This window comes from Procambarus clarkii, chromosome 84 (genome assembly GCF_040958095.1).
Source record: "Procambarus clarkii isolate CNS0578487 chromosome 84, FALCON_Pclarkii_2.0, whole genome shotgun sequence".
NCBI lineage: Eukaryota > Metazoa > Arthropoda > Malacostraca > Decapoda > Cambaridae > Procambarus > Procambarus clarkii.
This window is the reverse complement of record NC_091233.1, coordinates 17892443-17964531: the sequence shown is the minus strand read 5'-3', so window position 1 is coordinate 17964531 and position 72089 is coordinate 17892443. Positions and strand designations below refer to the sequence as shown.

The following is a 72089-nucleotide window of genomic DNA, read 5'->3' as shown; positions in this document are numbered from 1 at the left end:
AGCCAGAATTTGGGTCCACAATATGGCTCAGGTATCAAATTTGGTATGTTTGGAATATTTTGAAAACTGTAGGGGGGTTTTGGCAAAATGTGACCCACCACCGCTTTCAGTAATTGGCAGATTTTTGGTATAAAAAGTCGAAATTTCAAACTGCGAATAGGTGCAGAGTGCCAGAATTTGGGTCCAAACTATAGCTCAGGTATCGAATTTGGGATGTTTGGGATATTTTGAAAACTGCAGGGGAGTTTGGGCAAAATGTGACCCACCGCCGCTTTCAGTAATTGGCATATTTTTGGTATAAAAAGTCAGAATATCAAACTGCGAACAGGTGCAGAGAGCCAAAGTTTGGGTCCAAAATATGGCTCAGTTATCGAATTTGAGATGTTTGGGATATTTTGAAAACTGCAGGGGGGGGGGGGGTTTGGGCAAAATATGACCCACCGCCGCTTTCAGTAATTGGCATATTTTTGGTATAAAAAGTCGGAATTTCAAACTACGAATAGGTGCAGAGAGCCAGAATTTGGGTTCAAAATATGGCTCAGGTATCGAATTTGAGATGTTTGGGATATTTTGAAAACTGCAGGGGGGGTTGGGCAAAATGTGACCCACCGCCGCTTGCAGTAATTGGCAGATTTTTGGTATAAAAAGTCAGAATTTCAAACAGCGAATAGGTGCAGAGACCCAGAATTTGGGTCCAAAATATGACTCGGGTATCGAATTTGGGATGTTTGGGCAAAATGTGACCCACCGCCGCTTTCAGTAATTGGCATATTTTTGGTATAAAAATTCGGAATTTCAAACTGCGAATAGGTGCAGAGAGCCAGAATTTGGGTCCAAAATATGGCTCAGGTATCGAATTTGGGATGTTTGGGATATTTTGAAAACTGCAGGGTGGTTTGGCCAAATGTGACCCATCGCCGCTTTCAGTAATTGGCAGATTTTTAGTATAAAAATTTGGAATTTCAAACGGCGAATAGATGCAGAGAGCCAGAATTTGGGTCCACAATATGGCTCAGGTAACAAATTTGGAATGTTTGGAATATTTTGAAAACTGTAGGGGGGTTTGGGCAAAGTGTGACCCACCGCCGCTTTCAGTAATTGGCATATTTTTGGTATAAAAAGTAGGAATTTCAAAATGCGAATAAGTGCAGAGAGCCAGAATTTGGGTCCAAAATATGGCTCAGGTATCGAATTTGAGATGTTTAGGATATTTTGAAAACTGCAGGGGGGTTTGGACTAAATGTGACCCACCGCCGCTTTCAGTAATTGGCATATTTTTGGTATTAAAAGTCGGAATTTCAAACTGCGAATAGGTGCAGAGAGCCAGAATTTGGGTCCAAAATATGGCTCGGGTATCGAATTTGGGATGTTAAGGATATTTTGAAAACTGCAGGGCGGGTTTTGGCAAAATGTGACCCACTGCCGCTTTCAGTAATTGGCAGATTTTTAGTATAAAAAGTCGGAATTTCAAACAGCGAATAGGTGCAGAGACCCAGAATTTGGGTCCAAAATATAGCTCAGGTATCGAATTTGGGATGTTTGGGCAAAATGTGACCCACCCCCGCTTTCAGTAATTGGCAGATTTTTTGGTATAAAAATTCGGAATTTCAAACTGCGAATAGGTGCAGAGAGCCAGAATTTGGGTCCAAAATATGGCTAAGGTATTGAATTTGGGATGTTTGGAATATTTTGAAAACTGCATGGGGATTTGGGGAAAATGTGACCCACCGCCGCTCTCAGTAATTGGCAGAATTTTTGTATAAAAAGTCGGAATTTCAAACTGCGAATAGGTGCAGAGAGCCAGAATTTGGGTTCAAAATATGGCTCAGGTATCGAATTTGGGATGTATGGGATATTTTGAAAAATGCAGGGTGGTTTGGGCAAAATGTGACCCATCGCCGCTTTCAGTAATTGGCAGATTTTTGGTATAAAAATTCGGAATTTCAAATTGCGAATAGATGCAGAGAGCCATAATTTGGGTCCACAATATGGCTCAGGTATCAAATTTGGAATGTTTGGAATATTTTGAAAACTGTAGGGGGGTTTGGGCAAAATGTGACCCACCGCCGCTTTTAGTAATTGGCATATTTTTGGTATAAAAAGTCGGAATTTCAAACTGCGAATGTGTGCAGAGAGCCAGAATTTGGGTACAAAAAATGGATCAGGTATCGAATTTGGGACGTTTGGGTTATTTTGAAAACTGCAGGGGGGTTTGGGCAAAATGTGACCCACCGCCACTTTCAGTAATTGGCATATTTTTGGTATAAAAAGTCGGAATTTCAAACTGCGAATAGGTGCAGAGAGCCAGAATTTGGGTCCAAAATATGGCTCAGGTATCGAATTTGGGATGTTTGGAATATTTTGAAAACTGCAGGGGGGTTTGGGCAAAATGTGACCCACCGCCGCTTTCAGTAATTGGCATATTTTTGGTATAAAAAGTCGTTATTTCTAACTACGAATAAGTGCAGAGAGCCAGAATTTAGGTCCAAAATATGGCTCAGGTATCGAATTTGGGATGTTTGGGATATTTTGAAAACTGCCGGGGAGTTTGGGCAAAATGTGACCTACAGCTGCTTTCAGTAATTGGCATATTTTTGGTGTAAATAGTCGGAATTTCAAACTGCGAATAGGTGCAGAGAGCCAGAATTTATGTCCAAAATATGGCTCAGGTATCGAATTTGGGATGTTTGGGATATTTTGAAAACTGCAGGGGGGTTTGATCAAAATGTGACCCACCGCTGCTTTCAGCAATTGGCTAATTTTTGGTATAAAAAGTCAAATTTTCAAACTGCGAATAGGTGCAGAGAGCCAGAATTTAGGTCCAAAATGTGGCTCAGGTATCCAATTTGGGATGTTTGGGATATTTTGAAAACTGCAGGGGGGCTTGGGCAAAATGTGACCCACCGCCGCTTTCAGTAATTGGCATACCCCTTGCCAACAGGTGTCTAGGGGTAAAGGGAATAAAACACTGCATAACTTGGGGAAACAATGTATCTACGCTAAGGGTACAAACATAACAATTAAATAATACATATAATAGTCAGAAGGATTCTTTAGCATGCAATAATATAAATAAAATCCTTATTGAGCAATGACCAATCACACCAGTACATGAATTCTAATTTGTGAAAATACACAATCATCTAACCAGAGAATTAACCGAGTATTAGCAAAAATAACCATTACCAAGGAGTTAACTTAAAACATGTCTCCTCTCGACCAAAGCTGCCAGCCTCTGCCCAAGCGTCGGATCCCAGGGCAGGCGTTTACCACAATATCAACTAAACAACCACATAAACTATTGTAGAAATTCTACTAACAAAATGTAATACTAATATTCATATCATTATTAATTATAAGAGTATATAATAATGTTACATTACTCAATATAATTTACTGGCAAACAATAATAAGAATTAGTCAAGGTTGAACTATACTCACTCGCTTGACATCAAGTTCCCACACTGGCCACATCCAAATATGGTCAACCCCCCACACGGAGAAACCAACATGAAAATACTTGCAAAAGCCTCATACAATATAATGCAACTCGGGCACACAACAGCATGCTACAATATATAACATACAAGAATCTAATATCATCCAACTGGATACTATAATAATTATAGAACAAGGCAATAGTAATATAAGCATCAAGTGTAATATAAGCATCTTTGCTCCCTGAAGCTACTATACTGATATAGTGCCAAACTACAAGGTGCCATCAGTTGTGGACTTCGTATTGACAGAACCTGACCCACCTCACAGGTGCAGGGAGCAAAGGCAGTTATGAAAAAAATTTGTCAACTTATTTCTGTTTGCCACCACCAAAGCAAGGCACCCAGAAAGTCAATGCAACAAAATAGACCACAGCCTCAAAACCACCAAATGAACAACAATGTAAACAAACAATTGAAAATTCATGAAACTTGAGCTAGCTCATTTGCCTCCACCTTCCTCAACATTTGGGGGAAGGAGGGAGGCAGTCAGGTGTCAGCCAACTGCTCCACCCTCAGTTCTAATGCTGATATGTATGTGCCTAGTTTCTCTCTCATTGTTCTGACTCTGGTCTTGGTTTCAGCTCAGTGGTGTTTTGCCCTCGAGGCTTTTTCTGTGTATGGTTGTGCAACGTGAGCCAGGAGTTTAGTGTTCTTGGAGCTGCATGTGCCCAGGGCTACCTTCCATGTGCGCTCATTAAGTGCTGTCCTTGCGTTGTCAGGGTTCACTCCCTAAAGGGGTCTCCATGCTTGTGGTGGCTCTCGCCCTGAAGGTAAGCTTATTGTCTTGGATTGTCAGTCTCTCCTTGGGTCGAGTGTGTGTATATGCTGGTGGGGCGCACTGAGGTAGGCCTTCCAGATTACCATACCTGGTTTGGTCTGCTATTCTCCTTTGTTCCACGGTCGGGTATCTTGAGAGTTAGTGGTACTTAATTTGTAATTCGGTCCCTTTATGGCCTTTATATTTCATTGCGCCCTCATTCCTCTAAAGGGGTTTATTTGTGCCATTCCTGACTTATTAGGTTTACCTAGTGTCTAGGCATGGATGTTCCCCCTTTTTGGTTTCTCTCTTGCTCTTTCTGGTGGTATTGGGTGTTAATAGGGAAACCTATACAATTATATAGGAGTTACCAGTATAGCGACCCCAGTGCCTGGGCATACCTGCAGGGAGCATTCACCCTGCAAGCCCTGGAAAACCCCTATGGGTTTGGTGGTCCTTGTGATCCACCCACCATCCCTGCTCTCACTTCGAGCAAATTTCTGGGCTGCGCACCATCCATGCTTTGTGGCAATGTTCAGTTTGTCTGCCTCCACTGCTATCTGTTGGGTCTGTGACATCTTTGGCCCTGAGTCATGAAGGGGATGCTCCCTTCAAGTTGCTCTACTCTGCCAATTTTGGAAGGGCTTCTGGCAGCAACTGCTGGTGTCTTTAGTTCCTGGATTGCAGCAGTCAAGGTTGTCCCCCCGGTTTGAGGTCCGGGGCTAGCAAATGAGCTTGTCTCATGGAATAGGCGGTGATTTTGTCCATACCTCCTTTTCCTTCTTTCTCCTTTGGGCAGGGAGTTTGCCCTTCTCTTTTTCCCCCTGCCCCTAGCCCAGTAGCAGGTTTAGGGTCGGGGTTTTTCTTTGGGATATCCCTTCCTTCAGCTACGAGGGTTGTCCCTTTCAATTCGAGTGTAGACACAGTTGAGCCTTCTCATCTTGCTAAGGTTTCTGGGAACTCCTTTTTTGTTCCATCACGCAAAACAATAAAAAACCAGCTTTGAATATAATGAAACGTCATTTTCTAGGGGAGAGCCCGGAGGCTCCCCAGAGCTATCCAGGCAGATATGTATACAGTATTATTAGATTTTGGCATCAGTGTGAATGAAGTTTTAGGCCTACCAGGGACCACGAGCCAGAACCTGGCCCCCTCAGAGAGGCACGAGGAGCAATGACCTATAGAACTGCACATGTGATTTGGAGCATTCTATGTCTGCCATTGACCAGGCCAGGCACCCAGAAAGGCAAGCGCCTCAAAACAAGCCCCTCTTCTGGTTAAAACCACTACTGAAACTAACGAGTGGACTCAACTACCCAAATGAAAACGAGCATGATGTCACATGTGCCGTGTCACTTGTCTGCTCAGCTCCCCCCCCCCCACCCCCGGGAGGGGGAAGGGGGAGCCTCAGACCCCTCATGCCAGCGATCCACACCCCAGTTCTCGGCTGATGTGATAAGGCTCAGTCGTGTGGCTCCAGCTCCAGATTCTCTCTGTTGTGCTATGCCTTGTGTTCAGTACTGCTCTTACAGTGGCCTGTGAGCTGGGAGTAATAATCTAATATTCACAGGTACTCGGGCTGCATGTGCTTAGGGTTCCCTTCCCTGAGTGCCCTGTACTGAGTGCTGAGTGCCCCAGCCCTTGGGGACTGGGGTTATCTTCCACAAGGCACCTTGGGAACTACCTCTGTTGGTCTTTTGCTGCTCGGTAATTGACCGCCCTGGGAGTGTTGGGGGTTTCCTCCTCGCTTTTTACCTTGGGGTAACTGGTAGTTTTTGCACTGGTAGGAGCACAGGGTACTGCGCAGCTAGTTTTCACATATTACAGTGGCCGGTTCTGTTCCTTCTGGGTACCGTTGTCCTCTTGCGGGGTTTTTCTTTTCATTTTTTTTGTGCATAGTGGGGGGGGGGGGCTGCTTTTGTACCTAGTGGGAGGGTCTGCTTTTGTACCTAGTGAGAGGGGGCCTGCTTTTGTACCTAGTGAGAGGGGGGGCCCTGCCTTTGTACCTAGTGGGGGGGCCTGCTTTTGTTCCCCTGCCCCCTGTTATATTAGGATCTTGACCTCCCGGGCTCGGTGGTTCCCCCTGCTTGGCCCCCGTGAGTGGACACGTCCCGGGGGTTCAGTTTTAGAAATTTGTTTGGTAGACTTGGGTGCCAGTTAGCAGTACCCTGGCTGGGCTTACCCTTAACAAAACCAATCTTAGGGCCCTGGGAAGCCCTGTAGGGGTGAAAGGGGTCCAATGGATGCGACCCCCGGGGCCCCACTCACTTTTTGAGAGTTTGAAGGTTGCTCTGTCCCCTTGTCTCAGGGTAACGCTCAATGTTTTTGCCTCCGTTATGCTGCCTGTAGAGTAAGTGACACCTTCGACCCCGAGTCCTGCTGTTACGAATCTTACTAGGATTCTAACATTACACTTGATGCTTATATTACTATTGCCTTGTTCTATAATTATTATAGTATCCAGTTGGATGATATTAGATTCTTGTATGTTATATATTGTAGCATGCTGTTGTGTGCCCGAGTTGCATTATATTGTATGAGGCTTTTGCAAGTATTTTCATGTTGGTTTCTCCGTGTGGGGGGTTGACCATATTTGGATGTGGCCAGTGTGGGAACTTGATGTCAAGCGAGTGAGTATAGTTCAACCTTGACTAATTCTTATTATTGTTTGCCAGTAAATTATATTGAGTAATGTAACATTATTATATACTCTTATAATTAATAATGATATGAATATTAGTATTACATTTTGTTAGTAGAATTTCTACAATAGTTTATGTGGTTGTTTAGTTGATATTGTGGTAAACGCCTGCCCTGGGATCCGACGCTTGGGCAGAGGCTGGCAGCTTTGGTCGAGAGGAGACATGTTTTAAGTTAACTCCTTGGTAATGGTTATTTTTGCTAATACTCGGTTAATTCTCTGGTTAGATGATTGTGTATTTTCACAAATTAGAATTCATGTACTGGTGTGATTGGTCATTGCTCAATAAGGATTTTATTTATATTATTGCATGCTAAAGAATCCTTCTGACTATTATATGTATTATTTAATTGTTATGTTTGTACCCTTAGCGTAGATACATTGTTTCCCCAAGTTATGCAGTGTTTTATTCCCTTTACCCCTAGACACCTGTTGGCAAGGGGTATGCCAATTACTGAAAGCGGCGGTGGGTCACATTTTGCCCAAGCCCCCCTGCAGTTTTCAAAATATCCCAAACATCCCAAATTGGATACCTGAGCCACATTTTGGACCTAAATTCTGGCTCTCTGCACCTATTCGCAGTTTGAAAATTTGACTTTTTATACCAAAAATTAGCCAATTGCTGAAAGCAGCGGTGGGTCACATTTTGATCAAACCCCCCTGCAGTTTTCAAAATATCCCAAACATCCCAAATTCGATACCTGAGCCATATTTTGGACATAAATTCTGGCTCTCTGCACCTATTCGCAGTTTGAAATTCCGACTATTTACACCAAAAATATGCCAATTACTGAAAGCAGCTGTAGGTCACAAACATCCCAAATTCGATACCTGAGCCATATTTTGGACCTAAATTCTGGCTCTCTGCACTTATTCGTAGTTAGAAATAACGACTTTTTATACCAAAAATATGCCAATTACTGAAAGCGGCGGTGGGTCACATTTTGCCCAAACCCCCCTGCAGTTTTCAAAATATTCCAAACATCCCAAATTCGATACCTGAGCCATATTTTGGACCCAAATTCTGGCTCTCTGCACCTATTCGCAGTTTGAAATTCCGACTTTTTATACCAAAAATATGCCAATTACTGAAAGTGGCGGTGGGTCACATTTTGCCCAAACCCCCCTGCAGTTTTCAAAATTTCTCAAACATCCCAAATTCGATACCTAAGCCATATTTTGTACCCAAATTCTGGATCTTTGCACCTATTAGCAGTTTGAAATTCCGACTTTTTATACAAAAAATCTGCCAATTACTGAGAGCGGCGATGGGTCACATTTTGCCCAAACCCCCCTGCAGTTTTCAAAATAACCCAAACGTCCCAAATTCGATACCTGATCCATTTTTTGTACCCAAATTCTGGCTCTCTGCACACATTCGCAGTTTGAAATTCCGACTTTTTATACCAAAAATATGCCAATTACTAAAAGCGGCGGTGGGTCACATTTTGCCCAAACCCCCCCTTATATGTGTTGCTTACCTCCGGAGAGTAGGATGTTTACAGCGGAGCTTTATGCTATTCTCTATGCTGTTGGTCTCCTGCTTTCTCGTTGTCAGTCTTCCTTTGTAGTTGTTGTTGACTCTCGTAGTGCCCTCATGGCTCTCGGGTCCTTTAATCCTGTTCATCCAGTAGTTGTCGAGATCCAGCATTGGCTGTTTCTTGTTCACAGTAAATTTAAGTCGGTTGAGTTTTGTTGGGTTCCCAGCCATATTGGTGTGTCTTTAAATGAGCGTGCAGATGCTGCCGCCAAGGAAGTTGTCCGCTCTTGTCCCATCTCTCGTAAAGGTATTCCGTATTCCGACTTTTACCCGGTTATCCATTCCTCAGTCCTTACCCGTTGGCAGGCTTCTTGGTTGTCTGTTACTGGTAACAAGCTACGTACTCTTAAATGTTGTGTTTCCTCGTGGCCGTCCTCCATCCACCATAACCGGCGGTGGGAAACAGCTGTGGCGAGGTTGCGTATTGGCCATACTCGCTTAACCCATGGTCAGTTGATGGAGCGCCGCCCTGCTCGTTATTGTCCTAGTTGCATTGACCCTCTTACGGTCGTGCATGTCCTTCTTGAATGTCCTGACTTCCAGGACGAGCGTGTGTCTTGCTTTCCGACCGCCCCTCGCGGTCACCTGTCCCTCGATAGAATTCTTGGTGACTCGGATACTTTTGATATCGTTCGCCTTATGCGTTTTTGTTCCCGTATTGGCATCCTTGGTGATATTTAGCACCCTCTGATTATTTATGACATTTGATGGTGCTACATAGCCTTCCCGGTTTTGTGCCTTCTTTTAATAATTACTTTGTTTGTTTCCCGGTTCCTGCGTGCTCTGGTGTATGTTGTAGGTGTTCTTTGTATGGCTGGTGGGTGTGTGCGCGGTTCCTGTGTATTTGTGTGTTCGGTTGTGGATGTCGTATGCGCTTGTGTATGTCATATTGTGTGCCCTTCAGGCTGTTGGCGAGTGCTCTTTGTTCTGTTGTGCCATTTTGTTTTGCCTTCGTTTGTTATGGCGTGCTTTACCTGTTGTACGTGTTTGTTCTTTATGTTTTGTGAATGTACTATTATGTTCCCTGTTGTGCCTTTGATGTATGTTTTGTTTTTTGATGTTACTGTGCTTGCTAGTTTGCCATTGTATTCTTTGTGGGTTGTTTTATGCTGTATTTTTCTATGCCTTTATCATGTTTGTTGTTTATTGTGAAATGCTGTCGGCCCTTCTGGCCGGTGGTGTATTGTTTTCTTTGGTTGTGTTCTGTATTGTGTGTTTTTGTATTGTATTTAAGTTCTATGCTTTGCATGTAAAAAAAAAAAAAGGAAAAAAAAAAAAAAAATTGTTCCCCAACACACCCATGTGTCGTACTAGGTAGTAATCGTATCAACGAGATCTCTGGAGAAGGCTTGTACATTCATTATTGTGTAATCTTGATACCATTTTGATATACAAATAATAAAGTGCTCATGCAAGCCATATGGAATATTCATTTTCCGTATGGCATTTTCTGTTGCGAACTCGTTGGAAGAAGTGGTTGGAGGTGTTTGTTTTGGTTTAAACTGTTAGTAGATATAGGTATGGGAATTGATTTGGAGGAAGGCGATAATAAAAGTATGTGTTTGTGGGAGAAAGTAATTGGGAAAATGATCATGGAAAGAGAAGGGCCTCAAAATAAAAAATCACTTAGGGTATATTACACTAACAGTAGAAGTCTAAGAAACAAAAATAACGAATTAAATGCACTTGTCTGCACAGAAAAAATAGATATTATTGTACTTACCGAAACGTGGATGAATGTAGAAAATAGAGAAATATTAGCTGAATATCAAATAAATGGATTGAAAGTATTTCACACAGATAGATATATTAGACGAGGAGGGGGAGTAGGCATATATGTTAGGGACAAATTGAAATGTAGTCTCAAAGAGGGAATCAAAACTGAGCCCCACACACAAAGTATTTTGATAGAAATATACGAAAAAGCAAATAATAGTATAATAGGATTTATATATAGGGCACCAAATTTAGACAGAATGGAAGCAAAGCATCTATGGGATGAAATATCTAAGGCATCTAGATTTAACAGTATTTACGTCATGGGTGATTTTGATTTTAGTGGAATAAACTGGTTGAACAAGACGGAATAGTGAAGCAGAAGATTTCCTAGAATTGACGATTGCTTTCTTACGCAACACATTACGGAACCAACACGGGAAAATAATATTTTAGATTTAGTGTTAACTAACAGGGAAACACAAATTAATGACATCGAAATAGGGAGTGAGCTAGGGAACAGTTATCACAAAGTTATCAGATTTAGCATAGAATGGAATAGACCTGTAGGAGAAATGTGTTCAAGTGGCAGATTTTCGAAAAGCTGATTTTAATAGCCTAAGAAATGTTTTGTGTCGATTGATTGGAAACTCTTGGGTATGGGGTGTGGGTCGGTCTTGGAGCGAGACATGAACCCAGCGATAGGTGACGTAAATGGGGATTTCGATGTGGATTCAAAATAGAACTGATTTAAGAATATTCTAAACAAAGCACAGGAACGTAGTATACCATACAAATTGAATAGATCGAATTCTAATGACCCAAAGTGGATAACAAAGAATTTGAAGAACCTTATAGGTAAAAAGAGAGCTTGGTACAAAAGCATTAAAAATGTGAAGGTCCCTATAGAACAGGAATTCGTACAACTGGTTAGAAATGTTAAAAAAAGAGATAAGGAAAGCAAAAAGAAACTATGAAGTTCGCATAGCAGGGGAAGCAAAGACAAATCCTAAAGGGTGTTTTCAGTTATATCGTACTAAGACTAGGGAAAGGATAGGTGCATTAAAAACTGAGACAGGTCAAATAAGAGATAGTTATGAAGAGATGAGTAGTAATTATAATAAATATTTTGTATCTGTATTTACTAAAGAGGAAGTTAACAATATGCATTCAGGCGAACAAGTCTATGTGGGTGGGGACGAGGACAGGTTGACGAGTTTAGCAGTTACCAGGGAGGATGTTCTTAAACAAATAGTAAAACTGAAACCAAAGAAATCCCCAGGGACGAATGAAGTGTTTGCGAGTGCGCTTAAAGAATGCAAAGAGGAGCTTTGTGACCCACTGGCAACCATATTTAATAAATCAATAGAGTCAGGCAGAGTGCCAGAGTTTTGGAAAGTTGCTAATGTGATACCAGTGTTTAAGAAAGGAGATAGATCACTTGCGTCTAACTATCGACCAATTAGCCTAACGTCTATTGTGGGAAAGTTACTCAAATTTATAATGGCAAATAAAAATCGTCTTCATGTTGAAAAACATAAACGAATAATTAAGTCGCAACATGGTTTTATCAATGGGCGTTCATGTTTAACAAATTTGTTATCTTTTTATTCTAGCATAGTTGAGGCAGTTGATAGTGGTAAGGATTGCGATGTTGTGTACGTTGACTTTAGCAAAGCTTTTGATACAGTGTCACACGAGTGAATAAAAAGATAGTCTCATGGTATTGGGGGTGCTATATTAAGCTGGATTAGGGCATGGCTAAGTCAGAGTGGGATAATGTTGTTAGTGGAGTACCTCAGGGCTCTGTCCTGGGACCTCTGTTGTTAATATATATAAATGATTTAGAATCAGGTTTGAGTAGCAACATTTGCAATTTTGCCGATGATACGAATATTGGTAGGGAAATTATTTTTGAGGAGGACTCGCTATCACTTGTAGTTTATCTAGATAGGGTTTTGAAATGGTCAAAGGACTGGCAAATGCAGTTTAATGCTGATAAATGTAAAGTTGTGAAGAACTACACCAGGTGTCTTGTTACTTGGACTTCGATTAATGAAACCGAGCGTCCTGTTTGCCTTATTGTGAACATTCATGCATTGGTCCTTTTGTTTTAAAATCTTACTAATCATGGCTCCCGATCCCTTTCGCGGTCCGACTTCGCAATCTCAGCACCACCTGGCTCGTATCTTGTAAGTCTTATCATCATTACCTAGCCTCAGAACTTTGCATTTGTCTGCGTTAGGCTGCATCTGCCAATCTTTTGATCATTTCGAAACTATTTGGATCAACCTGCAGTGATAGCGAGTCTTCTTCAGAGTCAATTTCCCAACCGATTTGTGTGTCATCTGCAAATTTGCGGATGTTGGTGCTCGAACCTGAGTCTAAATCATTTATGCATGTTGTAAACAATAGAGGTCCCAGGACAGAGCCTTGAGGCGCTCCACTGACAACATTATGCCACTCTGACTTAAGGCCATTTATGCTAGCTCTGTTTTGGAGTTGACATGCCCTGGTCGAACTTTATATAGCACCCCCAATACCATGAGCCTCTATTTTTTGTTTGATCAGTCTTTCATGTGGCACTTTATCAAAAGCTTTGCTAGAGTCGTGGTGCACAGCATCGCAATCCTTACCACTGTCAAATGCCTCGACTGTGTTGGAATGAAGGGATAGCAAATGTGTTATATATGAACGGCCATTTGCAGAACCATGTTGCGAGTCATTTATTCATTTATGTTCTTCAAGATGAAGTTAGTTTAGTTCATTTATTATGCACCCCATACCCATCTTGTGGGCGGTAGTGGGAAAGGGTTACAGAGGCACATAATGGGCTTAGGGACTGAACCCCACAATTCATTTAGCTAAGCAAGTTACAATCTTGATGAGCTAGTTCGAAAATTCCATATAAGTCGTCACATCAACAATGGGTTCGAGATGGACCTCAAGTACAGGTTCTAAATTAAGCAAGTGACATATGTGGAGAGCTAGTGTCAAAATGTATATGTTTGTCCTGCACACCGTCCCCCATCCAGTGGGCAGCGGAGGATCGGTTACAATCACTTAGTTACTACCTACAGTTAGCAAACGGGATATTTGGCAAAAATTTCTGGTAGCAGATCCTTTTGAATGACATATTGACACATGGCTGGAACATTGGTTATAGAATTGTCTCTAAGACGACTTGTATTTGCAATTGTCGATTCGGGTAGCTTTCCAGGAATGGACGTTGAAATTGAAATAAGTTTATTGAGGTAAAATACACACAAAGGGATGAGGTAGCTGAAGCTATTCTCACCCCATTCAGTACGTGTTAATATATACATAGACACACATCACAAATAAACATTACCAAATATTCTGAGAGGTAAACATACATTTCCTCCTTCACAAGTAGTATGGTATCAGACGTACACACAAATACTTTTATGACCTAGGTATAGTGTATAGACAATTTGCAAGACACGTGCAGATAATTCAACAAAATACTACAATTTTGGTGCAAAATTGTTATATCTCTCCAGAATAACATCAACCTTTCCGTTGTGACACATCCAGGCTATTTGTTCAGGAGCAATGGACGTTGGGCTGATTGGCCGATAGTTTGACGCGGGTGATCAATCTCCTTTAAGAATTGGTACCACATTAGCTACCTTCCATGACTGGCACTCTGCCTGATTATTGATTTATTAAATATGTTAGACAGTGGCTCGGAAAGCTCCTCTTTGCATTCTTTAAGCACCCTGGCAAACACTTCATCCGGCCCTGGGGATTTGTTTGGTTTGAGTTTGTCTAATTGTTTACTTACATCCTCCCTGGTAACTGCTTAACTAGTCAACCTGTCCTCATCCCCATCCACATAGACTTGTTCGGCTGAAGGCACATTGTTAAGTTGTTTTTTAGTAAATACATATAAAATATTTGTTAAAAATATGACTCGTCTTATTATCCGTTATTTGACCTGTCTCAGATTTTAATGGACCTATCCTTTCCGTAGTCTTAGTTCGATATAACTGGAAAAAGCCTTTATGATTTGACTTTGCTTGCTCTGCTATGCGAACTTCGTAGTTTCTTGTTGCTTTCCTAATCTCTTTTTTAACATTTCTAACCAGTTGTATGAATTCCTGTTCTAAACTGACTTCTCCATTCTTAATCCTTCTGTACCAAGGTCTCTTGTTACCTATAAGGTTCTTTCAAGTATTTGTTATCCACTTTGGGTCATTAGTATTCGATCTATTCAATTTGTATGGTATACTACGTTCCTGTGCTTTGTTTAGAATATTGTTAAATAAGTTATATATTAAATCCACATCGAAATCCCGTTTTACGTCAGCTATCGCTGGGTTCAAGTGTCGCTCTAAGACCGGCCCACACCCTATACCCAAGACTTTCCAATTTATTTGACCCAAAAAGTTTCTTAGGCTATTAAAAGCAGTTTTTCGGAAATCTGGCACTTAAATAATTTTTTCCTATAGGTGTATTCCATTCTATGCTAAATCTGATTACTTTGTGATCACTGTTCCCTAGCTCACTCCCTATTTCGAAGTAATTAATTTTTGTTTCCCTGTTAGTTAACACTAAATCTAAAATATTATTTTCCCGCGTTGGTTCCTTAATGTGTTGCGTAAGAAAGCAATCGTCAACTAATTCTCGAAAATCTTTTGCTTCACTATTCCCTGTTTTGTTGAGGTAGCTGGCTGACGTTGCAAATTTCACCGCCACACGCATATACGTAAGTTTCTCCCGGCCTAAAAGATCGGCGACCTTCACATCCAAAACGTCCAGTAACGCGAGTAATACGAGAGGGCAATCCACAGGAGCTGAGAAAGCAAGCCCCACAGTATCTACACGGCGAATCGGCCTACTCCCAGCCGCCGCCATGCCGCGAGCTAAGACGCCGGTGAGCGGCCGCACCAGCACCCCGTCGCAGCGCCCAAGAACTAGTGGGAACACGAGACGTGGCGACGACTACCCCCCCCCCCACTCCAGTGGTGAGGCCTGGGGTCAGAATCACGAAGCAGTTACGCAAGTACTTACGAACCTGTACATGTTTTCTCAATCTTTGGCGTGTTTGTTTACAAGTGTTAAACAGTTAATGAGCTCCGAAGCAGCAGGAGGCTGTTTATAACAATAACAACAGTTGATTGGCAAGTTTTCATGCTTGTAAACTGTTTAATAAATGTAACCAAAGCCGTCAAAGATTGAGGAAAGATGTACACGTTCGTAAGTGCTTTCGTGAATCTGGCCCCTGAACTGCACGGTACTGTACATTGTAGTGTAGTGTACCGTACGGTTGTGTACTGTTGTATATTGTAGTGTACAGTAATGTGCCCTTGACTGTAGTGTATCGTACGGTACTGTACTGTATTGTAATGTATACAGTACAGTATACTGTAGTGCATCGTAGCGTACGGAACTGTACTGTACGATACTGTACTATGCTGTACTGTGTTGTACTGTACATACAGCTTGAATAATTAATGTTATTATTTAAAAAGTATAATAATATATATAATAATAAGTATTGGAAAATCATCATTTGTGAGTGTAATGTAAAACATTAAATGTATGTAATTAATTATTTAATTATATACAAGAAGGTACATTGTGTTTGTGGGAATACATAGCATAATACAGTAATTACACTCTTGTAAAGCCGCTAGTACGCGCAGCGTTTCTGGCAGGTGCGTAATCTAACAGATAATTTAAAATAGGTAAATTATATAAAACTGAATAAAATCTCATTCATTTGGTACATGTATGTTTCTTATAGTTTGTGTATACATTTTATTGTATATATTTCATTTTCCAAAAATAAATCTCATTAACTACTCGGGTATCCAATTACGTCGAGGCGACGAATGACCGTACAGGTTGCGACAATGTGACGTCAACTGAAAATGAGAAAGGTGATTGGCTATTGAGTATGTGACGTCAACTGAAAATGAGAAACGTGATTGGCTATTGAGTATGTGACGTCAACTGCAAATGAGAAACGTGATTGGCTATTGAGTCCACCTGCTCATTCAGGCGCAACGGAACGTTATTTTGCCCCTAGAATTAGCCGAGTAGAGGTGTACAAGTTAGTGTTAGGGCGTGATGTTACTCTTAGCTGGTAGCCCGTTACCCTTTGGGGTTCGCTTTGGTGACAGACCCCTAGGTTACACTGTCACTCTGTACACCGTCAAAACGCACATAGGGGCAAAAATCTATTATTTTTAGCTGTCGTATATACCCCCTGTTGGGAGGTGGATATATTCAGGGACATTTTTAGTACTGACCCATAATCGGTACTGAAATCTATTTATAAATGTTTAGGTACTGTATTTTAACATTGTATTTAATTTTCCCACAGCAGTCTTGAAGGAGCGGTGATTCCAGTCATATCCTGCCGAGCAGAAGCTGGTGGCAGATGTTCCAGTTGTGGTATTTGAGTTACCAAGGTATGATGGGCCTATCCGGCACTTTGGAAATAGTTAGGCATAGTAATATTGTATTAGGAATAGCGTAGTTTGGAGCGTAATTTTGGCCATTGAACTTTGAGCAGTCATTACTACAGCCATATCAGGACCCCCATCAGTTATGTTTTAAATATGAAAATCTATGAGTTACACCACTTAATGTTAAGTGGTGTAAAACGTTGCTCAAAGTCTAAATTCCTAGTCTTGAAGGAGGATGGTGGTGTTGCTTGCGGTAACTGGTGATTAAGAGTAGTGAATAAGTCGGTGGATAGTGTTTGGCCGCTCTCGGTGTGGGTAGTGTAGTCTTTGATCCAAATTTAGTGCTGTTGTGGCCCCCCCCCTCCCCCACTTTAAAGTGTTCGGGTTACGTGGGTACATAATTTTAGGTATGAGGGGAGGGAACCGTTGACAATACGTAGCGTTCGTGTCCTCGTCGAAGGCCGTAGACAAATTTACCAGAGTGGTTTGACGTACATAGGTGATAACATTTCAATAAGTAAATGTTGAATGTTACCGAGAATATTAAGTGAATTTGTTTATAATGTTAAATAAACAGCATTCAATAAGCGCGACCTCCTTCGTAGGAGGAAGAGCTCGTAAAAAAAAAATACAGGTCAACAATATCATTTATTCGTGTATGGGATGTGAAGGTTCCGGTTGACTTGCTAGCAATGGGTGATTAATTTCAACTCCAGATGTGAGCCTCGTGACAGTATTTGTCTTGTTTAGTGTAGGTGGGTGGCGACGGTACACGTGGGAGTGTGTAGGTGGTGGTTATGTTGTTGATATTGGTGTAATTGTGTAGTGAGCGGGATAGCGTGCGCTCCACCAGTAGTGTATGTTGAGGCAAAATTGAAAATACATGTAAAGTGACTTTTTTAAGTTATGGTTGAGCTTCAGGTATTGGTCCACGATCTGTTGGTTATCATTGTGTAGCAGGAAGTATTTGGTGTGGACTTGATTTTGTAGTGTTAATGGAGAATTGTGTACTAGGAACATTGTGTCCTTTCCTTGGAACATAATCAGGCAATCTGTGGTGATATAGGTACCCCAATTACTACTGGTAGGTTATTATTGGGCAGTTAAGGTTGTCTAACCAGAAGTGTAACATAGAGGGTTATTGGGGGAAGGGAGGATGATTATGCGGGAACACGGAGGCCGAATAATTGAAAATATCTTGTTTAGCTTCTGATTGTAGGTATACCCGACATGGTGTTTTGAGTGTGGGGAACGGTATTGTCATGGCTGCGCTTTGATGGTATTGAAAAGAATTAGCACTGGTCCGAGGTGCAAGACATGTTTGGCTATGTATTCTAGTTTTCCCTCATCTAAAGGGAGTTAAATGTCAGAAAGTAATATACAAATTGTTAGAGGTTGAATTATATTATAGGAAATGATTTCGCAGGGAAGAGAATTGTGTAAGGAGTTTGGACTAGAGTATTCATAGATGGTTGTAGGCCTTAAGAAATGTTGTCAATGTGAAATGGATGCATATTATTCAATATATTTCATGCAGATGAGCGTGTGGAGAGGTGGGGGCTGGGCGAAACAGCAATGGTGATGTATCTATTTGTGAAGAAAGCAACATTGGTGGAGGGGAAGGAACGCCACACTGCAGAGTAATGGAAGAGGCTGTGACCTGCAGGTGTGTGATATGTTTATTTCAACACATCTTCCTCCAAGAATTTAGTTACGTAGTCGATAAAACTTAAATAGCAAGTAGTACTAAATATATTATAAATCGTGAAATAATCATGTGGTGTACTTTGAGCATTAGACGTCATGAGACCGAGCCTTACTAGTCGGAACAGTTTTATTATAAAATAAAGTAAATGGCTGGAGGTGACCATAACGTGTGCAAGCTTCGGTGTGTGTATATATGAGTGGTACGCGGTTTTCATGTATAGATGTTGAAATAAACAAAGAACAGGCCACACTCGCAGCTTCCAGATAAGAGATGAAGCTTAGTTGATAACCCCCCCCCCACAGTGTCTTGAAGGTTGATTGGCGCTTGATTCATAACTGGGGCCAATTTTGATTTGGGACATGCACCATGAGGCCCCCCCCCAAGCTGTGTTTTTGGAACAGTGCATGGCCGTGTATTTGAGATAGTAATGGTGAAAATTAATGATTATCGTATATGAATATTCAGAATCCTGAATACAATATAGTTTCGCAGGTGACACGCTTGAGGACCCTAGACGTGGATACCATCGTGTGTAGTTACTGTATGGACACAACCTCCAGCTGTTGAATGATCAAGTTTCTGTTCCATAGAAGGTACGACCGAATGACAATTTGTTGTAAATGTTTATAGTGCAGAATCGTCGAGCGTGTAATTTGATGGTTATTAGATATCCAGGGGGTTTTGAATAGTTATTAATGTTGAATGTATATAATAGATAAATAGGAGGGAGTCGCCTAGAAGGCGTGTCCTTACAGAGGGCAGTAAATATGTGGTCCGGTCCAGGAAGGGGAAATATATAGTTGATGTAGAGAAATAATAATAGGTAATTGTTGAATCATAAATGAATAGATAGTTGTAGGGAATCATAAGTAAATATTGAAACTAGAAGTACCTAATTTCCTAATATTTGTGTTGGGAGATTACACCAAGAGTTACGTAAATAGGAAGAATAGGTACCTAATTAGGAATAATAGGTTTAGGATAAGTACCAAATATTGAAAGTAAAAGTTACGTTATTGCATATTCCTTGTTTTCTACATTGTTGCTTTAAAATAGCATTGTATGTAGTTACCCAATATTATAATAATGTACCCCATGGAAAAAAGTGACCATTGTGATCATTGCTGTGTTATGGGGTTTTAAAGTGCTGTATGTTGCCTATTAATGTTAGTATAAATGACGAATGAAGGTGTCAATGGAATGGGAACTTTAATATACCAATGTGGTTTAATATACCTGTACCTTCTAATCTCACGTTTTGTTTGTATCAATCATTGCATTAACTCCGGTGTAATTGACCTAGTTAAAATTATCTTAGATTAAGGATGTGGCCGAAATGCTGCGCGTACTAATTGCCTTAGAAGTGTAAATAGCATGCTATGTATTATAACAAAGCCAATGTACCTTCTTGTATATATAAATGTGATTGGCATTCTAGGAAATACCAAATAAGTGTTTAATATATGGGGAACGTTACAGAACTTAAGCTAAATTGGTAATAGATATAATTGTAAAGGAGACGTGAATGTATTGTTAGAACATTGACTGTAGTTGACTTACCCTGCTCTAAACGGTGGCTATATGAAATGTTATATTGTGTTTGTTACAATGTGTTATGGGTGACAAAATATGTATCCGTAATGTATTTATCTTTGACCCGCATCACGGGTCCAAGTGTATTGCTGTTACCTTCCTTGGGCTTGCAAGTAGGATATGTTTTTCTGGAATGTATTACAATTGATGCATTGCCCCCGTGCATGTTTTATTAAGTTATTAAAAGTGTTGGTTATTGTATTTGGTTATTGATGAAGTAACGTAGGTTGTGGTAGTTGGCGAGTTACAAATATGAATTAACTCAGGTAGGGTGTGATAGGCGCGGAGTAGGGCCCCCCCACCCCCCTTTACCTCAAGCTTACTGGCCCTGCATTGACGTTTAGTTACATCAGCTAAGTATTCCCGCAAATTATGCAGCGTCTTGCTGAAGGTTTATTTAGTTATTACTGGTTTACAGTTATGTTTGTTGATAATATTGGTTATCGCGTTTAAGTTAATAGGTAAAGTTAGGTAGGTTAGGGTAGCTGCTGTGTCACAGGCCTCCGGGCCGTACGTTTTAAGTTTTCATAGAATTTTGTTCCATAAATGTCGTGAAAATAAAAAATAATTGTATGCAGTGTGACGGTGCACGTTTCTTTGGTGGTTTGACATTAGTTATGCTTCACCTACAAGTTAAACTAAGTCAGGTAGGATGTCCTAGACGCTGTATTTTGGCCTCATGGCTCTGGCTTTAATTTTATCTTGGACTCATATTATGATTAGTTCCTTTCGGAATGTATTGGTACTCATGCATTGTTTCAGTGGAAGTCATGTTACTTACCGCTTTAGAGATAGGTGGTGATTGTTGACTTTGTGATGACGTTATTACTGACAGGTCGAGAGTACCATTTTCGTTTAGCAGTACCAGTAAACGTTTGTAGTCGTTTTGTCTGGCCGGTGTAGGGCGAAAGAATCTGCAGGCTCCCGGTTTATGCAGACATGTGTGGCGTCCCAGGCCGCTGGTTATCCGACGTGTTGTCTGCTGGGTGTAGGCGGGAAGATACTGGTGGTTCCCAGGCCGCTGGTTTATCCAGACGTTTGTGTGGGCAATGTAGCCATGAAAGTTATAGCCACTGGCGTCTTAGGTGAGTGCGTTCATGGTCTGGTCTGCAGCCAACGTTCTTCGTGTGATGAGTTAAGGTGGCGATGTTATTCAGGTATTATGTTTATATTTGTCGTATAAATATGCGGGCTTCCCGGCCGGCGGTTTATGGAGACGTTTTACAAATAGGGATCGCTAGCCTTCCTGGTGTTCATGTCACTTTGCCTCAGATGGGGAGATGTTTAAGTTGTTGGATTACTGCTGGTCGCAGATGGTCATTGACACTGAGACTAAACTCATTGACGCGTGTTAAGGCAGTTTCTTAGGTTAACTATTGAGGTGTAACATTGTTTCGGAGGCCAACATAGAGTGGAGATCAGTTTAACGGACTCGGTTACCCTCGTTATAATTTGTCACTGTGGACGGAAGCATGTTGCGCCTTAAGAGGTGTTCGTTATAAGGTTATATTTATAGAATTATTTTATAATATATACATAGTGGTCATATAAATATATATTGTTTGGTTGTTTGATAATATTAAAATTTAAAAGTTAAAAAATAAATATGGGTTGCTAGATGGATGGCCGTTGATTAACTTGTGGCCTTGACGCCGATACGGAAAGTGGACCCCCCCCCCCACCTATTTTTGTCGGTAAAGTTCTGCTCGGGTTGGTAGTTACCTTACTTAGCTAGAGACTAGTTTCGTGGGAGATCTTTTTCTCTTCCTTTCCCCTGTGCCAGTGATCCTTTTCAGACTTCTCCAGAGGGTATCAGCCTGGCTTTATGCATTAATGACAGTTGGGCAGTTCGGTTTCGGAAATGTCCCCCTCCTGTTAGAAACGAATTCCAGCAGTAGCCTTAAGGGGTAGGTTCGTTGGCTGTGACGTTGATAGTGCATGGCCGTTTCTGCCCACTCTTACTGCCTTAATACTTCCAGAACCGACTACGGAAGGCGCACGAGGTACACCATTGATGAAGAATGGAAAGGGATGGAGCCCGAGGACAAACAACTGGACCCATGAGTTCGACCTACATTCCTAGTTCCAGCGGGCAGCCAAGGCGTTCGCCCTTCTGGGTTGTGGTTTCCGCGCGTGGTTTGCGGTGCTCGGGCGGAACCCCCAAATTGATAAGCCTGCAGATAGCTAAGAAATAATCGGATGAATTGTAATTAGTGTAAATAAATTAATGCAAGTTTAATTGACTACATATAGATGTAGTTATGAATTGTAATTAAAATGTAGTTTATAAATATAATGAATAATCATACTAATGATTGCATAATACTTTGTTATGCACTAGTGAATAAGTCATTATCATTGCTGTTAATGAGCAAATATTGTTACTGAATAAAATAGGTAATACATATAGTAAATAATAAAAAAAAAAAATTATTTATTAATATATAATCAAATAAAATATGATTTAGCATTATCCAAAAAATGTCTGCAATCTGAGCAGGTTTTGTTCCAAGGTGAGAAAATTAAAATTGAAGTGGTGTTAGCGTTGAACGTTGTGTAGTGACAAATGTTGAAACAAATGTTAAAGTAAAACACAATCGAAAATAGATATGAATAATACCTTTGAGGTTTGTAACCTGTTTGCTGTCTCGTCACTTGCACAATAGTGACTGTGTGTGAGAAGATCTGTTATCTCCCGGAGTGTGAGTGACATGGAAAAGATAGTGTTATTATTAATCATGGAAGAAAGTAGTGAGAATATTATCTTTGAGCGTTAATTGATTGAAATGTAGTGCCGTTGATGTACAATAATATACTCATAGATAGTACTGTATTAACGTGAAAATGGAATGTTGTAATTTTACGGATTGAATTTGTTGGGTAATTGGTAGAAATAGCCTGAGGTACTCGTTAGTTTTAGTGAATAATATTGTTTGAACTGTTGTCAAAGAACATACTTGAATTTTAATACATAATGTTCTTTCGAGTGTCAAGGTATTTAAGTTTGTATAGTTATCAATAAGTAGTGTACCCACATAAAATTGTATGGATGTGTGATATCATTATGATAGACAGTATACATCGCAGCTACAAGAATTTTGGCCCAAGAGTGTAAAATTTATATGCTTTGCTTACTATATTACAAATGAATCTTGTAATGTGTATTTGCAGTCAGTGAATTTGTGTGGCTCCTTGAGGTTCCGCAAGTATAGGTGAGTGGAAGTACCCTAAATGACTATCATCTTGATATGTAATTATTATTGTCTGAATAAACATAATTGAATTGAAGGTTGTTTTGTGTGTATTTGTTTTTAACAACCTCTTCTGTCTTGTTTGTAGTCATGTATGAGACGTATGTAAACTCTAAATAACCCTTGTTTGAAGGAAATAGGACGTTGTGTGAAAATAGAAAAGCCATCCCGGAAGACGTTAGTGAGAGTGTATGTCGAAAAAGAAAGAGCCATTTGTAAAGTATAAATAATATATTGAAAAATCATTAATATTACAAAATAGTTGGGGAAAACATTACTATTCAATGTTTTAATAATAATGAAATGAATATAGAAATAAAAATTAAATATTAATAAAAAAGAATATTGACGAATAATCATCAATATTGACGAATATTCTTCAGTATTGAAGAATATTCTAAAATACTGAAGAATATTCTTCAATACTGAAGAATATTCTTCAATACTGAAGAATATTCTTCAGTATTGAAGAATATTCTTCAGTATTGAAGAATATTCTTCAGTACTGAAGAATATTCTTCAGTACTGAAGAATATTCTTCAGTACTGAAGAATATTCTTCAGTACTGAAGAATATTCTTCAATATTGAAGAATAATATTGAAGAATATTCTTCAATATTGAAGAATATTCTTCAATATTATTCTTCAATATTGAAGAATATTCTTCAATATTGAAGAATATTCTTCAATATTGAAGAATAATATTGAAGAATATTCTTCAATATTGAAGAATATTCTTCAATATTGAAGAATATTCTTCAATATTGAAGAATAATATTGAAGAATATTCTTCAATATTGAAGAATAATATTGAAGAATATTCTTCAATATTCTTCAATATTGAAGAATATTCTTCAATATTATTCTTCAATATTGAAGAATATTCTTCAATATTGAAGAATATTCTTCAATATTATTCTTCAATATTGAAGAATATTCTTCAATATTATTCTTCAATATTGAAGAATATTCTTCAATATTGAAGAATATTCTTAAATATTGAAGAATATTCTTCAATATTGAAGAATATTCTTCAATATTATTCTTCAATATTGAAGAATATTCTTCAATATTGAAGAATAATATTGAAGAATATTCTTCAATATTGAAGAATAATATTGAAGAATATTCTTCAATATTGAAGAATAATATTGAAGAATATTCTTCAATATTGAAGAATATTCTTCAATATTGAAGAATATTCTTCAATATTGAAGAATAATATTGAAGAATATTCTTCAATATTGAAGAATAATATTGAAGAATATTCTTCAATATTGAAGAATATTCTTCAATATTGAAGAATAACAATATTGAAGAATAATATTCTTCAATATTGAAGAATAATATTGAAGAATATTCTTCAATATTATTCTTCAATATTGAAGAATATTCTTCAATATTATTCTTCAATATTGAAGAATATTCTTCAATATTGAAGAATATTCTTCAATATTGAAGAATATTCTTCAATATTATTCTTCAATATTGAAGAATATTCTTCAATATTATTCTTCAATATTGAAGAATATTCTTCAATATTATTCTTCAATATTGAAGAATATTCTTCAATATTGAAGAATATTCTTCATTATTGAAGAATATTCTTCAATATTGAAGCATATTCTTGAAGAATATTCTTCAATATTGAAGAATAATATTGAAGAATATGCTTCAATATTGAAGAATATTCTTCAATAATGAAGAATATTCTTCAATATTGAAGAATATTCTTCAATATTGAAGAATAATATTGAAGAATATTCTTCAATATTGAAGAATAATATTGAAGAATATTCTTCAATATTGAAGAATAATATTGAAGAATATTCTTCAATATTGAAGAATATTCTTCAATATTGAAGAATAATATTGAAGAATATTCTTCAATATTGAAGAATAATATTGAAGAATATTCTTCAATATTATTCTTCAATATTGAAGAATATTATTCTTCAATATTGTTATTCTTCAATATTGAAGAATATTCTTCAATATTGAAGAATATTCTTCAATATTATTCTTCAATATTGAAGAATATTCTTCAATATTATTCTTCAATATTGAAGAATATTCTTCAATATTGAAGAATATTCTTCAATATTGAAGAATATTCTTCAATATTATTCTTCAATATTGAAGAATATTCTTCAATATTATTCTTCAATATTGAAGAATATTCTTCAATATTATTCTTCAATATTGAAGAATATTCTTCAATATTGAAGAATAATATTGAAGAATATTCTTCAATATTGAAGAATAATATTGAATATTATTCTTCAATATTGAAGAATATTCTTCAATATTGAAGAATAATATTGAAGAATATTCTTCAATATTGAAGAATAATATTCTTCAATATTGAAGAATATTCTTTAATATTGAAGAATAGTCTTCAATATTGAAGAATATTCTTCAATATTGAAGAATAATATTGAAGAATATTCTTCAATATTGAAGAATAATATTCTTCAATATTGAAGAATATTCTTCAATATTATTCTTCAATATTGAAGAATATTCTTCAATATTGAAGAATATTCTTCAATATTGAAGAATATTCTTCAATATTATTCTTCAATATTGAAGAATATTCTTCAATATTGAAGAATAATATTGAAGAATATTCTTCAATATTGAAGAATATTCTTCAATATTGAAGAATAATATTGAAGAATATTCTTCAATATTGAAGAATAATATTGAAGAATATTCTTCAATATTGAAGAATATTCTTCAATATTGAAGAATATTCTTCAATATTGAAGAATAATATTGAAGAATATTCTTCAATATTGAAGAATAATATTCTTCAATATTGAAGAATATTCTTCAATATTATTCTTCAATATTGAAGAATATTCTTCAATATTGAAGAATATTCTTCAATATTGAAGAATATTCTTCAATATTATTCTTCAATATTGAAGAATATTCTTCAATATTGAAGAATATTCTTCAATATTATTCTTCAATATTGAAGAATATTCTTCAATATTATTCTTCAATATTGAAGAATATTCTTCAATATTATTCTTCAATATTGAAGAATATTCTTCAATATTGAAGAATATTCTTCATTATTGAAGAATATTCTTCAATATTGAAGCATATTCTTGAAGAATATTCTTCAATATTGAAGAATAATATTGAAGAATATGCTTCAATATTGAAGAATATTCTTCAATAATGAAGAATATTCTTCAATATTGAAGAATATTCTTCAATATTGAAGAATAATATTGAAGAATATTCTTCAATATTGAAGAATAATATTGAAGAATATTCTTCAATATTGAAGAATAATATTGAAGAATATTCTTCAATATTGAAGAATATTCTTCAATATTGAAGAATAATATTGAAGAATATTCTTCAATATTGAAGAATAATATTGAAGAATATTCTTCAATATTATTCTTCAATATTGAAGAATATTATTCTTCAATATTGTTATTCTTCAATATTGAAGAATATTCTTCAATATTGAAGAATATTCTTCAATATTATTCTTCAATATTGAAGAATATTCTTCAATATTATTCTTCAATATTGAAGAATATTCTTCAATATTGAAGAATATTCTTCAATATTGAAGAATATTCTTCAATATTATTCTTCAATATTGAAGAATATTCTTCAATATTATTCTTCAATATTGAAGAATATTCTTCAATATTATTCTTCAATATTGAAGAATATTCTTCAATATTGAAGAATAATATTGAAGAATATTCTTCAATATTGAAGAATAATATTGAATATTATTCTTCAATATTGAAGAATATTCTTCAATATTGAAGAATAATATTGAAGAATATTCTTCAATATTGAAGAATAATATTCTTCAATATTGAAGAATATTCTTTAATATTGAAGAATAGTCTTCAATATTGAAGAATATTCTTCAATATTGAAGAATAATATTGAAGAATATTCTTCAATATTGAAGAATAATATTCTTCAATATTGAAGAATATTCTTCAATATTATTCTTCAATATTGAAGAATATTCTTCAATATTGAAGAATATTCTTCAATATTGAAGAATATTCTTCAATATTATTCTTCAATATTGAAGAATATTCTTCAATATTGAAGAATAATATTGAAGAATATTCTTCAATATTGAAGAATATTCTTCAATATTGAAGAATAATATTGAAGAATATTCTTCAATATTGAAGAATAATATTGAAGAATATTCTTCAATATTGAAGAATATTCTTCAATATTGAAGAATATTCTTCAATATTGAAGAATAATATTGAAGAATATTCTTCAATATTGAAGAATAATATTCTTCAATATTGAAGAATATTCTTCAATATTATTCTTCAATATTGAAGAATATTCTTCAATATTGAAGAATATTCTTCAATATTGAAGAATATTCTTCAATATTATTCTTCAATATTGAAGAATATTCTTCAATATTGAAGAATAATATTGAAGAATATTCTTCAATATTGAAGAATATTCTTCAATATTGAAGAATAATATTGAAGAATATTCTTCAATATTGAAGAATAATATTGAAGAATATTCTTCAATATTGAAGAATATTCTTCAATATTGAAGAATATTCTTCAATATTGAAGAATAATATTGAAGAATATTCTTCAATATTGAAGAATAATATTGAAGAATATTCTTCAATATTGAAGAATATTCTTCAATATTGAAGAATAACAATATTGAAGAATAATATTCTTCAATATTGAAGAATAATATTGAAGAATATTCTTCAATATTATTCTTCAATATTGAAGAATATTCTTCAATATTATTCTTCAATATTGAAGAATATTCTTCAATATTGAAGAATATTCTTCAATATTGAAGAATATTCTTCAATATTATTCTTCAATATTGAAGAATATTCTTCAATATTATTCTTCAATATTGAAGAATATTCTTCAATATTATTCTTCAATATTGAAGAATATTCTTCAATATTGAAGAATAATATTGAAGAATATTCTTCAATATTGAAGAATAATATTCTTCAATATTGAAGAATATTCTTTAATATTGAAGAATAGTCTTCAATATTGAAGAATATTCTTCAATATTGAAGAATAATATTGAAGAATATTCTTCAATATTGAAGAATAATATTCTTCAATATTGAAGAATATTCTTCAATATTATTCTTCAATATTGAAGAATATTCTTCAATATTGAAGAATATTCTTCAATATTATTCTTCAATATTGAAGAATATTCTTCAATATTGAAGAATATTCTTCAATATTGAAGAATATTCTTCAATATTATTCTTCAATATTGAAGAATAATCTTCAATATTGAAGAATAATATTGAAGAATATTCTTCAATATTGAAGAATATTCTTCAATATTGAAGAATAATATTGAAGAATATTCTTCAATATTGAAGAATAATATTGAAGAATATTCTTCAATATTGAAGAATATTCTTCAATATTGAAGAATATTCTTCAATATTGAAGAATAATATTGAAGAATATTCTTCAATATTGAAGAATAATATTGAAGAATATTCTTCAATATTGAAGAATATTCTTCAATATTGAAGAATAACAATATTGAAGAATAATATTCTTCAATATTGAAGAATAATATTGAAGAATATTCTTCAATATTATTCTTCAATATTGAAGAATATTCTTCAATATTATTCTTCAATATTGAAGAATATTCTTCAATATTGAAGAATATTCTTCAATATTGAAGAATATTCTTCAATATTATTCTTCAATATTGAAGAATATTCTTCAATATTATTCTTCAATATTGAAGAATATTCTTCAATATTATTCTTCAATATTGAAGAATATTCTTCAATATTGAAGAATATTCTTCAATATTATTCTCCAATATTGAAGAATATTCTCCAATATTGAAGAATATTCTTCAATATTGAAGAATATTCTCCAATATTATAGAATATTCTTCAATATTGAAGAATATTCTCCAATATTAAAGAATATTCTCCAATATTGAAGAATATTCTCCAATATTGAAGAATAATCTTCAATATTGAAGAATATTCTTTAATATTGGAGAATATTCTTCAATATTGAAGAATACATATATACTATGCAATAATGTAGTGTAGTGTACTGGATTGTTCAGTAGAGTAGTGTAGTATAGTGTACTGTATTTGACTGTAGCCTGTACTGTGCCGTGCACTGTAGTGTACGTAAAAAAATTATACTGTAATGTAGTGTAGTTTACGTTAGTTGATTATATTGTATTGTACTGTAGTGTACCCTGTAGTGAGGTGTTCTGTACAGTATTATAGTGTAGTGTATTGTAGTGAACTGTATTGCACTGTAATGTATCGTGTACAGTAGTATATCGTACTGTATTGTAGTGTACAGTACTGTAGTGTATTATATTTAAGTGTAGTGTACCCTGTACCAGAAAAGAATGTACTGTACTCTTGAGTGTACTGTACGTTATTGGTGGGTAAGGTGCTGTACCCTTTACTCTAGTGTAGTGTAGTTTATGGTACTGTAGCTTGTAGTGTACTGTACTGCACTTGACTGTAGTGTAGTGTAGTATACGGTACTGTACTGTTGTGTATTGTACTGTAGAGTACTGAGCCCTTTGCTGTTGCGCATCGTATGTTAGTGTACTGTAATGTATAGTAGTGTACTGGAGACTAGTACAATGTATAGTAGTGCAATGTATATTAGGCTACTTAAGTTTAATGTGCTATAATGTACTGTGTTGTTCTGTACTTACAGCTTGAATAAGTATTGTTAATATTTAATAATTATAATAGTACTTATTTAGTAATAATTAATGGAAAGTCATCAATTGTGAATGTAATGTAAAAGATTGTTTCACATACATTAGGTATATGTATGTTTCTCATACAATGGGTATACATATTTAAGTGTCAGTAAATAATGTGGATGAATTACTGGAGTATGCAATTAGGAGGAGCCGACCAATGAGAGTACAGCGTGCGAGAATGTGACGTCAAGTGAAAAATCGGAACGTGATTGGCTGTTGAGTCGACCTGCGCGGCGAGGAGCAACGGAACGTTATTTTGACCCTGGTATTCGCAAAGTACTGGTGTACAAGTTAGTGTTAGGGCGTGTTGTTACTCTGAGCTGGTACCCCGTTACCCTTTTGGGGTCGCTAGGGCTGACAGACCCCTAGCTTACACCGAATTTGTACACCGTCAAAACGCGAATACATAGGGTCGAAAAACATTAAAATCTGCCGTATATACCCTCTTGAGGGAGTATACGCAGATATTTTAGTCCTGAAATATTAAATGTTAATTACATACTGAATGAAAATTATTTTCAGGTGTATTGTTAGTGAATGAGGTAATGGTGGTAATATGATGCCTCGCATGAAATTGGCCTAGTGGTGATGTATGAATGTTGGAGACTAACGTTGTGATGTGAGCAGTGGTGGAGCGATGATGATTTACGTGAGAGCTCTGGCAGCCGAGCAGAAGCTGGTGGCAGATGGTTTGGTTAGGAAGATGTGCTACTGATAGCTGGATCATATGTGGTAAGGCAAGTAGTTGTTTATTAGTTATTTTGTTAGGCATTGTAATATTTTATTACGAAACCGTACTTAGTTATTGGAGGATCACATAGTTTTGTATGTAATGAGATTGAAGTGGTTAATAGTATCTGGCGCGGGGGGCGGCAACCCACAGATAAGAGCTGTCACACCAGTTGACTATTGAGGTTAGATGGGTTGAAGAGTTGCATTTGAAATGAGGTACATCCGAGAAAATAGTTTATGGTAAGAAGTTTGAAAGGTATGGTATACGGATGATTGCATGATTTATATTGGTAGGATGCAATAACTGTTGGCTTGTTGCAGGTAATACCGGATAGATTTGTGGGACCCCTTGGCTGTGGAAGAGCACAGCGAGACGCGTCAACTTAAGTGTTAGTGAAGAAGAGTTTGCAGTAAGTGTCTGAATGGTGTTTGGTCTAATTGTCGTAGATAGGTGGGTGGGGATAGGTTGTAAGTTCGGTAACGTTACTAGAGTAAAGGAGTGTTAATGTCTGGTTTGAATATCGTATTAGGGGGCCGAGAGTAGTTATGATAGTGAAATTGAATAGTGTTGAAGTTGAGAGGAAGGTAGTCTGGCAGGGGTTAATGTTGAGTTTGTGAAATGATAATGAATTATAAATTGAAAGCGTCCGTTTGTTTAAAAAGGAAAAGTTGTATTAAGTTTGTCAACGATGAGGTTAAAATGGTTAAGGTGTAAATATTTAGCGAGTGTTCCATGTTGCAGGGAGAAGTGGGTACAATAAGAAAGTATTGAGTAATAAGACTCGTAAACGGTAAATTGAATAGACAGGATGAGTAGGCAATATAAGATGGCATATAAAGAATTTTAAAGGCTCATAACGTCCTTTAAGTGTTGAATCGTACCTGACATAATAGTTTATTAACTACTTTACGACTTACGCTATACTTGCCCTAGTGCCAACAGTAAGGCAGTAGTGTATATTTAATCGTGACCCACTGTATAAGTACAATGTAAGAAAATGTACGTGATGAGGATAGGCCGTGGTGTAGGGTATTTAGTCGCAATTAGATGTTACATTTCTTTTTAAGACAAAGGGAGTAGATTTGCGGCATGGAATAGATAAGTGTCTTGTTGTTTTTGAATAGCGGAGTTGGCGGGTATTGTGAGGTTGACGGGTGGTTAAATACCCCATTGGCAGTTTTACCACTACTACAGCCCATATCGGGTATCATCGCGAGTGTTTTAATTGAAAACACTATAGCCTTAAAGTGTCATTTAGCATTTTTTGATGTAGACAAATTATTTTTGCTTGAGGATGCAGTTGGTTCTTGAAAGTGCTTAAGTCTAGTGAATAAGTGTCGATAGTGTTTGGGCTTAGAAATCGCGCGGGCCGTGTCTTTAAAATGTGTTGATAGTGCGGTTGGATAGCCAACAGCAATTTCCCCCTCCCGGCAATCATGGAATGGGCACTTTGGTACTTTAAAGGTAAAAAATCTATTACAGGTGGCGTATATAGCCTGTTGGATGCATAAGTGGACGAGCCTTGACTGTGTTGAAGAGAGAATTGGATAAGCACGTGGCAAGGATACCTGATGAAGCAGGCTGTGACTGATAGGTGAGGCTGCGAGGAGCCGCGTCCAAGAGCGTGGTTGACGAGTCCGGCAACCAGAAGGCTTGGTGGACGAGCGGGCCGGGGGAACGCTAAGGGCCGGAAGGACCTCAAGGTAAGGTATATATAAACGTCGATATTTTAGTCGTGACCCATAATGAGTACTAAAATATAAATATGAAGTATGTAGTGAAATGTCTTTTAGAAATTGCATGGTTATTATTGAATGTGGCAATTGTTTTAAGGTGACGGGTTTGGTGAAATGAGTAGAATGTGGAGGAGAGAAACGTTGTGATGGGACCAGTGTTGGACTGATTTGAGTCCGACCGGTGGGAGCCGAGCAGACGCTGGTGGGAGATGTGCGGGTTGAGGTAGATGTGCTACTTGAGTTTGACATGATAGAAGAAAATGTTAAGGCAAGTAGTTATTAAATACGTAGTTACGGCTGGTAATATTTGAATGGTAGCTTGGTTAAGTTGTAAATAGATGTTGAATCATGTAAAGTGAAATGTTGAGAACCATAGTAAATATTAGGTGTGGGTTCCCCCCCTCTGATGGTGTAAGAGGTCCAAAAGCCGTTGCATATGCAGGTTTGATGTAAGATTTTAAAAATGTGAATTGAAATGAGCAGTTACAATAAAATAGTTTACTGAAACAAAGTACACGTTGTCATTAAAGTTATGGTATAGGGATGAATGGTATTTGTAGCATAAAGTTTTGCCTTGTTTGAGGTAATATCGTGCCTATTGTCATGACCCCTGGGCTGTGTGGATGACCAGAGGGAGACGCTGGCAGTTCAGTTATCGTCAAGACTTGGTAGTGTGTGAGGTGTTTGGGTGACTTGTTGTGTTGATAGGTTTAAGGTATTTGCCGTTTACTACATAGTAAATGTGAGTGAAATATGTTGTTTGGGGTTTGATTTTCACGTTGAGGCGGCGGAGAGTAGTTAGGGTAAGTTAAATGTGACCGGAAATGAGTTTATATTGTGAGAAATGTATTAGTGAAGTGGAAATAGATGGTGTTTTAGTGTTGTATTTTTGTTGATATAACGTGATCGTTGACACAGTTAGGAAATGGTTTAATAATAGAACATGTCATTTAGTGAGTCATGTTTGAGTGAGAAATTGTTGCAATAAGACAAAGTAGGGATTAATAAAGTTACTGTGAAACTGAAAATAGGGGATGAGTCGTAATGTTAAGAGCGCGAAAAGCTCATAGTTGAAGGAGTTAGTGTTGAAGCGTAGGTTACATAGGTGTTAAATTAAGTAGTTTATGATTACTAACGTAGCCAGAAAGGCAAGTGTACCTGGCTTAAGGGAGTCGTGTATATTGAAGCGGCAGTCACTGTAGAGTTGTAGTTAATGAAATTGACTTTATGACGATAGGCAGTGTTTGACGTGATTGAGTTGGAAATAGGTTAAGTGAAACATTGTTCAATGATGGAGTAGATTTTGGGCATGCAATAATTGTGTGGGTTGTGGAATAACGGATTTGTTGTTGGATGGTGTTATGTTGATATTGTGGTTAAATAAAATTGGCAGTTGGAGCACTACTACAGTGGTGTTATTGGTCATGTCGAGTGGTTTTAATGAAAAGCAAGTAGCGTTAAAATGCGAGTCATTAAGGTGTGTAAAATGTACAGAAATGATAGTTTCGTAAAATCGTTAGGGTTGTATGGTTTCATTTAGGGCAAAAATGTGTGTTTTTGGAAAGTTCAGAGTAGTGAATAATTGTCGATAGGGTGAGAGTTTGGGCGTGTTGAAAATTGTTGATAGTGGTGTTGGGGACCGTCTAGTTTTCGAAGAGTGTTTGTGTATTAGAACTACTAATGTTGATAATGGAAATGTGTAGTATATGAATGTTAATAATGGTATAATGAAAATCGGCAGGTGAAAGGCTTGAGTAGCTTAGACGTGGATAACATCGTTTGTAGGTAGTTAAGGGAGAGAGGTGCAAGTGTTGAATGTAGAAGAAGTTGCAGTTTGTTGCATAGAAGGTACCAAAGAATGATGTATTGAGTTTGTTGTAGTGCAGAGTCGTTGATATAGAATGAATGTTGTGTGGGAATGTAATTGTTAATAGTATATAAAAAAGAAATAGACAGAAATTGAGGGGTGGGTGAAGTGCCGTAGAAGGCGGGTCGTTAGTGTGATCATAGAGGACAGTAGATGTGTGGTGAATGATTAGTAAGTAGTTGAAGTAGATGATTAATGAATACATAGTTGTAGGTAGTGGTGATAAGTAAATGAAATATGCATTGTAGGGAATATAAGTGATAGAAACGATAGGTAAATAATAAAATATATGTTGAATGAGAATGTTCTCTTTAAAAGTAAAATACTACAAAGTGTTATGATTTCTAAATGTTATAAAGAATTGTATAGTGAATAGATATGAATGATAAGTGATGTATTATAGTATATAGGTTGAAGAATGGTATATTAATAAATGGGAATAGTTAATTTAAATGTTTGGGGGGGTGTGTTAGTATGGTAAGATAGAAAGTTAGTGGTAAGTGTAATAATAATCTATACCCATATTATGTTCTAGATTTGCGAGAAGATGGTAATAATGGTGGTTGATTGGTAGAGGGACCGCAGGCCAGCGGAGTGTGACGTCGAACTGAAGGAGAGTGTGATGTGCAAGAAATAATATTGTTGAAGACAAGGATGATGCGACGCATATGAAGAGAAAGGCGTATATAATTGTGACCAAAAATAATCGAGTAATGAAGATGGATTGGAATCGAAACTGTTGTTTAAATATCATTTGTTACGTGTAAGGGGAAAGTGTTAAGGAGAGATGATAATGTAGTGATATTTTGGTATAATATTTAGTAGACTGTTTAATGAAGTTAAGTATTATATGTTGAAAGAGTGTGCACAATGTTTGTTTTGAAAGAAATGTTGGGTGAAGTTGTTGAAAATGTGTGAAGAGAATGTTATGGAAGGTGTATAGTAAATATGTTGTGGGAGTTAATAATTAGTGTATTAAATGACGTAAATGTATACATTATAAAATGAATGAATTGTTTGATGGTTATAATTGAATGTAAAGTAAAATAATAATAATTGATTAAGAACAGTGTTTAAATGACGTAATTATGAAAGTTGTAAAGAGACGAATGTTTTAGGTACTGAGAAGAAAAAGTAGCAGTTTTTGCTGTGTATGGAGATTGCCTATGTGGGGGGTTGTTTTTAGGCATTATGTGTGAGTGTGAAAGTCGAGATGGATGTTGTGGGTGTTAATTGTTGTTTTTACGTTGGTTATTGTTATGGAGGTTGTTTGATTAGTGTAGAGTTGTGTTGTTTGTATTTTATTATGTTGAGTTTGTATGTTTGATGTCATGTGAGTTTTGTTGACATTACGTCCAGGATGAAGTGTTTGAGCCGTTTGTGTGGTATTTAAGCAGGAGGGGTTGAGTTGATAGTGTGAAAATGTAGATTGAGGATATGTAGAATAGAAAATGATCATGTAAGAGGAATGTATGGTAATGTATATAAAGTAAAATAAATGTGAAATTAGGAATTTTATAGAATGTTAAAATAATTTGTAATGAAAGGCAGAAATGATAGTTGATTATAGGAAATTGATGTTGAAAAGTTAATGTTTTAAAGGTGTGTGTGTAAATTGCCAATGATGAGATTGAACTGATGTAAATGTGTATTATAGTTTTGAAATGTAATTATGACAGGTAGTGAAAGAGATTAATATGGAGGAATGATTTTAGGAGAAATATATGGACGTAGGTTATATGTTAATAGTAGTGTAAATATAGTAACTTTGATAATGTGTTTATATATGATAGGTATAGATATATATAAAAGCATAAATACATAGGTGAAAGTAAAACTATATATACCGAAATAGCATAAAAAGAAGGAAATATAGTAAAAATATGGAAGATGTATATTGATAGGAAAGGTATGCTATGGTAGGATGTCAATGTTTTGGATACATAGGGTGCGTGAAGGAAATGAAACGTAGTTTGTTGTAAGCGTGCTCTGCAGCCAACGTTGTTAGTGTGATAGTTAAGCCGGCGATGTTATTCAGGTATTATATTGATAATGGTCATATAAATATGCGGCCTTGCAGGCGTCGGCTTTATGGATACGTGTTACAAATACGGATCCGTAGCGTTCCTGGTGTCCATTTCACTTTGCCTCAGATCCCGAGATCTTAAAGCTGTGTTACTGGTGCTCGCAGATGCTCATTGACACTAAACTGATTCACGGCTCTTAAGGCAGTTTGTTAGGGTTACTATTGAGCTGTAACATGTTTCGGAGGGCAACATACACTGGAGATGACTGTAACGGACTCAGTTACCATCCTTATAATTTGTCAATCCGGACGCAAGCATGTTGGGCGTTAAGACGTGTTTATTATATTTGAAATATAGTTTGATTTGTATATTGATTTGATAATATATACATAGTGGTCATAAAAATCATTGTTTGGTTGTTTTATATTATTAATTTATTGGAATAGTTGGAAATGAATTATTGCTTGCTAGATCCTTCCCCCTGGAATAACTTGTGGGCTTGACTCAGATACGGTAACTGTTCCTCCCCCCCCCCCCCCCACCAACCTTTATTGAATTTTGTTTTTTTGTGTGTTTTTCCCGGTAAAGTTGTGGTCTGGTTGGTAGTTACCTTAGTTCGCTAGCGACTAGTTTCCTGGAAGATGGTTTTCTCTTCCTTTCCCCTCTAGTCACTCCTTTGCCCTGTGGCAGTGTTCCGTGTCAGAGTTCTCCCCACAGGGCATCAGCCTTGCTTTATCCATTAATGACACTTGCCGAGTTAGCTTCCGGAAATGTCCCCCTCGTCTTAGAAACTAATTTCAGCAGTACCCTTAAGGGGTAGGTTCGAGGAGAATATTATGTTTAAGCGTTAATGTGTTTAAATTGAGTGTGGTTGATGTACACTAATATAGTAGTATGTAAGAGTATATTAACGTGAATTGTTAAATTGGATTGTTGTATTTGTACCGAGTGAAATTGTGCGGCTTGAAGGGGTAGAAATTTCCTAAGGTACTAGTGAGTAGTTGACTATTATTTAGTGAAATTGTCTGAAATAACATACTTGAAGGTTAATAAATAACTTGACCCAACAGTATGTAAGTTTGTATAGTTATCAATAAGTAGTGTACCAGTTCAAATTGTTTTGATGTGTGATATCATTATGATACACTGTACCTCGGAGCTAGAAGAAATGTGGGGCAAGAGTTTAACATTTATATGCTGTGCCTACTATATTAAACAGGATTGTTGTATTGTGTATTTGTAGTCACTGAATGTGTGCGGCGCCACCCCCACCCCCCCCCCTTGAGGTTGTGCAAGTAGAGGGGGAGTAGAAATACCCTAAACTACTGTATTCCTTTGAGATACGTTTATTGAGAGAATAATAAATACAATTGAATTGAAGGTTGTTTTGTGTATATTTTTGTTAACAACCTGTTGTGTTATGTCTTAGTTTCCGGTGATATGTACGTATGTATATAGTGTATTATATATAAACGTGCTTTGATGGAAATTGAATGGTTTTCATTTTCCACAAACCTATCATTGAAGACGTTGATGAGGTTGTTTTCCGAAAAAGATACCTCCATTTGTAAACTCTAATAATAAACATTAAATATGATAGACAAAAAATCATTTTCAACACTATTTTAATATTAAACATTGAATAATACTCTTAATTTCATTCTTCATAGTAATAAGAAATATAGTTTGGAGGAATAATAATGAAGAATATTTAGGTATATTGAGTTATGAAGAATAATCGTCAATATTGAAGAATATTCTCCAATATTGAAGAATAATCTTCAATATTGGAGAATATTCTTCAATATTGGAGAATATTCTCCAATATTGAAGAATATTCTTCAATATTGGAGAATATTCTTCAATATTGGAGAATATTCTTCAATATTGGAGAATATTCTTCAATATTGAAGAATATTCTTCAATATTGGAGAATATTCTTCAATATTGAAGAATAATCTTCAATATTGAAGAATAATCTTCAATATTGGAGAATATTCTTCAATATTGAAGAATATTCTCCAATATTGAAGAATAATCTTCAATATTGGAGAATATTCTTCAATATTGGAGATTATTCTTCAATATTGGAGAATATTCTCCAATATTGAAGAATATTCTTCAATATTGGAGAATATTCTTCAATATTGGAGAATATTCTTCAATATTGAAGAATATTCTTCAATATTGGAGAATATTCTTCAATATTGAAGAATAATCTTCAATATTGAAGAATAATCTTCAATATTGGAGAATATTCTTCAATATTGAAGAATATTCTCCAATATTGAAGAATATTCTTCAATATTAATCTTCAATATTGAAGAATATTCTTCAATATTGAAGAATATTCTTCAATATTATTCTTCAATAATAATAATGAAGATTATTCTTCAATATTGAAGAATATTCTTCAATATTGAAGAATATTCTTCAATATTGAAGAATAATATTGAAGAATATTCTCCAATATTGAAGAATATTCTTCAATATTATGAAGAATAATATTGAAGAATATTCTTCAATATTGGAGAATATTCTTCAATATTGAAGAATATTCTTCAATATTGAAGAATATTCTTCAATATTATTATTATTGAAGAATAATATTGAAGAATATTCTTCAATATTGAAGAATATTCTTCAATATTGAAGAATAATATTGAAGAATATTCTTCAATATTGGAGAATATTCTTCAATATTGAAGAATATTCTCCAATATTGAAGATTATTCTTCATATATTTTTATTGAAGAATAATATTGAAGAATATTATTATTCAATATTGGAGAATATTCTTCAATATTGAAGAATATTCTTTAATATTGAAGAATATTCTTCAATATTGAAGAATATTCTCCAATATTATTATTCAATATTGGAGAATATTCTTCAATATTGGAGAATATTCTTCAATATTGAAGAATAATCTTCAATATTGAAGAATAATCTTCAATATTGGAGAATATTCTTCAATATTGAAGAATATTCTCCAATATTGAAGAATAATCTTCAATATTGGAGAATATTCTTCAATATTGGAGAATATTCTCCAATATTGAAGAATATTCTTCAATATTGGAGAATATTCTTCAATATTGGAGAATATTCTTCAATATTGGAGAATATTCTTCAATATTGAAGAATAATCTTCAATATTGAAGAATATTCTCCAATATTGAAGAATATTCTTCAATATTAATCTTCAATATTGAAGAATATTCTTCAATATTGAAGAATATTCTTCAATATTGAAGAATATTCTTCAATATTATTCTTCAATAATAATAATATTGAAGATTATTCTTCAATATTGAAGAATATTCGTCAATATTGAAGAATATTCTTCAATATTGAAGAATAATATTGAAGAATATTCTCCAATATTGAAGAATATTCTTCAATATTATGAAGAATAATATTGAAGAATATTCTTCAATATTGGAGAATATTCTTCAATATTATTCTTCAATATTGAAGAATAATATTGAAGAATATTCTTCAATATTATTATTATTGAAGAATAATATTGAAGAATATTCTTCAATATTGAAGAATATTCTTCAATATTGAAGAATAATATTGAAGAATATTCTTCAATATTGGAGAATATTCTTCAATATTGAAGAATATTCTCCAATATTGAAGATTATTCTTCATATATTTTTATTGAAGAATAATATTGAAGAATATTATTATTCAATATTGGAGAATATTCTTCAATATTGAAGAATATTCTTTAATATTGAAGAATATTCTTCAATATTGAAGAATATTCTCCAATATTATTATTCAATATTGGAGAATATTCTTCAATATTGGAGAATATTCTTCAATATTGGAGAATATTCTTCAATATTGGAGAATATTCTTCAATATTGAAGAATATTCTTCAATATTGAAGAATAATCTTCAATATTGGAGAATATTCTTCAATATTGAAGAATATTCTCCAATATTGAAGAATAATCTTCAATATTGGAGAATATTCTTCAATATTGGAGAATATTCTCCAATATTGAAGAATATTCTTCAATATTGGAGAATATTCTTCAATATTGGAGAATATTCTTCAATATTGAAGAATATTCTTCAATATTGGAGAATATTCTTCAATATTGAAGAATAATCTTCAATATTGAAGAATAATCTTCAATATTGGAGAATATTCTTCAATATTGAAGAATATTCTCCAATATTGAAGAATATTCTTCAATATTAATTCTTCAATATTGAAGAATATTCTTCAATATTGAAGAATATTCTTCAATATTATTCTTCAATAATAATAATGAAGATTATTCTTCAATATTGAAGAATATTCTTCAATATTGAAGAATATTCTTCAATATTGAAGAATAATATTGAAGAATATTCTCCAATATTGAAGAATATTCTTCAATATTATGAAGAATAATATTGAAGAATATTCTTCAATATTGGAGAATATTCTTCAATATTGAAGAATATTCTTCAATATTGAAGAATATTCTTCAATATTATTATTATTGAAGAATAATATTGAAGAATATTCTTCAATATTGAAGAATATTCTTCAATATTGAAGAATAATATTGAAGAATATTCTTCAATATTGGAGAATATTCTTCAATATTGAAGAATATTCTCCAATATTGAAGATTATTCTTCATATATTTTTATTGAAGAATAATATTGAAGAATATTAATATTCAATATTGGAGAATATTCTTCAATATTGAAGAATATTCTTTAATATTGAAGAATATTCTTCAATATTGAAGAATATTCTCCAATATTATTATTCAATATTGGAGAATATTCTTCAATATTGGAGAATATTCTTCAATATTGAAGAATAATCTTCAATATTGAAGAATAATCTTCAATATTGGAGAATATTCTTCAATATTGAAGAATATTCTCCAATATTGAAGAATAATCTTCAATATTGGAGAATATTCTTCAATATTGGAGAATATTCTCCAATATTGAAGAATATTCTTCAATATTGGAGAATATTCTTCAATATTGGAGAATATTCTTCAATATTGGAGAATATTCTTCAATATTGAAGAATAATCTTCAATATTGAAGAATATTCTCCAATATTGAAGAATATTCTTCAATATTAATCTTCAATATTGAAGAATATTCTTCAATATTGAAGAATATTCTTCAATATTGAAGAATATTCTTCAATATTATTCTTCAATAATAATAATATTGAAGATTATTCTTCAATATTGAAGAATATTCTTCAATATTGAAGAATATTCTTCAATATTGAAGAATAATATTGAAGAATATTCTCCAATATTGAAGAATATTCTTCAATATTATGAAGAATAATATTGAAGAATATTCTTTAATATTGGAGAATATTCTTCAATATTAAAGAATATTCTCCAATATTGAATAATAATATTGGTGAATTTTCTTCAATATTGAAGAATATTCTTCAATATTGAAGAATATTCTCCAATATTGAAGAATATTCTCCAATATTGAATAATAATATTGGTGAATATTCTTCAATATTGAAGAATATTCTTCAATATTGAAGAATATTCTCCAATATTGAAGAATATTCTCCAATATTGAAGAATATTCTCCAATATTGGAGAATATTCTTCAATATTGAAGAATATTCTCCAATATTGAATAATAATATTGGTGAATATTCTCCAATATTGAAGAATATTCTTCAATATTGAAGAATATTCTTGAAGAAAGTTCTTTAATATTGGAGAATATTCTTCAATATTGAAGATTATTCTTTAATAATGGAGAATATTCTTCAATATTGAAGAATATTCTTCAATATTGGAGAATATTCTTCAATATTGAAGAATATTCTTCAATATTGGAGAATATTCTTCAATATTGGAGAATATTCTTCAATATTGGAGAATATTCTTCAATATTGGAGAATATTCTTCAATATTGGAGAATATTCTTCAATATTGAAGAATATTCTTCAATATTGAAGAATATTCACCAATATTATTATTCAATATTGGAGAATATTCTTCAATATTGAAGAATATTCTTCAATATTTAAGAATATTGAAGAATATTCTTCAATATTGAAGAATATTCACCAATATTATTATTCAATATTGGAGAATATTATTCAATATTGCAGAATATTCTTCAATATTGGAGAATATTCTTCAATATTGGAGAATATTCTTCAATATTGGAGAATATTCTTCAATATTGAAGAATATTCTTCAATATTGAAGAATAATATTGAAAAATATTCTTCAATATTGAAGAATATTCTTCAATATTGAAGAATATTCTTCAATATTGAAGAATAAATATTGAATAATATTCTTCAATATTGAAGAATATTCTTCAATAATATTCTTCAATATTTAAGAATATTCTTCAATATTATTCTTCAATATTGAAGAATAATCTTCAATATTGACGAATATTCTTCAATATTGAAGAATAATATTCTTCAATATTGAAGAATAATCTTCAATATTGGAGAATATTCTTCAATATTGAAGAATATTCTTCAATATTGAAGAATAATATTCTTCAAAATTGAAGAATATTCTTCAATATTGAAGAATATTCTTCAATATTGGAGAATATTCTTTAATATTGGAGAATATTCTTTAATATTGAAGAATATTCTTTAATATTGGAGAATATTCGTCAATATTGAAGAATATTCTCCAATATTGAATAATAATATTGGAGAATATTCTTCAATATTGAAGAATATTCTCCAATATTGAATAATAATATTGGAGAATATTCTTCAATATTGAAGAATATTCTCCAATATTGAATAATAATATTGGAGAATATTCTTCAATATTGGAGAATAGTCTTCAATATTGAAGAATATTCTCCAATATTGAAGAATATTCTTCAATATTGAAGAATATTCTTCAATATTATTCTTCAATAATAATAATATTGAAGAATATTCTTCAATATTATTCTTCAATATTGAAGAATATTCTTCAATATTGGAGAATATTCTTCAATATTGAAGAATATTCTCCAATATTATTATTCAATATTGGAGAATATTCTTCAATATTGGAGAATATTCTTCAATATTGGAGAATATTCTTCAATATTGGAGAATATTCTTCAATATTGAAGAATATTCTTCAATATTGAAGAATAATCTTCAATATTGGAGAATATTCTTCAATATTGAAGAATATTCTCCAATATTGAAGAATATTCTTCAATATTATTCTTCAATATTGAAGAATATTCTTCAATATTGAAGAATATTCTTCAATATTATTCTTCAATAATAATAATATTGAAGAATTTTCTTCAATATTATTCTTCAATATTGAAGAATATTCTTCAATATTGAAGAATATTCTTCAATATTGAAGAATAATATTGAAGAATATTCTCCAATATTGAAGAATATTCTTCAATATTGAAGAATATTCTTTAATATTGGAGAATATTCTTCAATATTGGAGAATATTCTTTAATATTGAAGAATATTCTTCAATATTGAAGAATTTCCTTTAATATTGGAGAATATTCTTCAATATTAAAGAATATTCTCCAATATTGGAGAATATTCTTCAATATTGGAGAATATTCTTCAATATTATTATTATTGAAGATTAATAATCTTCAATAATAATAATATTGAAGAATATTCTCCAATATTGAAGAATATTCTCCAATATTGGAGAATATTCTTTAATATTGGAGAATATTCTTCAATATTGAAGAATATTCTCCAATATTAAAGGAAATTCTTCAATATTGAAGAATATTCTTCAATATTAAAGAATATTCTTCAATATTGGAGAATATTCTTCAATATTATTCTTCAATATTGAAGAATATTCTTCAATATTGAAGAATATTCTTCAATATTGAAGAATAATATTGAAGAAAATTCTTCAATATTATTATTATTGAAGAATAATATTGAAGAATATTCTTCAATATTGAAGAATATTCTTCAATATTGAAGAATAATATTGAAGAATATTCTTCAATATTGGAGAATATTCTTCAATATTGAAGAATATTCTCCAATATTGAAGATTATTCTTCAATATTGAAGAATATTCTTCAATATTGAAGAATATTCTCCAATATTGAAGAATATTCTCCAATATTGAAGAATATTCTCCAATATTGAAGAATATTCTCCAATATTGAATAATAATATTGGAGAATATTCTTCAATATTGAAGAATATTCTTCAATATTAAAGAATATTCTTCAATATTGAAGAATATTCTCCAATATTGAATAATAATATTCTTCAATATTATTCTTCAATAAAAATATATGAAGAATAATCTTCAATATTGGAGAATATTCTTCAATATTGAAGAATATTCTCCAATATTGAAGAATATTCTTCAATATTATTCTTCAATATTGAAGAATATTCTTCAATATTGAAGAATATTCTTCAATATTATTCTTCAATAATAATAATATTGAAGAATATTCTTCAATATTATTCTTCAATATTGAAGAATAATATTGAAGAATATTCTCCAATATTGAAGAATATTCTTCAATATTATTCTTCATAATATTGAAGAATATTCTTCAATATTGGAGAATATTCTTCAATATTATTCTTCAATATTGAAGAATATTCTTCAATATTGAAGAATATTCTTCAATATTGAAGAATAATCTTCAATATTATTATTATTGAAGAATAATATTGAAGAATATTCTTCAATATTGAAGAATATTCTTCAATATTGAAGAATATTCTTCAATATTGAAGATTAATATTGAAGAATATTCTTCAATATTGGAGAATATTCTTCAATATTGAAGATTATTCTTCAATATTGAAGAATATTCTCCAATATTGAAGAATATTCTCCAATATTGAAGAATATTCTTCAATATTGGAGAATATTCTCCAATATTGAAGAATATTCTCCAATATTGAAGATTATTCTTCAATATTGGAGAATATTCTTCAATATTGAAGAATATTCTCCAATATTGAAGATTATTCTTCAATATTGAAGATTATTCTTCAATATTGAAGAATATTCTCCAATATTGAAGAATATTCTCCAATATTGAATAATAATATTGGAGAATATTCTTCAATATTGAAGAATATTCTTCAATATTAAAGAATATTCTTCAATATTGAAGAATATTCTCCAATATTGAATAATAATATTCTTCAATATTATTCTTCAATAAAAATATATGAAGAATAATCTTCAATATTGGAGAATATTCTTCAATATTGAAGAATATTCTCCAATATTGAAGAATATTCTTCAATATTATTCTTCAATATTGAAGAATATTCTTCAATATTGAAGAATATTCTTCAATATTATTCTTCAATAATAATAATATTGAAGAATATTCTTCAATATTGAAGAATATTCTTCAATATTGAAGAATATTCTCCAATATTGAAGAATATTCTTCAATATTATTCTTCATAATATTGAAGAATATTCTTCAATATTGGAGAATATTCTTCAATATTATTCTTCAATATTGAAGAATATTCTTCAATATTGAAGAATATTCTTCAATATTGAAGAATAATCTTCATTATTATTATTGAAGAATAATATTGAAGAATATTCTTCAATATTGAAGAATATTCTTCAATATTGAAGATTAATATTGAAGAATATTCTTCAATATTGGAGAATATTCTTCAATATTGAAGAATATTCTCCAATATTGAAGATTATTCTTCAATATTGAAGATTATTCTTCAATATTGAAGAATATTCTCCAATATTGAAGAATATTCTTCAATATTGAAGAATATTCTCCAATATTGAAGAATATTCTCCAATATTGAAGAATATTCTTCAATATTGGAGAATATTCTCCAATATTGAAGAATATTCTCCAATATTGAAGATTATTCTTCAATATTGGAGAATATTCTTCAATATTGAAGAATATTCTCCAATATTGAAGATTATTCTTCAATATTGAAGAATATTCTTCAATATTGAAGAATATTCTCCAATATTGAAGAATATTCTCCAATATTGAAGAATATTCTCCAATATTGAAGAATATTCTCCAATATTGAATAATAATATTGGAGAATATTCTTCAATATTGAAGAATATTCTTCAATATTAAAGAATATTCTTCAATATTGAAGAATATTCTCCAATATTGAATAATAATATTCTTCAATATTATTCTTCAATAAAAATATATGAAGAATAATCTTCAATATTGGAGAATATTCTTCAATATTGAAGAATATTCTCCAATATTGAAGAATATTCTTCAATATTATTCTTCAATATTGAAGAATATTCTTCAATATTGAAGAATATTCTTCAATATTATTCTTCAATAATAATAATATTGAAGAATATTCTTCAATATTATTCTTCAATATTGAAGAATAATATTGAAGAATATTCTCCAATATTGAAGAATATTCTTCAATATTATTCTTCATAATATTGAAGAATATTCTTCAATATTGGAGAATATTCTTCAATATTATTCTTCAATATTGAAGAATATTCTTCAATATTGACGAATATTCTTCAATATTGAAGAATAATCTTCAATATTATTATTATTGAAGAATAATATTGAAGAATATTCTTCAATATTGAAGAATATTCTTCAATATTGAAGAATATTCTTCAATATTGAAGATTAATATTGAAGAATATTCTTCAATATTGGAGAATATTCTTCAATATTGAAGATTATTCTTCAATATTGAAGAATATTCTCCAATATTGAAGAATATTCTCCAATATTGAAGAATATTCTCCAATATTGAAGAATATTCTTCAATATTGGAGAATATTCTCCAATATTGAAGAATATTCTCCAATATTGAAGATTATTCTTCAATATTGGAGAATATTCTTCAATATTGAAGAATATTCTCCAATATTGAAGATTATTCTTCAATATTGAAGATTATTCTTCAATATTGAAGAATATTCTCCAATATTGAAGAATATTCTCCAATATTGAATAATAATATTGGAGAATATTCTTCAATATTGAAGAATATTCTTCAATATTAAAGAATATTCTTCAATATTGAAGAATATTCTCCAATATTGAATAATAATATTCTTCAATATTATTCTTCAATAAAAATATATGAAGAATAATCTTCAATATTGGAGAATATTCTTCAATATTGAAGAATATTCTCCAATATTGAAGAATATTCTTCAATATTATTCTTCAATATTGAAGAATATTCTTCAATATTGAAGAATATTCTTCAATATTATTCTTCAATAATAATAATATTGAAGAATATTCTTCAATATTGAAGAATATTCTTCAATATTGAAGAATATTCTCCAATATTGAAGAATATTCTTCAATATTATTCTTCATAATATTGAAGAATATTCTTCAATATTGGAGAATATTCTTCAATATTATTCTTCAATATTGAAGAATATTCTTCAATATTGAAGAATATTCTTCAATATTGAAGAATAATCTTCATTATTATTATTGAAGAATAATATTGAAGAATATTCTTCAATATTGAAGAATATTCTTCAATATTGAAGATTAATATTGAAGAATATTCTTCAATATTGGAGAATATTCTTCAATATTGAAGAATATTCTCCAATATTGAAGATTATTCTTCAATATTGAAGATTATTCTTCAATATTGAAGAATATTCTCCAATATTGAAGAATATTCTTCAATATTGAAGAATATTCTCCAATATTGAAGAATATTCTCCAATATTGAAGAATATTCTTCAATATTGGAGAATATTCTCCAATATTGAAGAATATTCTCCAATATTGAAGAATATTCTCCAATATTGAAGATTATTCTTCAATATTGGAGAATATTCTTCAATATTGAAGAATATTCTCCAATATTGAAGATTATTCTTCAATATTGAAGATTATTCTTCAATATTGAAGAATATTCTCCAATATTGAAGAATATTCTTCAATATTGAAGAATATTCTCCAATATTGAAGAATATTCTCCAATATTGAAGAATATTCTCCAATATTGAAGAATATTCTTCAATATTGGAGAATATTCTCCAATATTGAAGAATATTCTCCAATATTGAAGATTATTCTTCAATATTGGAGAATATTCTTCAATATTGACGATTATTCTTCATAACTCAATATACCTAAATATTCTTCATTATTATTCCTCCAAACTATATTTCTTATTACTATGAAGAATGAAATTAAGAGTATTATTCAATGTTTAATATTAAAATAGTGTTGAAAATGATTTTTTGTCTATCATATTTAATGTTTATTATTAGAGTTTACAAATGGAGGTATCTTTTTCGGAAAACAACCTCATCAACGTCTTCAATGATAGGTTTGTGGAAAATGAAAACCATTCAATTTCCATCAAAGCACGTTTATATATAATACACTATATACATACGTACATATCACCGGAAACTAAGACATAACACAACAGGTTGTTAACAAAAATATACACAAAACAACCTTCAATTCAATTGTATTTATTATTCTCTCAATAAACGTATCTCAAAGGAATACAGTAGTTTAGGGTATTTCTACTCCCCCTCTACTTGCACAACCTCAAGGGGGGGGGTGGGGGTGGCGCCGCACACATTCAGTGACTACAAATACACAATACAACAATCCTGTTTAATATAGTAGGCACAGCATATAAATGTTAAACTCTTGCCCCACATTTCTTCTAGCTCCGAGGTACAGTGTATCATAATGATATCACACATCAAAACAATTTGAACTGGTACACTACTTATTGATAACTATACAAACTTACATACTGTTGGGTCAAGTTATTTATTAACCTTCAAGTATGTTATTTCAGACAATTTCACTAAATAATAGTCAACTACTCACTAGTACCTTAGGAAATTTCTACCCCTTCAAGCCGCACAATTTCACTCGGTACAAATACAACAATCCAATTTAACAATTCACGTTAATATACTCTTACATACTACTATATTAGTGTACATCAACCACACTCAATTTAAACACATTAACGCTTAAACATAATATTCTCCTCGAACCTACCCCTTAAGGGTACTGCTGAAATTAGTTTCTAAGACGAGGGGGACATTTCCGGAAGCTAACTCGGCAAGTGTCATTAATGGATAAAGCAAGGCTGATGCCCTGTGGGGAGAACTCTGACACGGAACACTGCCACAGGGCAAAGGAGTGACTAGAGGGGAAAGGAAGAGAAAACCATCTTCCAGGAAACTAGTCGCTAGCGAACTAAGGTAACTACCAACCAGACCACAACTTTACCGGGAAAAACACACAAAAAAACAAAATTCAATAAAGGTTGTTGGGGGGGGGGGGGGGGAGGAACAGTTACCGTATCTGAGTCAAGCCCACAAGTTATTCCAGGGGGAAGGATCTAGCAAGCAATAATTCATTTCCAACTATTCCAATAAATTAATAATATAAAACAACCAAACAATGATTTTTATGACCACTATGTATATATTATCAAATCAATATACAAATCAAACTATATTTCAAATATAATAAACACGTCTTAACGCCCAACATGCTTGCGTCCGGATTGACAAATTATAAGGATGGTAACTGAGTCCGTTACAGTCATCTCCAGTGTATGTTGCCCTCCGAAACATGTTACAGCTCAATAGTAACCCTAACAAACTGCCTTAAGAGCCGTGAATCAGTTTAGTGTCAATGAGCATCTGCGAGCACCAGTAACACAGCTTTAAGATCTCGGGATCTGAGGCAAAGTGAAATGGACACCAGGAACGCTACGGATCCGTATTTGTAACACGTATCCATAAAGCCGACGCCTGCAAGGCCGCATATTTATATGACCATTATCAATATAATACCTGAATAACATCGCCGGCTTAACTATCACACTAACAACGTTGGCTGCAGAGCACGCTTACAACAAACTACGTTTCATTTCCTTCACGCACCCTATGTATCCAAAACATTGACATCCTACCATAGCATACCTTTCCTATCAATATACATCTTCCATATTTTTACTATATTTCCTTCTTTTTATGCTATTTCGGTATATATAGTTTTACTTTCACCTATGTATTTATGCTTTTATATATATCTATACCTATCATATATAAACACATTATCAAAGTTACTATATTTACACTACTATTAACATATAACCTACGTCCATATATTTCTCCTAAAATCATTCCTCCATATTAATCTCTTTCACTACCTGTCATAATTACATTTCAAAACTATAATACACATTTACATCAGTTCAATCTCATCATTGGCAATTTACACACACACCTTTAAAACATTAACTTTTCAACATCAATTTCCTATAATCAACTATCATTTCTGCCTTTCATTACAAATTATTTTAACATTCTATAAAATTCCTAATTTCACATTTATTTTACTTTATATACATTACCATACATTCCTCTTACATGATCATTTTCTATTCTACATATCCTCAATCTACATTTTCACACTATCAACTCAACCCCTCCTGCTTAAATACCACACAAACGGCTCAAACACTTCATCCTGGACGTAATGTCAACAAAACTCACATGACATCAAACATACAAACTCAACATAATAAAATACAAACAACACAACTCTACACTAATCAAACAACCTCCATAACAATAACCAACGTAAAAACAACAATTAACACCCACAACATCCATCTCGACTTTCACACTCACACATAATGCCTAAAAACAACCCCCCACATAGGCAATCTCCATACACAGCAAAAACTGCTACTTTTTCTTCTCAGTACCTAAAACATTCGTCTCTTTACAACTTTCATAATTACGTCATTTAAACACTGTTCTTAATCAATTATTATTATTTTACTTTACATTCAATTATAACCATCAAACAATTCATTCATTTTATAATGTATACATTTACGTCATTTAATACACTAATTATTAACTCCCACAACATATTTACTATACACCTTCCATAACATTCTCTTCACACATTTTCAACAACTTCACCCAACATTTCTTTCAAAACAAACATTGTGCACACTCTTTCAACATATAATACTTAACTTCATTAAACAGTCTACTAAATATTATACCAAAATATCACTACATTATCATCTCTCCTTAACACTTTCCCCTTACACGTAACAAATGATATTTAAACAACAGTTTCGATTCCAATCCATCTTCATTACTCGATTATTTTTGGTCACAATTATATACGCCTTTCTCTTCATATGCGTCGCATCATCCTTGTCTTCAACAATATTATTTCTTGCACATCACACTCTCCTTCAGTTCGACGTCACACTCCGCTGGCCTGCGGTCCCTCTACCAATCAACCACCATTATTACCATCTTCTCGCAAATCTAGAACATAATATGGGTATAGATTATTATTACACTTACCACTAACTTTCTATCTTACCATACTAACACACCCCCCCAAACATTTAAATTAACTATTCCCATTTATTAATATACCATTCTTCAACCTATATACTATAATACATCACTTATCATTCATATCTATTCACTATACAATTCTTTATAACATTTAGAAATCATAACACTTTGTAGTATTTTACTTTTAAAGAGAACATTCTCATTCAACATATATTTTATTATTTACCTATCGTTTCTATCACTTATATTCCCTACAATGCATATTTCATTTACTTATCACCACTACCTACAACTATGTATTCATTAATCATCTACTTCAACTACTTACTAATCATTCACCACACATCTACTGTCCTCTATGATCACACTAACGACCCGCCTTCTACGGCACTTCACCCACCCCTCAATTTCTGTCTATTTCTTTTTTATATACTATTAACAATTACATTCCCACACAACATTCATTCTATATCAACGACTCTGCACTACAACAAACTCAATACATCATTCTTTGGTACCTTCTATGCAACAAACTGCAACTTCTTCTACATTCAACACTTGCACCTCTCTCCCTTAACTACCTACAAACGATGTTATCCACGTCTAAGCTACTCAAGCCTTTCACCTGCCGATTTTCATTATACCATTATTAACATTCATATACTACACATTTCCATTATCAACATTAGTAGTTCTAATACACAAACACTCTTCGAAAACTAGACGGTCCCCAACACCACTATCAACAATTTTCAACACGCCCAAACTCTCACCCTATCGACAATTATTCACTACTCTGAACTTTCCAAAAACACACATTTTTGCCCTAAATGAAACCATACAACCCTAACGATTTTACGAAACTATCATTTCTGTACATTTTACACACCTTAATGACTCGCATTTTAACGCTACTTGCTTTTCATTAAAACCACTCGACATGACCAATAACACCACTGTAGTAGTGCTCCAACTGCCAATTTTATTTAACCACAATATCAACATAACACCATCCAACAACAAATCCGTTATTCCACAACCCACACAATTATTGCATGCCCAAAATCTACTCCATCATTGAACAATGTTTCACTTAACCTATTTCCAACTCAATCACGTCAAACACTGCCTATCGTCATAAAGTCAATTTCATTAACTACAACTCTACAGTGACTGCCGCTTCAATATACACGACTCCCTTAAGCCAGGTACACTTGCCTTTCTGGCTACGTTAGTAATCATAAACTACTTAATTTAACACCTATGTAACCTACGCTTCAACACTAACTCCTTCAACTATGAGCTTTTCGCGCTCTTAACATTACGACTCATCCCCTATTTTCAGTTTCACAGTAACTTTATTAATCCCTACTTTGTCTTATTGCAACAATCTCTCACTCAAACATGACTCACTAAATGACATGTTCTATTATTAAACCATTTCCTAACTGTGTCAACGATCACGTTATATCAACAAAAATACAACACTAAAACACCATCTATTTCCACTTCACTAATACATTTCTCACAATATAAACTCATTTCCGGTCACATTTAACTTACCCTAACTACTCTCCGCCGCCTCAACGTGAAAATCAAACCCCAAACAACATATTTCACTCACATTTACTATGTAGTAAACGGCAAATACCTTAAACCTATCAACACAACAAGTCACCCAAACACCTCACACACTACCAAGTCTTGACGATAACTGAACTGCCAGCGTCTCCCTCTGGTCATCCACACAGCCCAGGGGTCATGACAATAGGCACGATATTACCTCAAACAAGGCAAAACTTTATGCTACAAATACCATTCATCCCTATACCATAACTTTAATGACAACGTGTACTTTGTTTCAGTAAACTATTTTATTGTAACTGCTCATTTCAATTCACATTTTTAAAATCTTACATCAAACCTGCATATGCAACGGCTTTTGGACCTCTTACACCATCAGAGGGGGGGAACCCACACCTAATATTTACTATGGTTCTCAACATTTCACTTTACATGATTCAACATCTATTTACAACTTAACCAAGCTACCATTCAAATATTACCAGCCGTAACTACGTATTTAATAACTACTTGCCTTAACATTTTCTTCTATCATGTCAAACTCAAGTAGCACATCTACCTCAACCCGCACATCTCCCACCAGCGTCTGCTCGGCTCCCACCGGTCGGACTCAAATCAGTCCAACACTGGTCCCATCACAACGTTTCTCTCCTCCACATTCTACTCATTTCACCAAACCCGTCACCTTAAAACAATTGCCACATTCAATAATAACCATGCAATTTCTAAAAGACATTTCACTACATACTTCATATTTATATTTTAGTACTCATTATGGGTCACGACTAAAATATCGACGTTTATATATACCTTACCTTGAGGTCCTTCCGGCCCTTAGCGTTCCCCCGGCCCGCTCGTCCACCAAGCCTTCTGGTTGCCGGACTCGTCAACCACGCTCTTGGACGCGGCTCCTCGCAGCCTCACCTATCAGTCACAGCCTGCTTCATCAGGTATCCTTGCCACGTGCTTATCCAATTCTCTCTTCAACACAGTCAAGGCTCGTCCACTTATGCATCCAACAGGCTATATACGCCACCTGTAATAGATTTTTTACCTTTAAAGTACCAAAGTGCCCATTCCATGATTGCCGGGAGGGGGAAATTGCTGTTGGCTATCCAACCGCACTATCAACACATTTTAAAGACACGGCCCGCGCGATTTCTAAGCCCAAACACTATCGACACTTATTCACTAGACTTAAGCACTTTCAAGAACCAACTGCATCCTCAAGCAAAAATAATTTGTCTACATCAAAAAATGCTAAATGACACTTTAAGGCTATAGTGTTTTCAATTAAAACACTCGCGATGATACCCGATATGGGCTGTAGTAGTGGTAAAACTGCCAATGGGGTATTTAACCACCCGTCAACCTCACAATACCCGCCAACTCCGCTATTCAAAAACAACAAGACACTTATCTATTCCATGCCGCAAATCTACTCCCTTTGTCTTAAAAAGAAATGTAACATCTAATTGCGACTAAATACCCTACACCACGGCCTATCCTCATCACGTACATTTTCTTACATTGTACTTATACAGTGGGTCACGATTAAATATACACTACTGCCTTACTGTTGGCACTAGGGCAAGTATAGCGTAAGTCGTAAAGTAGTTAATAAACTATTATGTCAGGTACGATTCAACACTTAAAGGACGTTATGAGCCTTTAAAATTCTTTATATGCCATCTTATATTGCCTACTCATCCTGTCTATTCAATTTACCGTTTACGAGTCTTATTACTCAATACTTTCTTATTGTACCCACTTCTCCCTGCAACATGGAACACTCGCTAAATATTTACACCTTAACCATTTTAACCTCATCGTTGACAAACTTAATACAACTTTTCCTTTTTAAACAAACGGACGCTTTCAATTTATAATTCATTATCATTTCACAAACTCAACATTAACCCCTGCCAGACTACCTTCCTCTCAACTTCAACACTATTCAATTTCACTATCATAACTACTCTCGGCCCCCTAATACGATATTCAAACCAGACATTAACACTCCTTTACTCTAGTAACGTTACCGAACTTACAACCTATCCCCACCCACCTATCTACGACAATTAGACCAAACACCATTCAGACACTTACTGCAAACTCTTCTTCACTAACACTTAAGTTGACGCGTCTCGCTGTGCTCTTCCACAGCCAAGGGGTCCCACAAATCTATCCGGTATTACCTGCAACAAGCCAACAGTTATTGCATCCTACCAATATAAATCATGCAATCATCCGTATACCATACCTTTCAAACTTCTTACCATAAACTATTTTCTCGGATGTACCTCATTTCAAATGCAACTCTTCAACCCATCTAACCTCAATAGTCAACTGGTGTGACAGCTCTTATCTGTGGGTTGCCGCCCCCCGCGCCAGATACTATTAACCACTTCAATCTCATTACATACAAAACTATGTGATCCTCCAATAACTAAGTACGGTTTCGTAATAAAATATTACAATGCCTAACAAAATAACTAATAAACAACTACTTGCCTTACCACATATGATCCAGCTATCAGTAGCACATCTTCCTAACCAAACCATCTGCCACCAGCTTCTGCTCGGCTGCCAGAGCTCTCACGTAAATCATCATCGCTCCACCACTGCTCACATCACAACGTTAGTCTCCAACATTCATACATCACCACTAGGCCAATTTCATGCGAGGCATCATATTACCACCATTACCTCATTCACTAACAATACACCTGAAAATAATTTTCATTCAGTATGTAATTAACATTTAATATTTCAGGACTAAAATATCTGCGTATACTCCCTCAAGAGGGTATATACGGCAGATTTTAATGTTTTTCGACCCTATGTATTCGCGTTTTGACGGTGTACAAATTCGGTGTAAGCTAGGGGTCTGTCAGCCCTAGCGACCCCAAAAGGGTAACGGGGTACCAGCTCAGAGTAACAACACGCCCTAACACTAACTTGTACACCAGTACTTTGCGAATACCAGGGTCAAAATAACGTTCCGTTGCTCCTCGCCGCGCAGGTCGACTCAACAGCCAATCACGTTCCGATTTTTCACTTGACGTCACATTCTCGCACGCTGTACTCTCATTGGTCGGCTCCTCCTAATTGCATACTCCAGTAATTCATCCACATTATTTACTGACACTTAAATATGTATACCCATTGTATGAGAAACATACATATACCTAATGTATGTGAAACAATCTTTTACATTACATTCACAATTGATGACTTTCCATTAATTATTACTAAATAAGTACTATTATAATTATTAAATATTAACAATACTTATTCAAGCTGTAAGTACAGAACAACACAGTACATTATAGCACATTAAACTTAAGTAGCCTAATATACATTGCACTACTATACATTGTACTAGTCTCCAGTACACTACTATACATTACAGTACACTAACATACGATGCGCAACAGCAAAGGGCTCAGTACTCTACAGTACAATACACAACAGTACAGTACCGTATACTACACTACACTACAGTCAAGTGCAGTACAGTACACTACAAGCTACAGTACCATAAACTACACTACACTAGAGTAAAGGGTACAGCACCTTACCCACCAATAACGTACAGTACACTCAAGAGTACAGTACATTCTTTTCTGGTACAGGGTACACTACACTTAAATATAATACACTACAGTACTGTACACTACAATACAGTACGATATACTACTGTACACGATACATTACAGTGCAATACAGTTCACTACAATACACTACACTATAATACTGTACAGAACACCTCACTACAGGGTACACTACAGTACAATACAATATAATCAACTAACGTAAACTACACTACATTACAGTATAATTTTTTTACGTACACTACAGTGCACGGCACAGTACAGGCTACAGTCAAATACAGTACACTATACTACACTACTCTACTGAACAATCCAGTACACTACACTACATTATTGCATAGTATATATGTATTCTTCAATATTGAAGAATATTCTCCAATATTAAAGAATATTCTTCAATATTGAAGATTATTCTTCAATATTGGAGAATATTCTTCAATATTGGAGAATATTCTTCAATATTGAAGAATATTCTTTAATATTGGAGAATATTCTTCAATATTGAAGAATATTCTTCAATATTGGAGAATATTCTTTAATATTGGAGAATATTCTTTAATATTAAAGAATATTCTTCAATATTGAAGATTATTCTTCAATATTGGAGAATATTCTTCAATATTGGAGAATATTCTTTAATATTGGAGAATATTCTTCAATATTGACGATTATTCTTCATAACTCAATATACCTAAATATTCTTCATTATTATTCCTCCAAACTATATTTCTTATTACTATGAAGAATGAAATTAAGAGTATTATTCAATGTTTAATATTAAAATAGTGTTGAAAATGATTTTTTGTCTATCATATTTAATGTTTATTATTAGAGTTTACAAATGGAGGTATCTTTTTCGGAAAACAACCTCATCAACGTCTTCAATGATAGGTTTGTGGAAAATGAAAACCATTCAATTTCCATCAAAGCACGTTTATATATAATACACTATATACATACGTACATATCACCGGAAACTAAGACATAACACAACAGGTTGTTAACAAAAATATACACAAAACAACCTTCAATTCAATTGTATTTATTATTCTCTCAATAAACGTATCTCAAAGGAATACAGTAGTTTAGGGTATTTCTACTCCCCCTCTACTTGCACAACCTCAAGGGGGGGGGGTGGGGGTGGCGCCGCACACATTCAGTGACTACAAATACACAATACAACAATCCTGTTTAATATAGTAGGCACAGCATATAAATGTTAAACTCTTGCCCCACATTTCTTCTAGCTCCGAGGTACAGTGTATCATAATGATATCACACATCAAAACAATTTGAACTGGTACACTACTTATTGATAACTATACAAACTTACATACTGTTGGGTCAAGTTATTTATTAACCTTCAAGTATGTTATTTCAGACAATTTCACTAAATAATAGTCAACTACTCACTAGTACCTTAGGAAATTTCTACCCCTTCAAGCCGCACAATTTCACTCGGTACAAATACAACAATCCAATTTAACAATTCACGTTAATATACTCTTACATACTACTATATTAGTGTACATCAACCACACTCAATTTAAACACATTAACGCTTAAACATAATATTCTCCTCGAACCTACCCCTTAAGGGTACTGCTGAAATTAGTTTCTAAGACGAGGGGGACATTTCCGGAAGCTAACTCGGCAAGTGTCATTAATGGATAAAGCAAGGCTGATGCCCTGTGGGGAGAACTCTGACACGGAACACTGCCACAGGGCAAAGGAGTGACTAGAGGGGAAAGGAAGAGAAAACCATCTTCCAGGAAACTAGTCGCTAGCGAACTAAGGTAACTACCAACCAGACCACAACTTTACCGGGAAAAACACACAAAAAAACAAAATTCAATAAAGGTTGGTGGGGGGGGGGGGGGGGAGGAACAGTTACCGTATCTGAGTCAAGCCCACAAGTTATTCCAGGGGGAAGGATCTAGCAAGCAATAATTCATTTCCAACTATTCCAATAAATTAATAATATAAAACAACCAAACAATGATTTTTATGACCACTATGTATATATTATCAAATCAATATACAAATCAAACTATATTTCAAATATAATAAACACGTCTTAACGCCCAACATGCTTGCGTCCGGATTGACAAATTATAAGGATGGTAACTGAGTCCGTTACAGTCATCTCCAGTGTATGTTGCCCTCCGAAACATGTTACAGCTCAATAGTAACCCTAACAAACTGCCTTAAGAGCCGTGAATCAGTTTAGTGTCAATGAGCATCTGCGAGCACCAGTAACACAGCTTTAAGATCTCGGGATCTGAGGCAAAGTGAAATGGACACCAGGAACGCTACGGATCCGTATTTGTAACACGTATCCATAAAGCCGACGCCTGCAAGGCCGCATATTTATATGACCATTATCAATATAATACCTGAATAACATCGCCGGCTTAACTATCACACTAACAACGTTGGCTGCAGAGCACGCTTACAACAAACTACGTTTCATTTCCTTCACGCACCCTATGTATCCAAAACATTGACATCCTACCATAGCATACCTTTCCTATCAATATACATCTTCCATATTTTTACTATATTTCCTTCTTTTTATGCTATTTCGGTATATATAGTTTTACTTTCACCTATGTATTTATGCTTTTATATATATCTATACCTATCATATATAAACACATTATCAAAGTTACTATATTTACACTACTATTAACATATAACCTACGTCCATATATTTCTCCTAAAATCATTCCTCCATATTAATCTCTTTCACTACCTGTCATAATTACATTTCAAAACTATAATACACATTTACATCAGTTCAATCTCATCATTGGCAATTTACACACACACCTTTAAAACATTAACTTTTCAACATCAATTTCCTATAATCAACTATCATTTCTGCCTTTCATTACAAATTATTTTAACATTCTATAAAATTCCTAATTTCACATTTATTTTACTTTATATACATTACCATACATTCCTCTTACATGATCATTTTCTATTCTACATATCCTCAATCTACATTTTCACACTATCAACTCAACCCCTCCTGCTTAAATACCACACAAACGGCTCAAACACTTCATCCTGGACGTAATGTCAACAAAACTCACATGACATCAAACATACAAACTCAACATAATAAAATACAAACAACACAACTCTACACTAATCAAACAACCTCCATAACAATAACCAACGTAAAAACAACAATTAACACCCACAACATCCATCTCGACTTTCACACTCACACATAATGCCTAAAAACAACCCCCCACATAGGCAATCTCCATACACAGCAAAAACTGCTACTTTTTCTTCTCAGTACCTAAAACATTCGTCTCTTTACAACTTTCATAATTACGTCATTTAAACACTGTTCTTAATCAATTATTATTATTTTACTTTACATTCAATTATAACCATCAAACAATTCATTCATTTTATAATGTATACATTTACGTCATTTAATACACTAATTATTAACTCCCACAACATATTTACTATACACCTTCCATAACATTCTCTTCACACATTTTCAACAACTTCACCCAACATTTCTTTCAAAACAAACATTGTGCACACTCTTTCAACATATAATACTTAACTTCATTAAACAGTCTACTAAATATTATACCAAAATATCACTACATTATCATCTCTCCTTAACACTTTCCCCTTACACGTAACAAATGATATTTAAACAACAGTTTCGATTCCAATCCATCTTCATTACTCGATTATTTTTGGTCACAATTATATACGCCTTTCTCTTCATATGCGTCGCATCATCCTTGTCTTCAACAATATTATTTCTTGCACATCACACTCTCCTTCAGTTCGACGTCACACTCCGCTGGCCTGCGGTCCCTCTACCAATCAACCACCATTATTACCATCTTCTCGCAAATCTAGAACATAATATGGGTATAGATTATTATTACACTTACCACTAACTTTCTATCTTACCATACTAACACACCCCCCCAAACATTTAAATTAACTATTCCCATTTATTAATATACCATTCTTCAACCTATATACTATAATACATCACTTATCATTCATATCTATTCACTATACAATTCTTTATAACATTTAGAAATCATAACACTTTGTAGTATTTTACTTTTAAAGAGAACATTCTCATTCAACATATATTTTATTATTTACCTATCGTTTCTATCACTTATATTCCCTACAATGCATATTTCATTTACTTATCACCACTACCTACAACTATGTATTCATTAATCATCTACTTCAACTACTTACTAATCATTCACCACACATCTACTGTCCTCTATGATCACACTAACGACCCGCCTTCTACGGCACTTCACCCACCCCTCAATTTCTGTCTATTTCTTTTTTATATACTATTAACAATTACATTCCCACACAACATTCATTCTATATCAACGACTCTGCACTACAACAAACTCAATACATCATTCTTTGGTACCTTCTATGCAACAAACTGCAACTTCTTCTACATTCAACACTTGCACCTCTCTCCCTTAACTACCTACAAACGATGTTATCCACGTCTAAGCTACTCAAGCCTTTCACCTGCCGATTTTCATTATACCATTATTAACATTCATATACTACACATTTCCATTATCAACATTAGTAGTTCTAATACACAAACACTCTTCGAAAACTAGACGGTCCCCAACACCACTATCAACAATTTTCAACACGCCCAAACTCTCACCCTATCGACAATTATTCACTACTCTGAACTTTCCAAAAACACACATTTTTGCCCTAAATGAAACCATACAACCCTAACGATTTTACGAAACTATCATTTCTGTACATTTTACACACCTTAATGACTCGCATTTTAACGCTACTTGCTTTTCATTAAAACCACTCGACATGACCAATAACACCACTGTAGTAGTGCTCCAACTGCCAATTTTATTTAACCACAATATCAACATAACACCATCCAACAACAAATCCGTTATTCCACAACCCACACAATTATTGCATGCCCAAAATCTACTCCATCATTGAACAATGTTTCACTTAACCTATTTCCAACTCAATCACGTCAAACACTGCCTATCGTCATAAAGTCAATTTCATTAACTACAACTCTACAGTGACTGCCGCTTCAATATACACGACTCCCTTAAGCCAGGTACACTTGCCTTTCTGGCTACGTTAGTAATCATAAACTACTTAATTTAACACCTATGTAACCTACGCTTCAACACTAACTCCTTCAACTATGAGCTTTTCGCGCTCTTAACATTACGACTCATCCCCTATTTTCAGTTTCACAGTAACTTTATTAATCCCTACTTTGTCTTATTGCAACAATCTCTCACTCAAACATGACTCACTAAATGACATGTTCTATTATTAAACCATTTCCTAACTGTGTCAACGATCACGTTATATCAACAAAAATACAACACTAAAACACCATCTATTTCCACTTCACTAATACATTTCTCACAATATAAACTCATTTCCGGTCACATTTAACTTACCCTAACTACTCTCCGCCGCCTCAACGTGAAAATCAAACCCCAAACAACATATTTCACTCACATTTACTATGTAGTAAACGGCAAATACCTTAAACCTATCAACACAACAAGTCACCCAAACACCTCACACACTACCAAGTCTTGACGATAACTGAACTGCCAGCGTCTCCCTCTGGTCATCCACACAGCCCAGGGGTCATGACAATAGGCACGATATTACCTCAAACAAGGCAAAACTTTATGCTACAAATACCATTCATCCCTATACCATAACTTTAATGACAACGTGTACTTTGTTTCAGTAAACTATTTTATTGTAACTGCTCATTTCAATTCACATTTTTAAAATCTTACATCAAACCTGCATATGCAACGGCTTTTGGACCTCTTACACCATCAGAGGGGGGGAACCCACACCTAATATTTACTATGGTTCTCAACATTTCACTTTACATGATTCAACATCTATTTACAACTTAACCAAGCTACCATTCAAATATTACCAGCCGTAACTACGTATTTAATAACTACTTGCCTTAACATTTTCTTCTATCATGTCAAACTCAAGTAGCACATCTACCTCAACCCGCACATCTCCCACCAGCGTCTGCTCGGCTCCCACCGGTCGGACTCAAATCAGTCCAACACTGGTCCCATCACAACGTTTCTCTCCTCCACATTCTACTCATTTCACCAAACCCGTCACCTTAAAACAATTGCCACATTCAATAATAACCATGCAATTTCTAAAAGACATTTCACTACATACTTCATATTTATATTTTAGTACTCATTATGGGTCACGACTAAAATATCGACGTTTATATATACCTTACCTTGAGGTCCTTCCGGCCCTTAGCGTTCCCCCGGCCCGCTCGTCCACCAAGCCTTCTGGTTGCCGGACTCGTCAACCACGCTCTTGGACGCGGCTCCTCGCAGCCTCACCTATCAGTCACAGCCTGCTTCATCAGGTATCCTTGCCACGTGCTTATCCAATTCTCTCTTCAACACAGTCAAGGCTCGTCCACTTATGCATCCAACAGGCTATATACGCCACCTGTAATAGATTTTTTACCTTTAAAGTACCAAAGTGCCCATTCCATGATTGCCGGGAGGGGGAAATTGCTGTTGGCTATCCAACCGCACTATCAACACATTTTAAAGACACGGCCCGCGCGATTTCTAAGCCCAAACACTATCGACACTTATTCACTAGACTTAAGCACTTTCAAGAACCAACTGCATCCTCAAGCAAAAATAATTTGTCTACATCAAAAAATGCTAAATGACACTTTAAGGCTATAGTGTTTTCAATTAAAACACTCGCGATGATACCCGATATGGGCTGTAGTAGTGGTAAAACTGCCAATGGGGTATTTAACCACCCGTCAACCTCACAATACCCGCCAACTCCGCTATTCAAAAACAACAAGACACTTATCTATTCCAGGCCGCAAATCTACTCCCTTTGTCTTAAAAAGAAATGTAACATCTAATTGCGACTAAATACCCTACACCACGGCCTATCCTCATCACGTACATTTTCTTACATTGTACTTATACAGTGGGTCACGATTAAATATACACTACTGCCTTACTGTTGGCACTAGGGCAAGTATAGCGTAAGTCGTAAAGTAGTTAATAAACTATTATGTCAGGTACGATTCAACACTTAAAGGACGTTATGAGCCTTTAAAATTCTTTATATGCCATCTTATATTGCCTACTCATCCTGTCTATTCAATTTACCGTTTACGAGTCTTATTACTCAATACTTTCTTATTGTACCCACTTCTCCCTGCAACATGGAACACTCGCTAAATATTTACACCTTAACCATTTTAACCTCATCGTTGACAAACTTAATACAACTTTTCCTTTTTAAACAAACGGACGCTTTCAATTTATAATTCATTATCATTTCACAAACTCAACATTAACCCCTGCCAGACTACCTTCCTCTCAACTTCAACACTATTCAATTTCACTATCATAACTACTCTCGGCCCCCTAATACGATATTCAAACCAGACATTAACACTCCTTTACTCTAGTAACGTTACCGAACTTACAACCTATCCCCACCCACCTATCTACGACAATTAGACCAAACACCATTCAGACACTTACTGCAAACTCTTCTTCACTAACACTTAAGTTGACGCGTCTCGCTGTGCTCTTCCACAGCCAAGGGGTCCCACAAATCTATCCGGTATTACCTGCAACAAGCCAACAGTTATTGCATCCTACCAATATAAATCATGCAATCATCCGTATACCATACCTTTCAAACTTCTTACCATAAACTATTTTCTCGGATGTACCTCATTTCAAATGCAACTCTTCAACCCATCTAACCTCAATAGTCAACTGGTGTGACAGCTCTTATCTGTGGGTTGCCGCCCCCCGCGCCAGATACTATTAACCACTTCAATCTCATTACATACAAAACTATGTGATCCTCCAATAACTAAGTACGGTTTCGTAATAAAATATTACAATGCCTAACAAAATAACTAATAAACAACTACTTGCCTTACCACATATGATCCAGCTATCAGTAGCACATCTTCCTAACCAAACCATCTGCCACCAGCTTCTGCTCGGCTGCCAGAGCTCTCACGTAAATCATCATCGCTCCACCACTGCTCACATCACAACGTTAGTCTCCAACATTCATACATCACCACTAGGCCAATTTCATGCGAGGCATCATATTACCACCATTACCTCATTCACTAACAATACACCTGAAAATAATTTTCATTCAGTATGTAATTAACATTTAATATTTCAGGACTAAAATATCTGCGTATACTCCCTCAAGAGGGTATATACGGCAGATTTTAATGTTTTTCGACCCTATGTATTCGCGTTTTGACGGTGTACAAATTCGGTGTAAGCTAGGGGTCTGTCAGCCCTAGCGACCCCAAAAGGGTAACGGGGTACCAGCTCAGAGTAACAACACGCCCTAACACTAACTTGTACACCAGTACTTTGCGAATACCAGGGTCAAAATAACGTTCCGTTGCTCCTCGCCGCGCAGGTCGACTCAACAGCCAATCACGTTCCGATTTTTCACTTGACGTCACATTCTCGCACGCTGTACTCTCATTGGTCGGCTCCTCCTAATTGCATACTCCAGTAATTCATCCACATTATTTACTGACACTTAAATATGTATACCCATTGTATGAGAAACATACATATACCTAATGTATGTGAAACAATCTTTTACATTACATTCACAATTGATGACTTTCCATTAATTATTACTAAATAAGTACTATTATAATTATTAAATATTAACAATACTTATTCAAGCTGTAAGTACAGAACAACACAGTACATTATAGCACATTAAACTTAAGTAGCCTAATATACATTGCACTACTATACATTGTACTAGTCTCCAGTACACTACTATACATTACAGTACACTAACATACGATGCGCAACAGCAAAGGGCTCAGTACTCTACAGTACAATACACAACAGTACAGTACCGTATACTACACTACACTACAGTCAAGTGCAGTACAGTACACTACAAGCTACAGTACCATAAACTACACTACACTAGAGTAAAGGGTACAGCACCTTACCCACCAATAACGTACAGTACACTCAAGAGTACAGTACATTCTTTTCTGGTACAGGGTACACTACACTTAAATATAATACACTACAGTACTGTACACTACAATACAGTACGATATACTACTGTACACGATACATTACAGTGCAATACAGTTCACTACAATACACTACACTATAATACTGTACAGAACACCTCACTACAGGGTACAGTACAATACAATATAATCAACTAACGTAAACTACACTACATTACAGTATAATTTTTTTACGTACACTACAGTGCACGGCACAGTACAGGCTACAGTCAAATACAGTACACTATACTACACTACTCTACTGAACAATCCAGTACACTACACTACATTATTGCATAGTATATATGTATTCTTCAATATTGAAGAATATTCTCCAATATTAAAGAATATTCTTCAATATTGAAGATTATTCTTCAATATTGGAGAATATTCTTCAATATTGGAGAATATTCTTCAATATTGAAGAATATTCTTTAATATTGGAGAATATTCTTCAATATTGAAGAATATTCTTCAATATTGGAGAATATTCTTCAATATTGGAGAATATTCTCCAATATTGAAGAATATTCTCCAATATTGAAGAATATTCTCCAATATTATTATTCAATATTGGAGAATATTCTTCAATATTGAAGAATATTCTTCAATATTGAAGAATAATAATATTGAAGAATATTCTTCAATATTATTCTTCAATATTGAAGAATATTCTTCAATATTGAAGAATATTCTTCAATATTGAAGAATAATATTGAAGAATATTCTTCAATATTGAAGATTATTCTTCAATATTGAAGAATAATATTGAAGAATATTCTTCAATATTGAAGAATATTCTTCAATATTGAAGAATATTCTTCAATATTATTCTTCAATAATAATATTGAAGAATATTCTTCAATATTATTCTTCAATATTGAAGAATATTCTTCAATATTGAAGAATATTCTTCAATATTGAAGAATAATATTGAAGAATATTCTTCAATATTGACGAATATTCTTCAATATTGAAGAATATTCTTCAATATTGAAGAATAATATTGAAGAATATTCGTCAATATTGAAGAATAATATTGAAGAATATTCTTCAATATTATTATTCTTCAATATTGAAGAATATTCTTCAATATTGAAGATTATTCTTTAATAATGGAGAATATTCTTCAATATTGAATAATAATATTGGAGAATATTCTTCAATATTGAAGAATATTCTCCAATATTGAACAATATTCTTCAATATTGAAGAATATTCTCCAATATTGAAGAATATTCTTCAATATTGAAGAATATTCTTCAATATTGAAGAATATTCTCCAATATTGAAGAATATTCTTCAATATTGAAGAATATTCTTCAATATTGAAGAATATTCTTTAATATTGGAGAATATTCTTCAATATTGAAGAATATTCTTCAATATTGGAGAATATTCTTCAATATTGGAGAATACTCTGCAATATTGGAGAATATTCTTCAATATTGAAGAATATTCTTCAATATTGAAGAATATTCTTCAATATTGAAGATTATTCTTTAATAATGGAGAATATTCTTCAATATTGATTAATAATAATATTGAAGAATATTCTTCAATATTATTCTTCAATATTGGAGAATATTCTCCAATATTGAAGAATATTCTCCAATATTGAATAATAATATTGGAGAATATTCTTCAATATTGAAGAATAATATTCTTCAATATTGAAGAATATTCTTCAATATTGAAGAATAATATTGAAGAATATTCTTCAATATTGAAGAATAATATTGAAGAATATTCTTCAATATTGAAGAATATTCTTCAATATTGAAGAATATTCTTCAATATTGAAGAATATTCTTCAATATTATTCTTCAATATTGAAGAATATTCTTCAATATTATTCTTCAATATTGAAGAATATTCTTCAATATTGAAGAATATTCTTCAATATTGAAGAATAATATTGAAGAATATTCTTCAATATTGAAGAATATTCTTCAATATTATTATTCTTCAATATTGAAGAATATTCTTCAATATTATTCTTCAATATTGAAGAATATTCTTCAATATTGAAGAATATTCTTCAATATTGAAGAATATTCTTCAATATTGAAGAATAATATTGAAGAATAATATTGTAGAATATTCTTCAATATTGAAGAATAATATTGAAGAATATTCTTCAATATTATTATTATTGAAGAATAATATTGAAGAATATTCTTCAATATTGAAGAATATTCTTCAATATTGAAGAATATTCTTCAATATTGAAGAATATTCTTCAATATTATTCTTCAATATGGAAGAATATTCTTCAATATTATTCTTCAATAATAATAATATTGAAGAATATTCTTCAATATTATTATTATTGAAGAATAATATTGAAGAATATTCTTCAATATTGAAGAATATTCTTCAATATTGAAGAATATTCTTCAATATTGAAGAATATTCTCCAATATTGAAGAATATTCTCCAATATTATTATTCAATATTGGAGAATATTCTTCAATATTGAATTATATTCTCCAATATTATTATTCAATATTGGAGAATATTCTTTAATATTGGAGAATATTCTCCAATATTATTATTCAATATTGGAGAATATTCTTCAATATTGAAGAATATTCTTCAATATTGGAGAACAATATTGAAGAATAATCTTTAATATTGGAGAATATTCTTCAATATTGAAGAACTTTCTTCAAAAATATTCTTCAATATTGAAGAATATTCTTCAATATTGGAGAATATTCTTTAATATTGAAGAATATTCTTCAATATTGGAGAATATTCTTCAATATTGAAGAATATTCTCCAATATTGAAGAATATTCTCCAATATTATTATTCAATATTGGAGAATATTCTTCAATATTGAAGAATATTCTTTAATATTGGAGAATATTCTTCAATATTGAAGAATATTCTTCAATATTGGAGAATATTCTTCAATATTGGAGAATATTCTTCAATTTTGGAGAATATTCTCCAATATTATTATTCAATATTGGAGAATATTCTTCAATATTGGAGAATATTCTTTAATATTGGAGAATATTCTTCAATATTGGAGAATATTCTCCAATATTGAATAATAATATTTGAGAATATTCTCCAATATTGAAGAATATTGAAGAATATTCTTCAATATTGGAGAATATTCTTCAATATTGAAGAATATTCTCCAATATTGAACAATATTCTTCAATATTGAAGAATATTCTCCAATATTGAAGAATATTCTTCAATATTGAAGAATATTCTTCAATATTGAAGAATATTCTCCAATATTGAATAATAATATTGGAGAATATTCTTCAATATTGAAGAATATTCTCCAATATTGAATAATAATATTGGAGAATATTCTCCAATATTGAAGAATATTCTCCAATATTAAAGAATATTTAATATTGGAGAATATTCTTCAATATTGAAGAATATTCTTCAATATTGGAGAATATTCTCCAATATTATTATTCAATATTGGAGAATATTCTTCAATATTGAAGAATATTCTCCAATATTATTATTCAATATTGGAGAATATTCTTCAATATTGAAGAATATTCTTCAATATTGGAGAATATTCTTCAATATTGGAGAATATTCTGCAATATTGGAGAATATTCTTCAATATTGAAGAATATTCTTCAATATTGAAGAATATTCTTCAATATTGAAGATTATTCTTTAATAATGGAGAATATTCTTCAATATTGAAGAATAATAATATTGAAGAATATTCTTCAATATTATTCTTCAATATTGGAGAATATTCTCCAATATTGGAGAATATTCTTCAATATTGGAGAATATTCTTCAATATTGAAGAATATTCTCCAATATTGAAGAATATTCTCCAATATTGGAGAATATTCTTCAATATTGGAGAATATTCTTCAATATTGAAGAATATTCTCCAATATTGGAGAATATTCTCCAATATTGGAGAATATTCTTCAATATTGGAGAATATTCTTCAATATTGAAGAATATTCTCCAATATTGAAGAATATTCTCCAATATTGAAGAATATTCTCCAATATTGAAGAATATTCTTTAATATTATTCTTCAATAATAATAATATTGAAGAATATTCTTCTTCAATATTGAAGAATATTCTTCAATATTGAAGAATATTCTCCAATATTGAAGAATATTCTTCAATATTGAAGAATATTCTTCAATATTGGAGAATATTCTTCAATATTGAAGAATATTCTCCAATATTGAACAATATTCTTCAATATTGAAGAATATTCTCCAATATTGAAGAATATTCTCCAATATTGAATAATAATATTGGAGAATATTCTTCAATATTGAAGAATATTCTCCAATATTGAAGAATATTCTTCAATATTGAAGAATATTCTTGAAGAAAGTTCTTTAATATTGGAGAATATTCTTCAATATTGAAGATTATTCTTTAATAATGGAGAATATTCTTCAATATTGAAGAATATTCTTCAATATTGAAGATTATTCTTCAATATTGAAGAATATTCTTCAATATTGAAGAATAATATTGAAGAATATTCTTCAATATTGAAGAATATTCTTCAATATTGAAGAATAATATTGAAGAATATTCTTCAATATTATTATTATTGAAGAATAATATTGAAGAATATTCTTCAATATTGAAGAATATTCTTCAATATTGAAGAATATTCTCCAATATTGAAGAATATTCTTCAATATTGGAGAATATTCTTCAATATTATTATTATTGAAGAATAATATTGAAGAATATTCTTCAATATTGAAGAATATTCTTTAATATTGGAGAATATTCTTCAATATTGAAGAATATTCTTCAAAATTGAAGAATATTCTTTAATATTGGAGAATATTCTTCAATATTGAAGAATATTCTCCAATATTGAAGAATATTCTCCAATATTGAAGATTATTCTTCAATATTGAAGAATATTCTTCAATATTGAAGAATATTCTTCAATATTAAAGAATATTCTTCAATATTGAAGAATATTCTCCAATATTGAAGAATATTCTTCAATATTAAAGAATATTCTTCAATATTGAAGAATATTCTCCAATATTGAAGAATATTCTTCAATATTAAAGAATATTCTTCAATATTGAAGAATATTCTTCAATATTGAAGAATAATATTGAAAAATATTCTTCAATATTGAAGAATATTCTTCAATATTGAAGAATATTCTTCAATATTATTATTATTGAAGAATAATATTGAAGAATATTCTTCAATATTGAAGAATGTTCTTTAATATTGAAGAATATTCTCCAATATTATTCTTTAATATTGGAGAATATTCTTCAATATTAAAGAATATTCTCCAATATTGAATAATAATATTGGTGAATATTCTTCAATATTGAAGAATATTCTTCAATATTGAAGAATATTCTCCAATATTGAAGAATATTCTCCAATATTGAATAATAATATTGGTGAATATTCTTCAATATTGAAGAATATTCTTCAATATTGAAGAATATTCTTCAATATTGAATAATATTCTCCAATATTGAAGAATATTCTTCAATATTGAAGAATATTCTCCAATATTGAAGAATATTCTCCAATATTGGAGAATATTCTTCAATATTGAAGAATATTCTCCAATATTGAATAATAATATTGGTGAATATTCTCCAATATTGAAGAATATTCTTCAATATTGAAGAATATTCTTCAATATTGAAGATTATTCTTTAATAATGGAGAATATTCTTCAATATTGAAGAATATTCTTCAATATTGAAGAATATTCACCAATATTATTATTCAATATTGGAGAATATTCTTCAATATTGAAGAATATTCTTCAATATTTAAGAATATTCTTCAATATTGAAGAATATTCTTCAATATTGAAGAATATTCACCAATATTATTATTCAATATTGGAGAATATTATTCAATATTGCAGAATATTCTTCAATTTTGGAGAATATTCTTCAATATTGGAGAATATTCTTCAATATTGGAGAATATTCTTCAATATTGGAGAATATTCTTCAAT

The 72089-nt window shown here is 33.0% G+C and overlaps 4 long non-coding RNA genes across 18 annotated transcripts; 2 read left to right on the top strand and 2 right to left on the bottom strand.

Annotated features, from left to right (window-relative positions):
* Window positions 1–15180: 15180 nt before the first annotated feature.
* LOC123774877 (uncharacterized) lies at window positions 15181–23243 on the top strand. 6 transcript variants are annotated; one of them, XR_011225476.1, is made up of 5 exons: window positions 15181–15205; window positions 16570–16657; window positions 18192–18320; window positions 18847–18955; window positions 21935–23243. It is a non-coding gene; the product is annotated as an uncharacterized lncRNA (long non-coding RNA). The 6 variants fall into 6 exon arrangements; XR_011225475.1 differs by lacking the exon at window positions 15181–15205 and adding an exon at window positions 15451–15474; XR_011225473.1 differs by lacking the exon at window positions 15181–15205 and adding an exon at window positions 16153–16296 and having other exon boundaries at window positions 18855–18955.
* Window positions 23244–30244: 7001 nt separating this feature from the next.
* Window positions 30245–37741, top strand: LOC138358561 (uncharacterized). 4 transcript variants are annotated; one of them, XR_011225468.1, is made up of 5 exons: window positions 30245–30730; window positions 31052–31140; window positions 32214–32434; window positions 32565–32735; window positions 34870–37741. It is a non-coding gene; the product is annotated as an uncharacterized lncRNA (long non-coding RNA). The 4 variants fall into 4 exon arrangements; XR_011225471.1 differs by having other exon boundaries at window positions 32214–32439; XR_011225469.1 differs by having other exon boundaries at window positions 30245–30735.
* Window positions 37742–48818: 11077 nt separating this feature from the next.
* Window positions 48819–56321, bottom strand: LOC138358560 (uncharacterized). 4 transcript variants are annotated; one of them, XR_011225467.1, is made up of 5 exons: window positions 55830–56321; window positions 55420–55508; window positions 54121–54346; window positions 53825–53995; window positions 48819–51690 (listed from the first exon to the last, which is right to left on the bottom strand). It is a non-coding gene; the product is annotated as an uncharacterized lncRNA (long non-coding RNA). The 4 variants fall into 4 exon arrangements; XR_011225465.1 differs by having other exon boundaries at window positions 54126–54346; window positions 55825–56320; XR_011225464.1 differs by having other exon boundaries at window positions 54126–54346; window positions 55830–56320.
* A 1632-nt stretch (window positions 56322–57953) lies between these two features.
* On the bottom strand, window positions 57954–65457 carry LOC138358559 (uncharacterized). 4 transcript variants are annotated; one of them, XR_011225463.1, is made up of 5 exons: window positions 64966–65457; window positions 64556–64644; window positions 63257–63482; window positions 62961–63131; window positions 57954–60826 (listed from the first exon to the last, which is right to left on the bottom strand). It is a non-coding gene; the product is annotated as an uncharacterized lncRNA (long non-coding RNA). The 4 variants fall into 4 exon arrangements; XR_011225461.1 differs by having other exon boundaries at window positions 63262–63482; window positions 64961–65456; XR_011225460.1 differs by having other exon boundaries at window positions 63262–63482; window positions 64966–65456.
* Window positions 65458–72089: the final 6632 nt, after the last annotated feature.